At 41.8% G+C, this 72089-nt stretch overlaps 1 long non-coding RNA gene across 4 annotated transcripts; it reads right to left on the reverse strand.

Annotated features, from left to right (window-relative positions):
- Window positions 1-28095: 28095 nt before the first annotated feature.
- LOC148184218 (uncharacterized) lies at window positions 28096-42049 on the reverse strand. 4 transcript variants are annotated; one of them, XR_015772742.1, is made up of 7 exons: window positions 41976-42049; window positions 40909-41033; window positions 40301-40397; window positions 38949-39025; window positions 38640-38730; window positions 38346-38522; window positions 28096-29276 (listed from the first exon to the last, which is right to left on the reverse strand). It is a non-coding gene; the product is annotated as an uncharacterized LOC148184218 (long non-coding RNA). The 4 variants fall into 4 exon arrangements; XR_015772739.1 differs by lacking the exon at window positions 41976-42049 and adding an exon at window positions 41747-41908; XR_015772741.1 differs by lacking the exons at window positions 28096-29276; window positions 41976-42049 and adding exons at window positions 35211-35406; window positions 41747-41908.
- Between the last annotated feature and the right edge of the window lie 30040 nt (window positions 42050-72089).

Here is a 72089-nt window from a genome sequence, read left to right on the forward strand (position 1 = left end):
CAAGTTCTGATTTTGATAACTGATACAAAATAAGGTAAGTGATGGATTACAGTCACATTTGGATGCTTCTACATAACCAAAAATCACCACTTTAATTGCACAAACAGCAACATCAACAGTGTTACTAGAAGGATCAAGTGCCAGCCACCCTTCAACATTACACAGTAAATGCTCAGAACAACAGATGTCAGGTAAAAAAAAATTAAATGCATTTTTCTGAAGATCTTGAGGTTCAACTTCTTTCTAATTTAGGAAGGAAAAAATCCATAAAAATAGATTCTAGGGACAAAAGTTTAACCCAAAACATATGAGTTTTCTTTTTCCTACTGCCTAAACACCACAAGGATTCCACACTTCAAAAATATTCTGAAATTATTTTGCCTCCTAGTGATAAAAAGGCACTTGCTCTGTGTCTGCTGAACACTTCAGTGGAAACAGTTTCATAACCCGCCCCTGTTTCACCAAAACAGAATTTTCTGCAAGAATGATCCTAAGGGAAAACAAGTGAAAAAGAGCATGTAAACTGTATTTCTAAGTTGCAATGCCATCTGTCAGTAACAGCAGGATTTGAGGGAAATTGTTTGCTGAATATTCTGGCAAGCTTGCTCCTGCCCATTCTGGGAACACAGTCCTTTATAGCTGCTGTGCATGTAATGAATCTCTGTGGTCATTCTGTAGGCATCAGCTAAACAAGAGCACCAGTGGGAAGGGAAAAGATGGAAAATGCTTGGGGCAAAGACCAAATGATCTCGACACAACCACTTTCCACAATTGCTTTAGCAAATGAGTTTATTCAAAGGCATGGCGGTAGGAAAGGAAACTTTTATACAAGTATTTTTTTATATGTTAGCTAAAATTGAACTAAAGCATTCACCTCAAAGTCAGGACTTCAATCATTCAGTTACACTCAGATAATCGACACAAGGATATGATACCACAGAGTCATAAATTTCATAGCCTCAAAAACTTGGAACAGCTTGGAACAGATATTTCAGCCTGAGAAGACACTGAAGATTTCTTGAACAACATACATCATAAAAAATATTCTCCTAGATAATTTTCTAAATAACTTTGAAAAAAAAAATGAGAACTGTAATTCTTACATAGCTCATATTCTGAATCGTAATTGTCCTCTCCTGAACTACTTGTTCACCAAACGTTACTTTCAATACCTAAGAGAACATCAATGAGAATGACAATAAAGGAGGAGAGGAACATAACACAAATATTCTCAAATTAGAAGATGCCAAATTATACCCAAGGCAACAGTGCAAGGTACTGAACTATCTTTATGAGTAATTCCGCCCACTCAACTCCCTCACTGGCAGGCTCCCTATTTCTGAAGGAAGTCTGTGTTTTCTGTATTTTCCTAGAAGTGATAAGAAGTAAGAGCAGGATTTGTTGTAATCAGAGGTAAACTGCACGTGTTCCACATCAATACTCTCTAAGACAGAAAATCACCACCATTGTTAGATGCATCTTTCAAGTGACAAGATCTCATTTATTCCCTTTTCAGTGCAGGTTTTCTCTGAGGAGAGAAAACCCACAACAAAAGCACAGCCACTGATGCAGAGCTGCTATTGGCAAGGCTCATCTGAGAGAAAGTCAGTCCCATGGAGGATAGTTCTGCACAGTCCCAGACCATTTCTATCTACCAGGGAGAACCACTGCACCTTCTCTTCATATGACAACTATACACAAGGAACTAGACCCAAGAGTAGGAGCCGATTCTGTCACTAGGCTGACATACAGCAATACTGTCACAATAATTTCTCCCCCCTGCATCATTGTTTTCCCCATAATCAATAGCTGAATTCTCTGTGCTCAAATAGCCTTTTCAGAAGTCCCTTCTACTGTAAGGTCCTCTCCTCAGAAAGTGTCCTGAACTTTCAGGAGTCATTTGGCCAGCAGAAAAAGAAAACTGGATTCAAAGCTGTAAAACAGCAAGTGCTATGTCAAGAACAAGAATCTGTAGCAGGTACTGTGACCTGACTGGTTTACTTATCAGTATCAAGTGCAACTACTAGTCCCAGAGATAACATTATTGAAATTCCAGCAGTGCATGAACAACATGCTGAAACTTGTTTCCTCACACAGTTTATCACTAAGTAATTCTTACAAGAAATTCAACATGCTTCTGTTCAGAATTGGAGTGTTTTTACTTTGTAGGCTAAGAATTTATTGTTCCAGAAGCAAAGTGCAAGCCAGCATCTGCAGGGAAAATAAGTTTCCTCAGTTTTGCAGGACAGAAAATCCCCATGAGTGGAACCTATGTATTTCCAGTTTCACAAGTGGCTGGAGCAAAGAGAAACAGTACAGATTTTCAATTGATTTGAGAGAAACACTTCTGATGATAGCCATTCATTTTTACCTTCCATATAATGAGCTGTAATTTGCCTTGAATTCACAAATGGAACTTAAAAACAAAACACCCAGAGTTCAAACATCTTTACTTTCTCTGCCAAGAGATGGTTTAGACCATTACAGATGGTCCCAAGAAGGAGCATGTCTGCAACAGTATTTCCCCTGTCAATAACTGCATCTCTTAAAGGAATTCAATAAAAAGCAAAGGAGAATGAAAATTAAAACTGGGGAAAGCGAGTCTCCTGGGAGGGGAAGTGAGAACAAAACCATGTAGGCTTATGCAGCCAGCCATCTGCAAAGCTGAAGGTTTCACAAAGAAAAAAAGCCTCTACTGTTCCTGGATCAATGACTTCCCATTTACAAGCGAGCTCACTCTGAAAGACATTCAAAATGGCTCTCAAGGAATCCATGCCAACTGTGGGGTCTGTTTTCTCGGCTCTGTCCCCCTCCCCTCTTTCTTTTCCAGTCTCAAGGATGTAAGCATTTATCAGTCCTGTACCCCTGCCAGCGTACACTGGAAATAGTCAAAGGGACCTGGCACTGAATCACAGGGATTTGTGTTGCTAATAAATACAGCAGGCCCCATCCATTGTTGATTAATTTTGACTGAAATCTAAACAGCAAACAACAAACACTCTTCTGAACTGCTTTGGTACCCATTAGTTTGATGTGTTTATTAGACAAGACTGTATTCTTTCAAGTTTATTAACAACAGATTAGAGTATCTGCAAACAAATATAGGAGTTTTATTATTTAAAGGTGTGGGCAGTGTACACTATCATCTTTAGGATTTGACAATAAATATGCTTTTTGTTTCTGTCCTAAATTTGATTTTACTTGTTCTTCTTCAGACATTCACAGGCCTTTGAGTTTAGATGACAATAAATTAAAACACATCATTATTACTTAGATGGATGACAACACTAAATTGAAAACAATCAAGGTTCAAACCAAGGGCAGTTCAAAAGGAATAAAACAAAGCCTTCCTTGTTTGGTGCACTGAAGTTAAATAATAATTTCTGCCTCAAGGGAAATATGATTCATAACCAGTAGCTGACAATATCACAAAAACCCATACTATTAGATTTTGCATCTTAAAGTTTTCCAACCCAACAAAATTCCAGCCTACTGATATCTATGCACCCCCAAGAGATTGGGATGCAAAGATACAACTTCAGTTGCTGAGATTTTAGCGTGGAAGGTCAATGTGAGGTGCCAGAGCAACTGCAGGAGCCAAGAGTTCAGACTCAGCCCCGACTTAGATTTTGGGAATAGAATTCTGCATCAAAACCCTCCATATTTGAGGAGAAATTAATACTGAAGTAGTGCTAACCTCACCAGTACTTTCCATAACACATTATTATTATTATTAATAATAATAATAATATCCTTTATCCTTTTCTTTTGCCCGGGCCAACATTTTTCTTTTCTACTGATTGCCACTGTACATCAGTCAGATGTATGCACTGAGGTGGCTCTCATACCTAAGTCTTATGTTACTCCAGTTAATTCAAAACTCAGCAATAAATAAGACTAAATAACTAAGAAAAATAGTCACTGTTTTCCAATAGAAGCAATCTTATGCTTCTAACAGAAAATTTAGTTTCTCATCGTGCTGTTCTGTCACTAGTTTTATTAGAAATTTCTGACTCCCCAATAAATAATCCTCAGTAAACAGTGATGAAAAGTTTGCTCCACAGATCAAAAAGTCAAGTACCCAAATAGCTTTTCAATTTAACGGGCTCTTTCAAGCATTATTTCAATGTGCTATGTTGTCATAACAATATTACCAGTGCCTGTTACTTGACCATAAACTCATTCAAGAGGAAAAGTCATGCTGATCTTACCAAGGCTTAGTAGCCTGCATCGTAGATTCAAATTTCATAATTTATTCATCTAAGGAAGAAGAATACCTAATAGAAACTTTATGGGACTGAGGAACTTTCTATTCTACGTTGTCCAAAATATTTGGAATTTTTTTGGCAGAAAATCTTTCTATATTTTGGAAAAACCTATCTTCACAAGCAGATGTGAATGTCATTACAGACAAGAGCTCATAGGAGGGCTTTACATTACAGGATTATTTAGTAGGGAGTTTTGCCACCATCACCACTCTGGCTTTTATTTTATACAAATCATTTCATGTGTTCCCATTGAAGAAGGTTGAAAACAAGCATTCATCCAACTTTTCTTTAGCTCTTTTCTATGCTCTACTACCAGAGCCTATAATTGCCATAAATCTGGTTGAATTGCACTGGAAAATAATCTTTTCACATTTTCACTGGCACACAAACTACCAACTAAAGCTCACCAAACATTAGTTAGATGTATCCAAACAGCTGTAAATCTAATTTTAATGTTTTATATCTCTCCCTGATCTCAAATGAAATATTTTCACTGCTTTTTCCCATATTATTTTAACATATTTATGTCCTATGAGCCAGGACACTCAGAATCATTGGTCAATGTCAATTTTCCCATGAGCTGGTAGAACTCAAGCCTATAGGGAAGCTCTCCAGACAGATTTCAGAAATTCTGCAGACTACATCAGTCCCACTGATTTGAAGGACCACATCTTAAAAAATACATCTTCTGAAGTTCTTTTGTTCAGCTGTGTTCCAGGACCTGCTGCAAGGTCCAAGAGGAAGCAATGTATTAAAAGCCAAGCACCTCACTGGGTTTTTCAAGGAATTTCCAAACCAGATATCTTGTCTTTAACTAGCCTTCTTCCTAAAACCAATACAGTCACAGAAGAAAGGAGGATCAATAATCAAGTCATGAGGAAATTGATTGGTTAATTACAACAAAATATCTGGAAGATGATAGTCACATATCGACAGTTTCATGGTGGGGAGGGGGGACAGGTTCACATGAAGGATTTTGATTGCTCAAGGAACCCAACTGCCTTGATAATAGCAACAGCTTGGTTTAACATTATCTCTGGTTCTGTATTACATCTCCTTTCCTAAATCCTCACCCAGCCTCCTGTCTTCTTCATGCACTGCTTTGATTTTCTTTGTAATAAATCAGGGAAGACCACAGACTAACCTTGAACAGAAGGTGTCTAATAGTCTCCTCTCTAATGGATCAGAAAGATATTAACAGGTTAAGCCTAAGATAGTGCCATGAAGCAGAAGAATTCCCACTCCCTTTTAGCTTTAAAGAGGGAATTTTATGGGGTTTTTTAATGTGTAGGTCAATTTGGTGTGCACAGCATTAATTTTGAAGGAAGCTAACACTGCTAATGAAGGATTTTCCAAATAGCACAAAGGAAGCATTTAATTACTTTTGGGCCTGTTGAGCCCAAAGCCTAGTAAAACAAGTCAAAAGTGAGTTGAGAATAATAAAACAGCATCTGTGTTTCACTCTGATACCCTGAGTGAGATGTGGAATTTGCATAACATTTTAATGTAGAGTAAAACTGCAACTCTTGAGGTTAAGTTCTTTCAGCAACACACTAATGAGACAAACACCTTACAGCTAACCCTACTAATGATCCTACGTAAAAATTTAAATAGGGATAGGATTAGACAGGAAATTCCTCTTTTGCATGGTGAATTAGGAAGATCTAAAAAGATCTGCAGTGCCTGCAGAGGCATTGAAATTACAGCTCAGATACAAGAAACACTGAGCTCATTATGTCACTGAGATGGTTACTGTGGTGCTTCATTCAATGCCTGGGTTCTAAAAGTCCATTTTTACACTCTCATTTGCAGGGATAATTCACATGCCACTTGTTTCATATGGCTGTATTTCCATGTGTTCTGTTCTCAGACTAATATATCAATGCCTGCAACTTTATATCCTTTTATTCCTCTGTTTACTAAACCCAGAAAACGTTCAATAAACCTCCAATATGTCCCATAAAGTCTTATGTTGGTTTCTAAGCCACTTGACAGAAATTTGTAGTTATAGAAAAGGCATTTACATCGTCCAGCATTCTCATGGTAACTAGTGTGAAATAATTGACTTAACCTGGTTATTTGGGGGTCTGTTCACAAAATTATCCCAGTTTTTGTTTGTTTGCTGAGATCAACATTTGGTAGGAACCAGTTCTATAACTAACATGCAATTTTTTTACTTGCTCTCAGATCAAAAATATACTGTTAATTTTAATTACTACCTTAATAAATATTTTCCTGAATCACAAACTGTGGCACAGCTGAATAACGTCAAGCTCATTTTATTTGGCACTTCTTTGCTCAAAATGGGATTTGAAGATCATCTTCTCACATCTGTCTTGGTGTACCCCTAACCAAAGAATTTGAGGATTTGGTATGTTTAAAACCTATCATGGGTACTTTTACCCTGAAAATGATTTAATAGGCAATAATGGATAACCAGACATTTACAGGACAACAGTATGACAACCTATTTTATACCTTAATTCAGGAGCTTGCATTTCCTGTACAGTCAGTGGAGAAAAAATTCCTCAAAAAAGGGACTGAATGTCTTTTTGTTTGTTTAAAGATAGACTACCATTCCCCATTACTTCACAAACCCTCTTCCTGAGAACAAATTTTTACCTGTGTTCCAGCTGACCACTGGGTTTTTTGTTTTGGTTTTTTAGTGCTGATTCCATTATTTCATAAAGAGAATAATTAAGTGTCAGCATCCTCAGGTTCAAATTAATAAATGTCTCTTTTGCTATCTGTGCAACACTCTTCATATTATCCTACGGTGTTGTTCCCATGAGGAATTCCTTGGGGCTAATAGCTGGGTTGTCAAACCTCTTCTCCTGCACACGTTCTACAGATTCTTGCAATATAATATTGTTGTTCACTTATCTTTTTCTCCAAATATCAGGCATCGTCTTGCATAGATTATCAGAGCTGGCACTGTTTCATGGGCTATCCTACAAGCTGCAGTTTTACAAGGTATCAGTCCTTTTGTATCCCTACTTTTAGCATCAGGGATTTTTCTGTCAAGCCCTGGCACATTTATCTTTCTCTAGGCTTAAAGCCCTGAGTGTTTATCAGCAATTTGAGGGAAGCTCTTAACAGCTCTGCCCATCCAGTTGCTTTCAGACAACCCTTTCCATCTTCTCTGATCTTTAAAAAGAAGTAGTTATGTTCAGTATTCACATTAAGCCTGACTAGTTGCCTGCAGTGGTACAGAAAAGGAATAAAAGACAGTATCCATTAGATTTTCATACACAGGGAAGACCTATAATACCCGCAATAATTGCAGTGGTACAAAAGGAGCCTCAGATTGGCTTAAAAGCAGCAGCAAAATCAGTTTCAAGACTTTAGCTGCAGGTCCTAAATATCTTATTTCTATCTTACTGAAGATAATTTCAGGATTTGGGAATGACTGTTCTAGGCTCTGTACAAAGCACAATTATAGATACTGCTCCCACTGCAGATTACTTAAGGCAATAAAAAAAATTTAAAAATAAAGAAAAAAACAGACACCTCACCAGACCAAAAAATCCCATACTCTCATTATAGGCTTATTTGGAAGTAGGGTTAATCAAGGTTTAATCAAATTCTGAAGCTGTCAAGCTCTCTCACAGAACTGTACAGAACCTGGGAGGAAAGGGACTTGAAGTTGGTTCCTGGTCACCTCCCTCTACAGAACATTCCCACCATGGTGTCACAGAGCTGACTGCAGGGGGATGGACTCAATAGCCAAAAGCAAGGAACAAAACCAGAAACCCCTCACAGGGACTGAAGTACATGTACCTATGAAATAATTTCAGCCACCACTTACATACTGCTTACATGTGCTACCCAGGCAAGCCCACAAAGGAACGATACAGCAAAGACTTTACTATGGAAGCACAGATTTTATTTTAAATCAAGAATTTTTTCCACTGCTTCTGTCTGCCTGTAAAAACAGGCAAGGTAGCAGTACAATATGCTACCCCAGTCTGGAAGGAAGAAAGTAAAAACTTAGAATTTCATTCAGCAGTGATCTGTCATTTATATGGTCTCCCTCTGGGTGTAATACTCTAATGACAATCAGAAAGACAGTTCAATAAAGAAATGGAAGCTGAGGCTGTATCACAAACTGTACTTCATAAGCTATCAAACTTCAGACTTCTATATTTCAATTAATCACCATCCATCATATCATATGTATATTGGAAAAGGCATTTTAGACTTCATATCAGTCACCATAATTAATTTAAAGAATTAGAGTCATGACATGCAATATAATTAAAAGAAGCAGGCTTAAAAAGAGTTGAAGGGGAAGGTTGTTGGGTTCGAGTTTAGGGGGTTTTGTTGGTTTTTTTTTTTTTTAACAATGTCATCTTCCAGTAACTTTCCTGTTTCATCCTATTCCATCTCAGCCTTGGAGGTTACAGACTTTGCTTCAAAGAATTTCTTGGCACTCTCATAGTCATAAAACAAATATTCTATAACTTCCAAGATCAAACACACTTTGGCGGGATGCAAAACAGCTACCTCTGCTCCAGTTTGGGCAGACACACTAGTAAAGGATTGAATTTTTGCCTCTGCACCTGAGCAGCACATGATGTATCATGAAATATGCAGGTCTTCATTATGCCTGCCTCTCAGACAGACTGCGTGTCCTTTCCTAGAACTGGAGTTAACATCCATTGGAATGTGTTTTTTCCAAGAAGACTCAAACTTGTCACAGGATCCATAAGAGCCTCTTGTACTGCTGGAACTCGCAGAATGCTCCATTTTAATATTGTAAACTTTGATTTTAATGAGTTCCACTCTCACAAGCAGAGAGTATCTGCTAAGGATTATGTGCCAAAATGCTGTATTTTTTTGAAGGAAGAACTTCTTATTTTGGAAGACTCTTTTAAATTTAGGAAAGAACAATAGTTGTGGATTTGTGGCCAGAGTCAAGGGGACTGAAGTAATACCAGCACAAAAAAAAAAAAAAAAAAGCAGATATGAATAAAGCTTGTATATCTTCAAGTACAAATGTCTCCTATCCTCACTCTTCTTCACTGTTTCCTCAGTAAAAGTGGACAGACAAGAGTAAGTGTTAGGATGAAAGACAGAAACCTTAATATAATAAAATAAAATAATGTAATATGTTACCGCTGAAGATCAATAGATCACACGAACACAGGTTGAGGTGTGGTAAAGAAAGAGCAAAGTTTATTTTTCCTCTCAGGATTTATAGGCTTCTTACCACGGCCAGGGATTGGATGGTCAGGATAACACTTTCTCACTGCACTGGCCATGAGAAATGCCCATCACAAGACATGTAACAGAAAGAATGTATACATATCTATGTTTATAGTTACTGTCCTGGGAAAGTCCTTAGAAAACTATGTTAGCAAGCTCAGAAGCTGAGTTTTCAGGGCAACAGTAATATAGTATAATATAATATATTATAGTATAATATAATAAGATGTGTGTGTATAAACACATAGAAACACATTTCTTCTAGTGCTTCCAAAATACAAATTCAGAATTTTGTTCTATATAAAATGGTGACTGGAACAGAAACAGTTTTCAAGTTTCCAAACTAAAAATTCAAATACTGGTTGCCAGCACAATTCCTGCAGGAGTAAGTGCCATGGGGAAAAAAAAAAAAATAAACCAAAAAAAATTCACAAGTTAATATTCAAAGCAGGGCTTGAAAAACACACAGCAAATGAGTCACAGGCCATGTTAAGGACAAAAAAATAGCAAACAATATAGAATTCAGTAAGCACTGATATTCTTAATGATGTTGGAATTAAGTAATTTCTAGGGGGAAAGTGTGGACTAACAGTTTTGGCATTCTGCAAATCGTTGCAAAATAAAGCAGTCAAATGTTCTTAAATACTGTTTGGGAGCAAGAACACAGACTTGGAAGGAGAAAACAGATTGATGCTCTACTGACCAGTTTATTTTCTGACTTCTATCACTTTCCAACATAATTTAAAACAATGCAACTACAACATGACTTCCTCTCTACATTTATCAAGACAAAGTACAGTTTGATATAGATTATTAACCTGTCTTTACAGTTTGGAAAATTGCTATACAGAGATAAAGCAAGCTGCCTAATAAGGCTCAGAGAAACTGAGCAAGCAAGAGAAGAAAATATTCAGTTTTCCTGAAAGCAAAGATCCTTAATGGGATTTAGTGCTTTGCCACTTATTAGTCACATAAATATAAAAATTCTGGTTTTCCCCCATGGTTACTACTTCACTTATCACCATGCTAATAAATAGGTTTTACATGTCAGGAGGAACTCTAGGATTGCCAAAGGGAATGATAACTTTAATGATAACTAGACACCATTAGGTGAGGAGACAGGATGAGACAGGGCTGGATGAGAGGTGTCATTGCTCAGGTGAACTTGCCCTCCTACATAACTTCCAGGCTTTCTTTAGAGTTCACTGACAGGAACTTCGAGGGAAAATCATAAGGTGATTTTAAAAAGAACCCAAACCCCAACAAAACCAGCCTACTCTCTATGAGCAAATATTATCATCTTTCTTTATTACAGTAACCATTAACAAAGACTGTGGTGGATCTGTTTTACTGAGTATCCAGTAAGAAAGGTGGTCTTTTCCCCAAAAAACTTTATAACCCACATAGACCAGAGACATCTGGACAGGCAGGGCAGGTTCAGAACATTTTTCATCCTACCAACAGCTCTCAGCACCTGAGGGTCACAATCTCACTTTTTCTGCTGAAAGCAAGCATCTTCTTTAACACTTTACTTATTTTATGGAACCACACTGTTCTGCACAGATCTCCGAAAGACCACAGGTAGAGAGCTGCTGACCCTCAGCCCACCCTCATTGCAATTCCTCAGAGACCTCTTATCAGAATGATATCCTTCATATCTTGTGATGTAGAACAATGAATCTTGCTCCTGTTTCTCTTCAGCACTCTACACTTCCCCATAGCCTCACTCTTTGCAGAAGCTCTTAAGAGGTGACTGGCATTTAGATGGCAGAATACTGAAAAGGTCAGGGCTGTACCACACAATGCAGCCATGCACAGGGCACGCCAGCTATTGAAACATCATTGCCATAAATCAAACACTAGCACAGTTTGCTCCAGGAGGCCATGGAAACTCTGCTTGAAGGAGTCTGAGGTCTGACTGAGCAAGGCTGGGCTGGACATCCCCCTAAAATGCCAGGTTATGAATCCATGATACCTGCTACTTTCCAGCTTTCAGCAGTATCCTGATCCTGAATGCTTCACAAGCAACAGCCCTGATTTTACAAGATCACATCAAAGTCAATGTGGTCCCTGGCCGGTGATTTACTCATACTGAGCCAATAGAATCGAGACAAGACCTAGAAATAATAAGAGCTTACGTATGGATCATTCCACCTGCATTGAATATTACTATCTCTGGGGTTCTGAAAAATAAGATTAATATTTTCCAATTGAAATTTACAACGGGAGCTTAGCAAGTCATCAGTGTTGGGTTTAAGCAGGTTATATGACAAGATAGTTATTTGCATGAGTTCTGTCACTATCTTTGTTGCACACTTTGCATGTTTCTCTTCAATCTCTCACAAAATGGACTGAATAAACATACTTCTATAGACAAAAAAACTCCAAGGAACACAAAACATACTCCCCATTCATCTCTTCTCACTCTTTAACCAATCCTTTTTCTTCACTGATTAACAGCAGTCATGCACATGCATCTTCCACCACCCCTTCCCCTCACTCTTTGCCTTTTCTCACCTCTCTTGGTCTACTTTCTGCCCAACTGTCAGGGATAAAATTATCTCTATAATTCTCTCCGCCTTAACCATTTTCCAGTTGTTTTCCAGCAATATAGTTTCTTCCCTTACCTGTCCCTTTTGAGTTCTCTTGCCATATGTTACTCATCTGGAATGTCTTCAGAATTTTTTTTCATTATATACAGTCTCCTTTTTTCCGCTATTTTGGAATTTAGACCACGTAACACTGGCAGTTATTTAACTCTTGCAAAGCATATACAGCAAATAGAGGGCTTGTAAAAGACAGTAAACATGACAAAGTAGTATTTTACTTTTAATCATAACATTGCTACTCTGTGGGTACATATAATACCATTTGCAGCTGTCAGATTTGCAAGCTGAGGCAGGTGAGGCAGGGGTAAAAGGTCAATGCTCCTTATTTTGATAGAAGCAGAGGGAGACTGACTTCTTTTATAGATTTTATGGGACTGTCATTCATAATTCTATTGAACATGACGTTTATCTGTCTGTTTCCCCATTTCACATCTTCACTGTGCTGGCTGTGTAAAACAGACCTGTCAAATTCTCTCCTCGCCTTCAACCTTCCTCCAGTTGTAAACTGTGCAGCTGTACTGCACAAAACCCTTCTAAATAAAGCTAGAGCTTATTCAGTAGAAAGACCCATGATCAATTGGAACACTTTGCATTTCCCTTGGCTTACGTGAGTAGCAAAATGAGAAAAACAAACAGAAAAGATAACTGTGCTCTGTTAAAAGATAATCCCTAAGTATAATAATTGTCTAGCAAGTTGGAGTGCCATGGCAAGCAGAAACCCAGTCAGCATTTAGTAATTATGTCCCCATTTATCTATGAGAATTATTCTCTGCCATCGCTTCAGGGCCTTTAGAAACGCTCCTATTCCCCAAGGCTTCAGCTATATTTATAATGCAGTATCCCCTACTATTTTCCCAGTGTTATGGCAACAAAGAATACAATATTCAGAGTGATCTCAAGTTCTGACCAGGCCAGGCAGCAGGCTTTGAGTGGCCCTGTTGCACTCGGAGGGCGCAGGCCAGGTGTGCGCGTGTCTCTCGCTGTGCACGGGCACACGTCGCCCAGCCAGCAGGAATAACCTGCACAGAAAAGGCTCCACAGGATGGAGGAAGGGAACTAACAAAACTGTGCTTGTTTCTTCTCTAAACCTCCTGGCTAGAGGCACTTAATCATAGTATAGATTAGACTGTGCTGACTCATTCAAAAAAGAACCTGAAATGCAGGAAAGCTCACTTCCTTTCTACTTTTTTTTTTTTTGAATAATAGAGTGAAGCTTGACTCACAAGGTCATTGAAAGCTACAGAAATATTTCTTTCCACCTCAATAACCAAGAGACTCCTATGCAAGCTTCCACATTTTTTAATGATTTTTTCACACATCAGTAAACACAGCAAGGCTGGGACCCACCAGAGCAGGCTCCATGTTTCTAATAAATATATTTTTATCTAAATGGACATTCAGCTCTTGCAGTGACTGCAGTTTTCCACCACATTCACTTTGCACCAGCCAGCAGAGCAGAGCCCTTTCTCACATTGCCATAGTCCTGGTCAGGAGACTGCAAGGTTTTGTTTTCTCACTCAAGATAACTTCTGGAAGTAATTACTAATAGATGAAACCAAAGTTCAGCTGAGCTGTTAAGTGCTCCACTGAAAGTTTTCCAAAATTAGCAACTGTCATGAGTCCTAAGACTTAATAAGGATTCTTTGAGATTGTGCTTCCACAACAGTGCTGCTCAGTTACTGCCCTGTCAGCAGTACCACAGATGTGTTGCCACCTTGTCATTTCTAAAACCTACTAGAAGTGGGTGAGGTAGGAATTTACCTTTCCTTTTTGTGTGTTGCACATATATGTACATGTCAAAAAGTCATTGGGCCATACCAGCACTTACTATAGACAAGGAGGGAAACAGACCAGCAGCGTCAGGGCCATCCCGTGTTCACATCCCACCTCTCCTTTAAATGTTCACACTGCCTCCATCTCTGGCAAAGATAAGCTGTTGCACCTTCATAGGCAAAGGAAATTCACATAATTTAGTCAGAATCCAAACTTCTACTCTTGCCCAGCAACGTATCTCATTGTGTTTGCCTCTATTCATCCAATACAGTGCACATATAGAAAGGGAAAATATTACTTTGGTAGGGAGTATTGAAATACAAAATGTTTGTACACTTCTTGAATAATTTTTCCTGGATAATCATAAACCAGACTTCAGAATCTGCATTTCAAACCATTTCAAAACACCTTGTTCACACCTTAAAAGCAAAGGGAGGAATAAAGGCAGGGGAAGGAAAGAAGGAGAAGAAGAGGGATATGCCAATGGAATTGTGCAGCTAGGTAAGTAGTTCTCATCTGGATCTGAGTACATCCAGATACACTCCAAGTGCCAATTATGCAGTAAGCTTGGTAATAAATCTTGCACAGGAGCATAAGAGCCACATACAAGAACTAAGACTTCTTCCCTTAAGAAGTGGACTATAAGCATAAACAACTTTCCTAAAACCACTAAGCAAATAACAAGCACACAGCTCTATGAGCAAGACCTGAGCATGGCTCTTGCAGGTTATACCTCTCTGCTTTCACCCAACTGGCTTTTTTTAAATTACTTTCTACCATTGTCTGAGGAACTTAACTGAATTATCTGGGGTGGGGGGGTTGCTACATCCCACTTATATAAAAGGCCCATTGCCCTCTTGTGGCTCCCCCACATGGGAGCAGGCTGTGTCCACAAGGAAACTGAGAACAGCCCAACACAGTTTTTTTGTACCTTTTGAGATTTGCCTCACGGAAGGAAACGTTGGCTTACATCCAGGCCCATGATTTACTGTAACCTTCCAAAGGAACATCCAGTTGACTGGAGCGATTTATTAGCCATGCCAAAAAAACAAAGGCAAGCAATATTTCTGGCATGTTCTGTTTCCAAAGGCCCAAGCATAATAGAAGGGATTACGCCTCTGTTTGCTATTTCTACATTCAGAACCTTAGATATGTTGTTCAGTTCTCTTAAGCTTATTTGTAGTTCAACATTTTTGATGTGACTCGCTGATGTGTCAGAAATTGAAACCCCATCATTGGAAGGAAATTGTTGTTATCCTCCCAAGTAAGAAATGCAACTACATTTGGTCATACAAGCCTTATTATACACACCTTCTCATATACAGAAATCATACTATACTTCTGTAGAGCCAAACATGAAGCCTCCAAAGACTGAGAAAGTTACCTCTTAAAACCAAATCAGAATACGTGAAAATACTCACTAATTCAGTATACAGGCACATGTGTAAGTGGCATGAAATGGGCAGCAACATGAGATGCTGGAATCTTGCTTTTAAGTAACTCAGTGTGATTTGCAGTTCTGTGGGTTCTGATCAGCACAAAGATTTGTGTCAACAGGTGTGAAAAGTTGTTTCTGTTTATCTCTTCCCTCCTCATATCTCATCAAGGAACTCTTGATACTTCTCTTGGCACACCTAGCTTCTCTGCAGCTGTCCCTCACACAGAATCATCCACCTTGCAAAAGTGTTTTCCAAGTGATAGCCATAAAACAGCAAGATAAAGTGAAAAACAGCAACAAGAAGACAATCAAACACATTTTTTTCCATACCAATGCTGAATTCGCATAGTAGACACATATAACTAAGAATTACTTTATGTTATCTCCATAATAAAATTTCACAAAATATTGTGACACCAAACACATTGTTCATCAGATTTCATGTCATCTTATTCAGCTGCAAGTTGGTCACACTTAATCACCATGACCTTCCGGAGGATCAGAACTTACTCATCTCAGTTGCTTCACTTCCATTAGCTGACCATATTAACAATATGTACAAAAGCACCATTGAAATGCCTGGATTAATCTGTGGGGCCAAGCTAAAAACATTTCAAGTCCACCGTCTTACATCAACTGAAAAGCCTGAGCTGAAAAATAAAAAAGCTTGGAGTTTACAATGTGTCAAAAGAATCAACAATTAATTTTTGCTTCTTAAATTTCTACTCATCACTGCCCCAAAACTTTAGACACAGAACTCTGTAAGATGAAAGAAAGATTGTATTTAGACATAATGAGTTCAAAAATGCAAAAAACAAGCACAAAGTAAGAAATAAAAATAACAACAAAACAAAAAAAACCGAAACAATTAAAAAATTTTAAAAAGAGATAGACAGTTGATGAACATACAAGTCAGGCTTGGTTAGCAAGGTACTTAGGATACAGCATGCTGCTGGTCAATCCCACTGTGATTACAAACCTCAACATCTGGCTCTCAGAGTAGATGCAAATTTGGTGGCAGATGTTTGCAAGAATTACAGAGGACTGTTTCTGTAGTTAAAAGTGATTAAGGCAAGTTGTTCATTTTGCCACGTTTTTGTCACCCTTCCATTTTGAACCATCACCTTTCTACCTCTTATCTGTCAGTCTTGGACAGGACAAGCCATTTGGCAATGGCTTACCCAATTAAACCTACTTCAAATGTGCCCTCATCATCCCAAATTCCTGATCCTTCCATCCATTCTCCACTTCCAATTCAGAGGTCACAGACTTTAGCCAAGGCTGCCTCACGTATTTTGCTTGTCTAGGCTCAACCCAGATATGACCATGGAGATTGAACCTCCACATGGCATTGTGCCCTCCCATTTTGCCCTGGTGGCTGCCTCCAGCCCTACAGAGTGACCCCAAAAGAGCGCTGCACCTCTCCAGCACACCTTAATACCATCCAGAGCCCACAAAATGGGAACCTGCTAAAGCTTGGCTGAGAAGAAGGGTATCAATAATGCCTTCTCTATTCCTATCCCAATGAATCCACACCCAGGATATAAACCACTCAAAGTGACATTTCCTATGCCGTTCTGTCGGTGTTAATGTTACCTCCCTCCTTGTTCTGGGAATACAGCCTTTGGAGAGAGAGTCTCTGCAATCAAAAGTCAGTTGCTAACACCATAACTTTCTTCCAGCTTCAACACTCCTTTCATTTATGAATATTCATCTGTTTCTAGATAAGAAAAAGTTTAATTTTGCACAGTATAAAATAGACCAAGGCAAGGTTGGATGGGGCATTAAACAACCTGGTCTATCAGAAGGTGTCCCTGCCCATGGCAGAGGACTGGAACCAGATTCTTAAAACCACTCCCAACCCAAACCATTCTGTGATTCATTCTATGACCAAGAGCTTGTCTCAGTTTTAAGAGCCTGATTACATCCATTCCCACATTCCAGCCTTAAAGAAGAGAAAGAGCACACTTCGTGCTAAAAATGTCTCAGCTCATACATTTCACTCTTGAATGAAGCTTTTGACAAAGGAATCAAAGGATGCTAGACACTAGCTGGTGCTAGTAAATCGGGACAACCTCTTTCCCCATCCTTTATTCTTCTTTTTTTTTTTTGTTTTCGCTTGTTTTTGTAGAAGAGTCCACCTTCATTCCCTAAACAAGCAAACCAGTTTGCAAAACACTCTGTACCAAAGGGGCTGCAGACAACCATGAATTTTATCCAGCTTAACATTCTGAGATGCACTTGAATTCATAACCTACAGGCAGATGACTTCATACGCTTTACCAACCCCACACGCCATCTGGTCCCCTCTTGGCACTACCTTCTAGGAGCTCTCTGCCCTGTGGCTCTCGCACAGCTGTTGTGTTCACAGCCTCAGAACTAAACAGAATTTCTGCTGTGATTACCCCTAACTTTCTTTTGCTACTCAATATGCCTCCTGACATTTCCAGGCACCGTGACTCAGTCGGATTCAACCATGTCCTATAGACATACGGCAATAAATAGCAAATTTTCCAGAAAGTAACAAAGAGCACCCAGATTCCCGAATGCCCTTTTCAGCTGCAACTAGAAATGAGCACTGTTCAAAAGACTCTTAATTTTGTGGAAACGTGCATTGAAGTTCTCTGGATTTCAGATCCAGCCATGCTGTCTCTAAAGTGCTCACCACTGAGCTTCGCAGGAGCATCTCCCAGGCTAAAATCAAAAGACCCTTTTCCTTTAGCAGGACGCTGACACAGCTCTTATTCCCCCCATAAAATGGCCTGAGGCACATCTTGGAGCAGTACCTGTTCCATGCAGGAGAGGGCAGCGATATACACGTGTGCACGCTTGGCAAATAAGTTGACAGGCATTTGGACACACTTCCTCCGAGTGTCTGACTCCCCTGGAGGTTCATGATCACACCGTTAAGTCAAGGAAAAATTCCATTATGCCATAGGACAGCCACAACATGAATGCAGGTAGACTGATGCTAAATTAAAGGAATCAAAAGTGTGAGGTGGAAAAACAATTGCAAAAGGCACAGGATACGCTGGTGGAAGAAAGAGGTTGAGGTTGGGAGAAAGCAGAGATCCACAGCAATTAATCCTTCCTTTAAGAGCTGACAGTAAAAAATTATTTAAATATAAGCACCCACAAACGTTAGATAGGAGAAGGGGGAAAAAAAGGAGGTTCCTAAAGCATCTAAAGCTGAAATCTGCCAGACACTTTGTCATTGGACTCTGTAGCACTTTGACATCTAAACACCAGCATGTGTTCAGATCTGGAGTATGTTTCAATAGGAAGTTGGTGACACTCGAAAAACCTGAAAAGACTTCCTCCTAAAGCTCTGTTTACTAAACTTCTGTGAACACCTTTACTTCTACTTTTGGAAAATATCCCAACTTCTTCCCATAGCAGAATCATTTCCTGCAGACATTCACGTGGATTATGGCTTTTTTTTCCTTTTTGCATGGAATTCACAGAGAAAACTTGAAGGCAAAAATAATACTCTCCAATATAAACCACCAGAAATTTAACAAGCATGATTTCAAGTGGACTGCTTCACAAATTGAAAGGAGCCAAGATGAATTAAAACCAAGGAAACACTCTCCAGTCACCTCTGGTGTCCCCAGTGCAAGCACCACCAAGATATATTTAATATACAACTTACAGAAAATTTAATAACAAATTGATTTAATAACAAATTTCTACTCAGTTTATAGGGGAACCTTCACAGGTGCACCAGGAAGCCCTGCACATCCCACAAAACCTTCTTAAAGGTGAAGTTTAACAGCTGAGGGAGGCAGGAAAACCCAGAACCCAGGAGTGCTGGCCTCACTGCTAGAACAAATACAGCCCTTGAGGCAAATGTGTTCTGCACAACTCCAAAAACTGTCACTCAGAAGTAAAGGAAGGAAAACTGGAGCTGTCTTGATGTGCACCTGCCTTGTACATGGGCATGAAGCTGAATGGCATAAAGCTAAGTGAATGTTTAAGCTAATGTTAACAGCCTACCCATTTAAAACAAAAATACAGTAAAACAAAAACCAAAAACAACCACCAGTAAAAGGATACAATGAAAGCGCAGCTGAAATACGCAAAGAGTATACAAAAATATCTCTATTTCAGCAACTAAACTGTGGTAACTAGAGCTGTATCAACAGTACCTCTTAGTGGCCACAGTAATCTGCAACCAAAAAGAGGGAGGGAGGAAGGGGAAAAAAAAAAAAAAACAAAAACCGAGGAAGAAAAGCAAGTCATGAGTAGAAACATAAAGGAGATAAAGAAAAAAAAGAAAAAAGAAAAAAATAGAAGGATTTGGTACCCTATCCTGGAGTAATGCTGTGGACATTGATCCAAAGATAGTGGATTTTCCCTTCATCTTTCAAAGAGATGTATGTGAACAGATATCACTCAACCTGTGTTGCCTGCACTTTCCTGAAGCCCTGCTAACAAAACTCACCCTGGCCTTGAAAACTCATATTTAATATGCTTAAAAGTGTAAAATCCACTGGAAACATTTCAGATATGTAAAGTGAGATCCAAACTAAGGTAAATAAACTTCATGTTTCCTTCCATGTGGGCTAGGGAAGGGGCAAATGGGGAATGGGATACATCTGTCCATTTACAGTGTACTTAGACACTTAAAAATAACAAAGCATATTTCTGACATCCCTTGTGCTTCACTTCTGCAAGCTGCGAAGGATTGCCAGAGAGCTGGAGCAATGACTTGTGGCCAGAAAAAGGTGGAATCTGAAGATGACAGGGGCAGGGGTAAGGGAACACTTCCTTGTCCTGCCTGGGACATCAGTACACGGATCAAGAAGCAGGAGGCATGGCCTCCAGAGCACACTGCTGAGGCAGAGCCTGTAGGCACAGGGGATAAAGAATACAGTGGCTATTTCAGGAAGATAACGAGTGTACACTAAATTACAATTAAAGTAATGAAGAGGGGAAACAGTGAGAACCCTAAGTAAAATCTTCCCACTGGATGTAGACACATAATTAGTGGAAGATACGGAATTCAAATCAAGCCTGCTTCCACTCTTCACCTCAACAAGACAACCCAGGATACCCTTTCCCAAGGGCAATGTTATCGTGTATCATCTTCCAAACTTGATAAGTTTGGAATTTAAATTGAACAAATTTGGGTTTGTTCCATTTAATACAGAAATAAACAAGTTGACTACTAGCAAAGTTTAAATTAGTATTTCTTTGGAAAATAGGAGCATATGAATGTCCTCTACCTATCATTTAACTGCAGGCTAGAGTGCTAAATTTCCTCTGACTCTACCTCATGCCTGTAAATCTTCCAGCCAGTCATTAACTGCCTGGTAAAGGACTGGCACCTCATATATTGTCACTTAATTATGCTATGCTACATTGGGCTTCCTAGGAGGCACTCATTTAGCACAAAAACACCTCTAAAGAAAACAATGTAGACAGACTGCCCAAGCCAGAGACGATGAAGAATGCTGCTGACAGGGGAATAGAAATGACAACTAAAACAGCCTTTGGAACGGAAGGAGAAACCGTAGCGACGGGGAAAAAGAAACCAAGCATGGACATTTGAACCATCAGATAAACAGCAGCTGACAGGACATTTTAGATCTGGAAGGAGGGGGCAGAGGAGAAGGAAGAGAAGTGCACCAAAGTGGAAATAGAAAATTACCCTCCTGAATGAACGAGATGTGTTTGGAATGAGTCACAGGGGAAGGCGAGTGCAAGCATCAGCAAGTTGAGAAGCTGACTGCGCGGTACCTTGCTCCTGAACCCGGTCCTGAGAAACGAGAGACAGCTGAATAAACACAATGAGAAAAACAGCCTGTTCTCACTTCCTACCTTTGCCACACTGAAATGAAAATGTTCTCTGAGCACAGCCCTACGAGCACAAGGAAGGCACCACTACCGCTGACTTCAACACAGGACATTCAGCACCTCAGAATTGTCCTTCCTTCTTCTCACTCCAAAGGGATGCTTGGGTCCTTCCTGCTATGGAAGGAAAACCAACCCTGCTCTTGTACCATACACATTGGCTTCAGGACCTATTGCCAAAAACATCTGGACCATAGCTGGACATAAAGGAGCTGGATCAGCCAAGGATATGAAACAATACCAGTGCTGCCACTTGGCAGTAACACACACACACAACTTCCCTCAGCCACTAGAACCACTGTGGATGCTGCCATGGATGGGGCATTTACAAAGAAGTCTATGGGAAGGCAGAATTGGATCTTTGGCTGCTCCACAGCCGAGAAGGATTTGGAGTATTTATGTTAACAAATGACTGCAGCAGAAGCTTTCCTCCCCTCCCCCCTGGCTGAAGTTTATTTCCCCTCCCCTTGGTAAACATCAGAATTTCTCAGTCCCAGGGACATCTACCAAACTGGAAACCACCATCCTTCAAAGCACAGTTGCAACTGCTGTGCTTGGCAGCTTTACACTTAAGTCTGGCGTCACTCAGCTACATCAAGTCACGGGACACAGTCAGGAATTACGTGGAAATTGCCAATAATGGCTAACATTAAAGTAAGATCTTTTTCCCCCACAAAACCAAGTTTTCATATGATATTGCCAAATTTAGGATGGTGCAAATCAAGGTGGAAATTCAGGTTCAGAACCTAAGGTGCATATACTCATATCCCTAATTGGACTGAAGAAATGGTCTCAGTTTTTTCCCCCCTATTTGTCATGGCTTGATAGTTTCTACTTGGGAAGAAATCCCACTTCCTAAGAAAACACAAATAATGTGGCAAGCAGTAAGAAACTTGGTTTGGTCCACATCTTTCTTTGATTCATCTCTTGAAGACTGATCAGCAAAAGCCTGCTTTGAATCCATGGATAGTAAGGAATTAGGGACGCAGCCTGTCTACATAAAACTGTATGTTTGCTACCATCACTGCAGACAAGGAGCCTCCTCAGTGCTGAAGGTGTTTGCTGAATGACTTTGTGTTGGTACCTGTGCAATGAGGCAGGCACTGTTAGACAAGCAATTGCCTTGCCTTATGTGCTACTGAAATAATTGCTACAAATGGCGCTTAAAGGATTTCTAAAGCAAGAGGCAGCACTGGTGTGCGTTCCTCCAAGCTGAAGAAGTGACTTGAAATCTATCCTTTCCCTTTCCTTATCTCCACATCACTTTGCCAGCAAAGGTCAATTACATGCTCACAAACAACCAGCTCATAGAATTTGCACTATTAGTGAAACTTTAGTCACCAGTTCCGGCTGCCTGCAAGTATAAAAAGCAGCAGCACTGCAAGCCTGTGTTAGAGCTGGTCAGGAAATTATACCCCCACTTCCCAACCCACACAAAAGCATTTTAGGAAAATGAACAATTTCCAATTTAATCGAAGTTTCCAGTTTACATGCAGAGTTAAATTTTGTTTGGTTTTGGCAAATAAGCCCTTTCCTCAGTTCAGTAAGTTTTAGTGTTTTTTGAAGACAGCCTAGAAATTCAACCCAAGTGGAAAGTTTTCATTTAGGTTTTTCATTTCATCAGAAAGTTTTGTTTCTCCCATCCCACAGACTTTTGACCAAATTAACCAACCAGCCTCACAGGAAAAGTCTCTTTCAATACACAAGACTTCTACCTTCTTACTTATTATGACACACTCGGTTCACACTGTACTGCTCACAATCAAGAATCAAAATCCTAAATATTTATCCTGAGCTTTTTTTCACAGTATTACTTGTAAAGGTTGATATCAATTTGTAAAACTTATTCTAAACCACTGCAAATAGGCTTTGAAACTTTCATTGTAAATGTCATGGAACAATGCTGATACCAACATTTTGGACAGCTTTTTACATGTACTAACAGTACACAAAATCTGAAGAGATTAGCATCTCGCTGCAAAACTAAAGGCAGATGACAAGGCTTCAAATAAATTACAGCAGCATAAATCTGTTCTGTTTTCAGGTCACTGAGATCTCTGGACACACCCAAGGGCTGTCTTTGGTTTTTTTTATTATAGGGAAAGAGAAGAAAAATTCACACAAAGGTGCTGCATACAAGGAGTTTCCAGATCTTAGAGTAGTTGCACTTTTAAAGAAGGTGAATATATATATATACTTTTTTTTACATACATATATATATATAGGATGCAAACACCGTAATTGCCAGTCAGACTTTGTATCTATCAGAAGATATTTGTGTTCCTTCAGGGGACAGAAATGTCCTTTAGTACCTGGTAGTTTTCAAACATAACTGTCAGAAACTGTGCAAATCAGAATCTACAAGTTTTAGCACTTCAGAATTAGATTTGTCTGATCTCCTCAGTGCAACTTTTACCTCCATTTTGCTTGCAACCCCAGCCCACAAACCTCTGTCAAAACTACCAAACTGAAAATGGAGTAAGATAACAAAAATCAGAGCAAGAAACCATTCTGTGTCTACTCCCTAACATGGATCCCAGTGTCATGGATCCCTATCCTTTTTCCATAATTTAATGTCCAAGACACCCCAAACTGCAGTTGAGCATTGGAGGTAGGCAAATGTGTTGGCCCAGCAACTTCACAGCAGGATGGGATCTTCAGAGCAAACACATGCTGGGCTGGAACTTACTGTTAATGGGACAAATTCTCAGTGGGAAAATCCCACCAGCTCTAATGGAGCTACACCACATGAGGATCTGGCCACATTATTTTTATGTTCTTTCCTCCTCTGCTTCCTTAACCACAGTTTAAGTCTCAACTTTTACTAGAAAATTTCCACTTGGAGAAAATCCAGGCCCTGTTTCTAAGGAAAGATAAGGACTGTGGCATTAAATGGTGTGAAAATAAATCATCTTCCACAGTACTTCCCTCAAAGTCTCACTGTGCCCATTAGAAGATCAAATGATACCTGTGGTAAATACCTGAACTTAGCTACTGCCTGTGATGGATACACATAAAGCAGTTTCTGCAGTTTTTATAGAAGGAAAAAAAATATATATTTTAAAGAGATTTAACAGTTGCATGCCAAGTTATATGTTCTGTAAAATACTGTTTTATGAAATATACTCAGGTCATCCCAATAGGGGAGAAAAATCATAACTATTTTTCCTTGCTTTGTTTTGAAACAGTAAATATTGTCACCCTGAAGGCCATTAAAGTGCTCACTATATAGAGACTACTTATTTCAGCAGCCATAGTTAAGCTGCACATCTATACTGTGCTTTATCCTTGTATTTATCAATATCCTACAGAAAGCTGCATGTTCCTATGTAAGATCACATTTTATTAATCTATGCTGAAAAATGCACACCTCATGTTTGGCAAAAAATTAGCCAGGTAATCATTTAACAAACTGCACCATATTTCAGAATGGTCCACAGATACCAAAAATACACTTTATCCCTAAACATGGTTTAGCCCAAGTCTCCTTGTCTCAGCAATAAGAGATTTATTAGGTATTTCCAAAAAGGTTTCTCTATCACAATTCCTAGTCAAACACACCAGGAGGATAACACATTTAATGTTATCACTCAGGAAATATCATGCCTTATACCAATAAACCAGGACTTTCAGGGACAAAAGGAAGGGGGGAAGATAGACCTTTTTAAGCCTTTAAAGATTTGTCAAATAAATCTCATTATTATAAGAAACTTGACATTATAAATGAGCCTTTGATAGAATATCTCACTGGGTACTTGCAAACTCTGTGATAAAAATCAATTTAGACTTTCCAAAAGACTACTATAAAGTGGATATGAATGAGAATTAAGGACAAAAGACAATTAAATCCTGTCTCTAATACATTCTAAAGAACAGAATGCTGTAAATGTAGTGTAAAGCAAGTTGATAATGGATTTATCATGCTTACCTACTCATAGCATCACACTGGTTGGAGAAGTAGTCCTCTTGGAACCCAGATCAACCAAGAAAACTGCACAAGTAGGAGTATTTTAGTGAAATGACAGAGTAATCAGATTGCATTATTCCAGAAATCAAAGTGGCACTTGGGCAACAGAAATTTTTACAGCACATATTCAGTGGTCTCAGAATAGACATGCTAACCCAAGTTCTTTATTCGGTTTGAGGAGTTTTTGTTTTATCATCAAAATAAAAACAGTAATAAGTCATTGTTTTGTGGCAATATTCCTATTTGTTCATAGGTGAGGATGTTTTTATCTGGCAAAAAACTAAAATAACCTCACATTAAGTAGAATGTATAGGCCTGTACAAAAGTATCACGTCACAAAAGCAGAAATGTCTCTGTGCTCAGGTTCAAACTGAACCTCTGTGGGAGTTCAAGTGCAAATTATGTAAAACTCGTTGGTTAAAGTCTGCATTCCCACATTACTGCACAAAGCACAAGCAAAAACAAAGTTGCACTACAATTCAGCACCACAATGTTCCGAGGCTGGCCAGTCCTGGGGTCCTCCTCAGTCTTTGCATCAGGAACTATAGGAAACAACATACTGTGGGTTATGGAACCATTCTCCTAGAACAGTCTGATTGGTAAATACTGTGCTTCACCTAAGCTCTTGCCAAACCCCAGACTGACACATGCCCAAGGGGCTAGATCAGTAGCACAGACTTAGCAAACCACCTGGAGACATCTTCATGACTATGAATTTTTTTCTTCAGAAACCACCAAGGCCACATTTGAAAGATCCCTACCATGATTAAACTCTACGGTGCAACCCAGACCAACAGAATTTGAACATGTGCAAGCAGATATTTCTGCTCTGGTTTTCCCTTACCCATTCCTCTGGTATCGCGTATCATGCCTTGCTTTGTGCTTCAAGGCTTCAAGTAAAGTTAAAAATCTAGCCTGAGGATCAGTCTTTCCACTGATAGGAGAAATTTCAGAGCCTGTATTTGCATACAACCTGGAAGAATACAGTCCAGACCAGGGTATCCTCACAGCATCCCCTTCTACAAGATGTATGCTAGACCCTTCCCTGAGACCAAGAGCCAGGAGATAACCTTGGAAAATATTTCGGAAGGAATTTGGTACCTGAGTCCCCTCTGGGGAAGGAGCAACCCAGGGGACTTGCTGCAGATCAAAGCTTCCAGCCATGATTGCTCTAAGTCCAGGATATGCAACAAAGTGCACCAAAAAAATGATCTCATATGAAGTTTGTAGAAAGAGGGGTGTTTGAAAAGCTCATGTCAAAATCAAAACCAAGGTGAACTTCTCTAGTTTAAAGCTCTGCTCCACAGCCAAATAGAAATATAAGCCTATCATGTGTGAATGAATTCTGAATTATTTAAGCTGCCTTACAAATTTAAAATGAAAATCAAGCACCCCTGTGAAAAAACTAAGAATAGTGTCTAAAGTTTCACAGGAGAAAAAACTTTACTTCCGAAACTTGGAAACAGCCTTTGGTATTTTTGGTTCTTTTTATCACCTCACAACAAACAAATCCCTTTGATTTTTAATAAACCCAGTTGTATTTTCTACAGTTTGCATGACTAACAATTCTTAAAGTAAACAACACCAAAAAAACCCAACAAAAAAAATCAACTTCAAATACACCAAGCTCAAAATAGAATTTTGGAGAAGATCATTTTTATATGGAAGTCATCAAATCACAGAGAAGACTGTTTTTGCAGCCTGTTGTTCTCCAGGGCTTGTTCTTTGAGCAACTTTTCCAAGAGCAACATTGGTTCTGTTTGCAATTCATCTCTCCAGTGAGCATTTTTAAACTTGAAGAAGTGGCAGTGGGGGAAAAAAAAGAAAAAAAAAGAAAAAAAGAGAAAAAAAGGAGAGGCCAGAAGACAAAAATGTGGACATATTTAAAGCAGGGGTCCTACAGGAACGAGAGAGTTCAGCTTTGCGTGCATGTGAATGTATTTTAGATTTGAAGGAAGTCTCGCTTACAAGGCAAAACCGCTGGCGGTGTGAATTATACGAGTCCAACTTCCTCCAGTTTGGCAGGGTGGTGAGAGCCCTGCGGAAGGCAGCCACTGTGGTTTGACTCTCACTGATAATAGCCGACCCTCCCCTCCACCCCCTGAAAACTCAGTGCTCTAAAAATAAGAAGGAAGCAAAAGGAGAGCCATTTCCTTGCCAACGCCAGTAGCTGGGAGGCCTGGAATGATGCCATTAGATACCCTGCTATTTATTGCCCATTTCCACCCCATAGGAAGCTTGGGGAAGTAGTTGCCAAAAGAAAAAAAGAAGGGAGAAAAATAAACCTTCCTGTTTGGCTTAACATTTGACAGGACAAAGATAATTCTTGCTCTACATTTTGCACGTTCTTGCCCACAGTTGTCTTCCTCCAGAGGTTCCTTCTGAAAACAAACAAGGATTTTTATACATCACTGCTTTCAAAGCAAACACAGGAAGTATCTTCTCCAGTCTCCTTTGCTGTTTCACTCCCTCTTCTCTGGGCACTTTCATTCTGGACAGCATAAAACCAGGAGCATTAAAATATATATGCTCATTAGTTCAGTTTCCTTCAGAAATTACTTTTTCATCAATACCAAAAGTTTTGCAAGTTAGTTGTAGTTTTAACAAGTTGTCTTAAATCAAAGACACGTCTCTGGGGGAAGAAGTGGGAAAAGAGCAATTAAATGAAAATAACATTATTTGTTATGTCCTCTCTGTCCAGACCAGAGAGGATTCAAATTGGTCTCCTGTCTGCCCAAGGAAGGCCATACCCGCGAGGTTAAAAAGGTACTTCAACACCTTCTCCTGAAGCTGTTCCACTTTATTTAAATTAAGGATTAATTAAAAGGATCAAGACAAACTATCACCTGGTGGAGCTAAGCTAGTCACCTAACCCAGGCTCTCCAAAGCCTGCTCCTTTGAGGAGTTACAACTTATATCAGAAATGACAATAAAATAGAAAAACTTTCAAAGCTGAGATTAGCTGAGTGTCTGGAGACCTATTTTAAGTGTCTGGTCCAAACTGAAGCTGGCTAAGAAATGGTCCTGGTAGAACTTAATTCCAGTGCAGAAGCAGTCCAAGCAGTGATGTGGAAGAGTAACCACCCACCTACTCCAGCCAGGCCACCAGTCTGAGCAATCAGGACTGGGCAGATTGAATCCTGCCTGACCCACAGCCTACAAACATGCCACAGGACAATAGAAACTGCATATGGTGGAAACATGTGAAAATGCAGCACCCCAGGACAGGGTGGGAAGCTTGTTTCTTGTCCTGCTAACATTTTTAGGATTACAACAACAAATTCTTCTGCACCAGGACATAAAAGAGGAGACAGAGTGGGAGATGTACCCTCCAACCCCTCCTCTGAAGAAGAGGCATCCACACAGGACAGCCAAAAAGCCCAGTAGTCAGAGCTTGTAACACTGAAGGAACAGGAACCTGAGAATCAAGACCTCATGTTTGGCAGGCAGATCTCCTGCATTCCCAGGAAAAGCTTTACCCTCCAGGGTATTGGCTATTCTGAGCTCTCTGCTCTGGCTTTCTGCAGGAACTCGGTGCCAGATCACAGAAATTTTTCCACGCAAAAGTTTCATCCAAAGTGACAAGTTTCCATGAAAAGTTTTGATGAAAAAAATGTTTTCTTGGAAAATTCCTAGCAAGGTCTAATCTTCACGTTAAATCATGGCCATGGATTTACAGCAGTGTGCTGCACACATGCTGACTGCAGCCTAGTAAAACTGTACTGAGCTCTGGTTCCTCCTCCACCCCTCCTTTGGGACATGTAAAATCTTGCAGCCTCTGGGTCCTATATAACCTCCTGGTCAAAAATGTAGTAGTTTTTTTTTGTTCTTTATTGTTATTAATCAAACTCCTGTTATTTCTCAGGAGCAAAGCATCAAGACCTGAGTTTTGTAACTTTCCCTCTTGTTTTCACCTAGTCACACCAAGCAATTCCCCCAGCAGGGATCATCTCAGATGTCCTCCCTGAATGGTGTGGCACAGATTTACAGGCACAGAAGGTTTTCTGTTACTTGCAAAGGATTACAAGCAGCTGAAAATTCTTCCCTTGCTCCCTGCTGTTTTGGAAGCGCAGTGCCATCTTCAAAATAAGCAGGGACAGTTGAAAACAGCGATGAATCTCCCTCCAATGCAGTGCACAATATCATGGAAGCTGCTTCTGAAAATACAAGTGTTTGAATTGCAATTCTCAGCTTTAATAGGATTTCTGCTTGCATAGAAATTAAATTATACTCTCTTGGCAGCTTTCCATTTCAAGGGGAAATGACATCTTTCTTTCACGAGCAATAAAGATCAGGAGGCAGTTTAGCCCCCCACACTTCAGGTTTTTAGACAGATGGTTTCCAGTTTTTTCCAAAAAGCCTGAAACCTTGCCACTCACATTCCCATTATCTCCTCCTTTCAAAGGACAGCACTGAAGACTCAGCACAAAGCTACCTCTGATTGCGTGTCATACAGACTAGAAACTCCAGATCCACGTTAAATTTGGGCTGAAGTACAACACAGTTGTCATACTGACAACTAAAAACTTATGAAACTCATACATTTCTACGTGCAACAGACAAAGAACAGACACTGATGGCTAATCTGTCTTGAATTATCTCATATTTGATGTAGGCCAAGTGCAAGCACGTGGACAGTTCCCCTGGAGCAAGTGTTGTGCAGTAATGTTGTTTCACAGCAACTCATCTGCATGCTAAACCTTTTCACTTGGAGCTATGGCTCAGTCAAGACTCAGTGTTGACCTGACCTTGACAAGAAGGAGATGAAGGAATTGTGAGCCCTCAGTCTCTGAGCAGAGATTTCTTCCTGGACAGGTATTAAACCCAGGAATGTTTATTTTTAAATATACCTCTGAACAGTCAGTGTGCATGTGAAACAAACCTAGGAGGGGAATATATATGGGAGCTATTCACGTTTCACATACAACCAACACCAGTGATTCTACACAGTTTTCTCTCACTTGAAGATAATCAAGTCTTGTGATGCCAAAGCTTCAATCTCCATTCTCTCCCAGCACTAAATCCTGAGATATCAGTGTCAGTAGAGAGCTACTACAATACGCATGCTGCAGATGTAAATGGTGATTGCCAATGGACTGCAGCACCTCCCAGTTTCTGTGCAGTACAACAGAACATGGAAAAGAAAATAATTTTTTCCTCTAAGTCTCTTTTCCTTGTGCTGTCAAAACATCAACTACTCTGCCGTCTCACCCTCCCTAGCTGATAGCGCCCTGCACTTTTACACTGTTTGTACTTGCTCTGCTTAGAATTCAATTTCCTCTGGTGATCTGCATGCAGGCAAATATTGCCCAGGGCACTAATGTATATTTGTTCTTCTTGAATTGCACATAGAAATATTGTTGCTATGCGGCGAGCACAAAACAATCCAGAAGTCACCTGACATCCTCCATCAAACATTTAGGAGTCATCAAACTTAATTTCCCCTTTGTGCCATAAAACACCAAGAGGAAACTTTAATAGATTGTATTATGTAACGGTTCTATAAAAATAGCAGGCCAGCACTGGAGCACTTCCTTCCTGAGGCCCAATAACCTATGCTGAAAGGATACACACTGGTTTCCCTGGCAACCATGAGAGATGACACTAGGGGAAAAACAGCAACAAAAGGACCATTTTTTGCTTAGTAAAATAAGGTCTGGCTTCAAGCTTGTGATACAGTGAATACAGAGTGCCTGACAGAGAGAGAACTGGTTAATAATTCTGCTCAGGTCCCAGTGACCTTGCAAGGCTGTTAATGCTTTTCATTTCTTCTTCTACTGCCTATGAAAAAAAAAAATACCACAACCACAACAGCAAACTCACTTCAGCAACTATTAAAGTTTTAAATCTTTTTAAATTACAAAAAAAAAAAAAAGAAAAGAAAAAAAAGACATTTGATGCAGGACTGTATCAGAGATTGATCTGACCTCCTAGCATTTCCACATTTCTCCCATCCACTTGCATAGAGCTCAGGATTTTCACATTTTGGTTCCAAAGACTCCTTTCTATTTCCAAGCCTGCCACGCTTAGTACTCCATTGTCCAGCAGACAGCTGTTTTCAAGACAAGGCCTTTAAGGCCTTTGCAAGTAACCAAAAAAAGCAAACTCCTTCCCCAAAAAAATCTCATGGTGATACAACACCACACTAAAGGAACAACCCTATGAGCTAGAACACTTAACAAGATCATCTCTCTAGCCTTATGCAGCCCTTCCACAGCCCCACATTCCCACAGGGAGCCAGAGAGAAAAGTGACAAAAATGGTTTTTGTTTCAGTCCAACCATAAGGGCTGGAAGTTTCCTTATGGCATAACCACGTGAGATTATTCTTGTTGCCTTCAGCATTCCCTGGGCAATTTTTAACCCTTGCTTGTTGCTGCTGAGGCAGCTCCCACACCAACAAGTTGCTTTCTTCCCCGGCCCCTCAGAAACCTCTGGCACATTAAGGTATTACACTGTGAAGTGGCAGTGGGAAAACGCATGTTTTTGAGAAGATTTAAAAAAAAAAAACCACTTGTTTTCTCTACAATCTGGAAAGCAGCTGTCTAAGGCTCATTTCCCGCCTTTCTGAAAAAAATTCCCTTCCTCCTCCTTGTCAGTCAATAACGGGAGGAAATGCATTTGAACAGGAAATGTAGTGGTACATAACTCTCCTGCTGAGCAACTCCACCATCTTGAAGTGATCCCAGGCTCCTCACGCAAGCAAGAGAAATGTAACATGGCCTGCTGAGGAGGAAACCCAGGAATAGAGACACTACAGCAGCAGATATCCTGGCTGGAATGCTATTTCTGTCATTATAGCTCCCTTGCTAAAAGCGTGTCTTCAGTCTTCAAGTGGATATTTGGATATTCCTCTTCATTTCCTCTTGGAAGTGAAAAGGTGTTTGCTGTGGCTGTATTTCAGCGGGGGATTAAGTCACCCCTATGTGCTACCTACTTCACAGGATCACACACATTCCTTTAGACCTGTCCACACTGGGTGAAACTCTCCCACATGCACGAGGCCAAGGCATTACATAACTGTTTAGGAGGTTAAATAGGATTTGAGGGGTGTGTAAGGCACTGTAGCTGGATAAATCTCCCTCAAGATGATTTAATTCTGACACATTAACCCTTTCAAACACATACATGAGGCCTTTATGAAGTGTCCAGTTTAGATGGAAATTGGCAAGAGACAAATTCTTCTGCCATCTTCAAGGCAGTTTCATGCACACTCATGCACAAATTCAGCCCAGTTCTGACTGGGAACTGCTCACCAGGGCACTGGGACAATGCTCTGTGGCTCCCAGCCCTAAAGTTAGCAATGACACAAGACTCCACAGCAAGGTAGCAACAAACCACAAGGACAACTGTCACAGTGAAGTTCAGCTCCATTAAATCCAATTGCCCAATGGGATATTCTCTAATCTAAGATGGAACAGAGCCTCTGAATGGTACAGAAGCAGCAGCAGCAGCGAGGGCACCTGGCACAGAGTCCCAAGAAGTGAAGAGCCCAGCACCAGCACAGTGCCTGTGTGTCCCCATGCTCGTCCAGCAGCACACAGCTGTGTTAGGGAGGCAGATGGAAATTCCCTCAGGTGTCCCACAGCTCCTGCTCCTACCTGGGGGCTGCCAGCCCAGCAGCCACATTTTCTGACTTCGTTCCAGTCTTCATTAACTTGGAGAGAAAACCCTCTCTCTATCAGAAACGCCTCACTCGCTGCCCATCGAGCAGCCGCCAACAGTGCCCGCTCCTACCCCTGACAGGATGCCAGCTCAGGCACAGTTTACTTGCAGCCCAGTTACTTAGTTACTATGCTAATTAAGCACCTAAGCAAGTAGTGCATTAATGTGTCTGGATTTCAAAAGTTACTATGAGCTCACTGGGCATTTCCACTTCCGAGTCACAGCAACCAGCACAGGAATAATTAAACCAGCTGCAAGCGCCTCCAAAATGTAAGGCTCATGCAAGACAGACTGTTCATCTGAATTTTAAGGACAAAAGCAAACAAACATATCTGCCTCAGAATGCTTTAAAACACTAACAGAGAGCGCACAGTCAGAGAGAGTTAAGCCTACAAAATTACGCCCGATATACTTAAGACAACAAAAATACAGGGAACATGCAGCAGTCCTGAAGCAAGCTGTAACGAGGTGAAACAGACACCTGAGAGCATGCCAAGGCAGATTAGTGTTGCCAATTAGAGCATGCTGAACTTGCAGCCACTAGTACCTGCTCGCTGCCCCAGACACACTGCTGGCAGTGGGCTGTTAACATTTAACCGGGGCCCTGGGGCCGCTGCGCTGTCTTGGTGAGCCTGTGGAGACCTACACAAGCTCCCTGGCTTCAGGCTGCACCTATGGGGTCAACACACACAACCATGGAACTCTTGGAAGATGACACCAGCAACTTCCTAAAGGATCTGTCCAGCCAGGAGCTAGGCCTGGATTGCAACAATTAGGCTTGTACTGATCCTGGTAATGACAAAACACAAATATTTTTACTCTCAAATTAGCCATTTTCCCAATTCCCCTATGTAAATTTTAGCTTTTCACCACACCAGAGAGAATAGGAGCCCCAAAGGCAGGTGGAGCTTTTGACACTTTTAGGTTTGAAAGAGAGCAAGCCTCCAAAATGAAGTGCATGTCAGGACCAGGTCATTCAGATTTATATTTTAATCCTTCCAGTAACAAGGTCACAGCTGTTTAAAACAGGTGCCCATGCTGTAGTATTTTCTCCTGTGGAGAAGGAGGTTACATATGAAAAACTAAAAGCTACCACGCTGTGTCAGAACAAATCACCCATCCCAAGAGCCTGTCCCCCAGTAGTGGCAGAGAGCAGATCTCTCACAAGGAGCAGAAGAACTGGGTGAGCACACACGATACCTCCTAGCAGTCTCCCAGCAGCCAACCATTTGAGGATCAGAGACTTCCTGTGCCAGACTCCTTTTTATCTATTTAGTCACCCTCAATTAATTTCTCTTTCATGAACCTGTCCAGTTGACCTTTGTACCCATAAAGCACACTATCTGGTTGCTCTAAGTGGATAGACAGGTATCCGTGGTATGTGAGACAGCAGCATTTTACTGCTACTGAAGAGAGGAAACTACAAACCAAGAGCTTTTGCAAGGCTGCCTGCTTAATGCAGCTCGTGATTTCCCCAGCACTGCCCCCCCACCACGCAGGCTACATGATGGAATTGATGAGGTGGGATAAAGCTGGACATCTCAATGCTACCAGATTTGTAGGGACACAACCATTAGAAGCCTGGAAACAATTCAGGATTCCAGGGGGTTTTCTGATGGTTGAACTCAGCCTCTGAAGTATCTTGAAGCAGGAGTTTGCAGGAGCATCCCTATTTAAAGTGCAATAAAGGTGCCTCTGCAAGATGCATGAGAGGATGACATGAAGAAATCAATTTCTCCAAATCCACAAGGAAGAAACCAGTGACTGAAATCATCAAATAGCAATCTTTAATTAGTGCCTCACTAAAAGCTTGTTGTGATGACACATTAAATGAAGACAGGGAAAGAAATGAAGCAGCATAGAAACAGTTCAGACACGCTACCATGGCTTTGAAGCCAAAGTTCCATCAATTTGCATCACAGCAACATCTCATAAGACAAAAATAAACCCACCAGAACCATCAAAGCAAGTTACTGTCTCTTGGCACTACTGAACTATTCACCCATAACCCTCCCTCACTGGTGTGCCAGCAAGAACTCCAGTACTTAAGTCCTACTTGAGCACTGAAAACAGCCTTTAAGTGGCACTGAAGTGAAAAGCAAAGCAACCATGCAGACCCCTTGGACAGGAGGGAATTCTGCCCTCTCTGTTCAGCATCTGCACCTCTCAGTGGATCACCTTCTGCTACTGTGTGCAGCAGCTAAGAAAAGCACCTTTCCCTCTGGAGGTTTTTTCCATGGTGAAATTGAGGCATCACCCAAGCTAGTCCTCTGATCACAGAGTCACTATCCCTGTTAAACAGATTCAAAATTAACCCAAGAAGAAAGTAGAACTTGAAGACTCTTTTAAAAAAAAAGCCTGGAAGATCTCTGAAGGGAAGCCCACAGGAAGACAGATTCTTGAAGACCTCTATTTTATTCTGTCTGCATTGAGCAACTTTGAGTGTAAACCAGAAATGTACAAACATTATTAAAAATAAAATTAAAAAAAACCCAAACAAAAACACAACAAAAAAAACACGTCAGAGACACTTAACAAGACTCTTCTGAGAATAAAACCATGGAAAATCACCCTGGCATCTTCAGTCTCCTGCCTAGAACACAGGCAGAGAATGCTTTTGCTGCCTGCAAAAGGACAGAGAGGGGGAAAGGTCACAATGTCACCCTTGCTCTGCACCAGTGCACACACTTCATTCTTGACAGGGATGCTTGTGCTGTCTCTCTGATTTACACTCTCCAGAGACTCCTGGAAGAAGTGGAGTCTCTGGAATCCTGTCTGAGCCAGCCCAAGCACTGTAATGATTCCTAGAGTATGTAATCCAGGAATTCCGTTCCTTACCATGCCTCCAAAGGCCATGGACAAGCCATGCAGATATTCACACTCTCTAAAAATAGAAATACTTATGCCTGCAAGCACATCTCACCACCACATATTAGTTTCTATCACTGGAAGTGTTGAGGAGCACTATGAATCAAACCTGAAATAGGCAGAGAAAATAATGGGATGTTTTTAAAACGCAAAATGAGATCTTATATGTCCAGCACTGAGAGCTGAGTCTACCTAAATCACAAAAAAGCTCCATGTTCCCTACTGCTCCCAAGTATAAGCTCCAAGCAGATCCTGTGCTGTTAGCTGTTACTTCCTTCAGGCAACTCCTGCAGGGAAGTTAATTCTGTTTCCAAGTCACATCTTCAGGGCTCCTTTTGCATGTTTGCTGTCAGGCATCCAGCACATCAAGGCAAACATTTGGAATAAAGCCTTGGGTGCAAGCTACATTTGTTGCTAAATAAACAAAGCCACTGCTACAAGAAAAAAACATGCTTCAAGGTATAAAGCAACTGGGTTTTTTGGCCAAAGAAACACCCAGCCCCTCATTGTACCCCCTATTTGAGAAGATACCTGGGCAAGTGATCCCACTGCTGCCTGAGGCACTGATAAAGGCCAAAGGCTGGGAGCGGCCAGGAGAAGAGATAAGCCATTGGTCTGACCTAGCAAATCACACCCTTTGTTCAGCTCGTTTCCTGGGGATTTGAAACAGCTCTTCCCATTCTCTCTAAACCCAGATAAATAAAGAGTGATGGCTTTAGAGCTTTTCAAGTGACAAGAGCAGGAGGAAACACAGGCCTATGGTAACAGGCTTTAACGGGGGGGGGCTATCAGCTGACATAGGGACCCGTATATCGGCTTATTGAGCAGATTCCTCCCACAAACAGTGACAATAGCTTGTTCCCTCACATGCAACTCCAGTAAAGCTCTAGTACTTCCTATATCCATGTAATTAAAACAAAACCAACCCTACTACAACCAAAAAAAGCCAACACCATTCTGAAAAGGCCAACCTACAGTACAGGACTGGAGGGGAAGGGATTAATTTTCAGTGCTGTAACCCCCTCATGAGCCTTATCTGGTCTCAAGTATCTGATAAGTATCTGACACCCCATTACAATATCCAAGTGCTGAAATTTCAGTACAACGCTGAAAAAAAAAGCAATAATAATAATGTTGCAGGCTGCATGGGACAAACACTGCGCAATTAGAGAAGAGCAAAGAGCTGGCACAGAGCACTACAACCCCCTCCATGGCACCTCTTCTTACTGGTGCTACACCACCAGAAAAACAGTGGTGCTACTTGAGCATTCTGAAGGAGTGCAGATGGCATAACTGAGCTGCAACATAGTCACAGAAATATTATTTGCGCTTTTCCTTCTAGACGTTCCCACACTCTCCATCTAAGCTGAACAGAACACCCACAAAAAGGTTTGTGGTTACAGCAAAAGTAAACCCATTATCAAATTTCTCTGACATTGTCCTGGAAGTTTACATTGTAAGAGGAAAATCAAATTTTATGCATCTGATTATGAACACCACACATCTCAAAGTAAACATGACCAGCCTGATTTGGGACTGTCTGGAACAGAAAATGTTCAACAACTGTAGGAAGACACAGGGAGTATTGTAAATAAACTCTAAATTCTATCAGCGCATTTTCACAGTTCTTACTCACTGGAAACAGCACTCGTCTTTAGTTTGGTTCCTTCAAGTTCAGCACTTGTCTGAATAAATGTTTTGTGCACAAATATAGCTGTACTGACAAAAATGGGTGCAATAGTCCATAATTCTCTACAGATGGATGAGGAATTCTCTCTATAATGCTTTTGGACAGTCCTTTTGTGCTATTCAACAGGTGTATCAAATATTCCCAGTTACTCTCTCACAGTCATAATAGCAGAAAAGAAAATTAATGGCAAAAATTTAAATACTACAGTATTTAGTACAGATGAAGTTATTAATAGAATTTGGACAAAAAATATAAAATGTGTTTTGTAAAATTGTGGAAGAAATGAAGTCCACATGTGGACTTCAGACCAAAAGATGTGCGTTTTGGGATTTGATGGGTTTTTTTCCTTCTAGGGCTCAAAAATGTCTTTTCACTGTAAAAGTGGTTTCACAACTTTAGGGCAGATCAGTCAAGCAGACAAATACATACATGATGGCCACTAGAATTCCTGCTGGTTTCTACCAGAATATGTATCAGCAAATGGACTCCAAGATTTCAAGACAAATGGATTTGAGTCCCAACAGTGAATGACTGGTCTGCTCCCAATAAAACACAAAATCCACCTCCTTTCAGAGTTTGACCAGGAACACATTTGAATGAGATCAGTGAAGAAAAGGCGTCCCAGTCAGTGTATTTGCCTACTCTGAAAGGCCTGAAACCAACTAGGATCCCAGATTATTCTAGGAAATAGGTATTTTCTCAAAGCACTTTTGTTGATTTAAACAAAATTGTTAATTTTGCTCAACTTTGAGATTCAAGTAAACTAAAAAACTCAGAATTATTCTCAGGTCAAACCCATGAGATCCAAAGAAAAAGGGCTAATTTCACGTAGTTTTGGTACTGAATCATGTGGTAAAGCTGGACTTACAGACTAGTTTTTAGGATAACATGTTTACCCAAAAACTGGATAAACAAAATCTGTGAGGACTTTTTCCACAAGTGCATTTTTAAAGAGTTCATTCCCCAGATGGGGACAACTCCCATCAGCTTGAATAGAAAACTCACCTGCTTATGTTAGGACTGACTTTGTTCTCCAGCACCTGCAAACACGAGGCAGAGGACCAGCATCCCCACAGCGAGCTGAAGGTTCATACCTTTGTGGGGTCACTCTTTTTGATGAGGTAGACAGCAGTGGCAAACCAGGATGTGGGCTGGTGTGTTTTCAGAGATATTCAGCAGACACTGAGCCATATTTAAGCAGAAAAAAAGAGCACTCTTTCTGTCCATCTGAAGGACTTGTTTGGAATTATAAAGACATATGGTATTTTTAGAGGCTGAAACAAACTGACTCACACTCACCACTGCCAGTTGAGAATAAGGCACATTTACTGATGTAACCAATGTTCCACTTCAATCTGCTTTCCCATCAAACCTCAACATTTTATTTTAGCTGCAAAAAGGTTTATTAAAACCCTGTAGCCACATGATAATTCTCTCAACTGAGAAATGCAATGCAAGACCCAAAAAAGCCCAAACCTATGCAGCTGTACTCATTTTAAAAATCATCCTAAGTTGCATAGCATTCCACAGAGTTCATATTTTATTGTGCTGTTTAAATGAAAAGAAAAACAGTTGTTCCTCTGATTTTTTTATGTTTTTTTTACTCACCCAAAATCAAGGAAGTACGGGGTAATATCTCCAACTACGTCACCAAATCCATTGTGGATTCCTTTTGCTGTCCTTAACTGTCAGAAAATAATGATTTGTATTTGTCCTACAACAGCACCTTCTCCCTCTTCCCCACAAGCTCTGGTTTTCTGTTATATGAGTTAGACACAGCTGACAAGCACATAGCTGCTTACCCACCCATTTCAGCAAGAGCTGGAAGTTTAAATCCTGGAGCCTGAGCTGCATGGGGGGTTTAAAACTTGTTAGATGGAAGATGACAAACATTGTATTTATCAGTTGGTTGCAAAGATACCTCTTGCACACAAAGCAAGAATATCTTTGCAAGAAGATACCCAAGATAGGGTATTTTAATTTTCTCTATGTTCTGCTCCCAGCAAAGCAGCTGAGTGAATGACACACCACTTTTCTGCTAGATGACAGCAAACAAAAAGCACAGGAAAAATTTATACTGTAGTGAATCACATGCATATTTTGACTGGTGGAAGCACTGCCAGAGAATGGAAAGAAAGATTAATTTAGTTGGTTTATCCCTTCCTTCGACTTCCACGCAGACTAACACAGTGCCTCCTCACAAAGGCTGCCCACACTCTGGCGTGGCTCCAGGCAGGCACTGGTGTGTGCCGGCTGTGGATCAGACAGCACTTTGTCCTGGCCAGGATGTGGTCTGCCTTTGTAACGAGGCCCATGCAAACGGGCGCCCATCGGCCCCTGCAGCCGGCTCTGGCAAACACCACTTGCCCCTTCACTAGACATAAATGAACTGTAACTACCTCAAAGGAGAACAAACAATATAAGAAAAGAAGGGGAAACATCCAGATTTAACCAGATTAACAATAACGGCTCTCCCGAGGGAAGGCTCCCTGAAGAGGAGAATTCAGGGACTTATTAGCAGCCATTAACCACGTTTCTGGTTTGTGATGTGCCATGCAGTGAAAAGTACAAATCTATGACTTCCCCTGTAGAAGAATTTGGGAGGATTATTAGCTTCACAGAAGACAGACTAGTCACAGCATAAAATGCTGCCCCTAAACATTTCATGTTTGTTTTGCATCCCCAGCATCCTGCTAAAAAAAAAAAGTGACAGGAAAAAATATCTGTGCTGGGCTTAGAAGCAAATGCACAGCACCACCACGACCATCACCATTCCTCTGCTGCACTAAAATGCTTGTTATTCATCTTGAGCCCTTATTTTTGTCATTTTGCTTAAGCCTGGAACACATGGACTTCAGAAAAACTGTTTCTTATCAGAAATTGCTATAGCAATGTTTGTATTAAGAGAAGGAGAACAATGAACAGCAAGGAACTTGGAGTTTTTCCTCACACTTACTTACCTTAGTCCTGCCAGAATGCTGTTAATGCATGATCTTAGGAAGAAAGATCAACAGAGTTTCTGCTGTGTCTCATTTTCAGGGATGCAGGACTCCATTTCTGAAAGCAGAGAGATTAGGGTGACTGAAATCTGAAGTACTGATACTGTGCTGGGAGAATGGGTGCTGACAGCAAGCTCTTAACTCATCAGCAGATGCAGGTCTTGTTGACTGTACTTAAATTCAGTCACAGAAGCAAAAACCCCATGAAAGCAGCAACAAGGAGCAGCCGGACTGGCCTCTCTCATGATTAACACAAGATAACCACCTCTATCCATCTACAGACTCCATCCCTTTGACTAGAGAAAACACAGTTTCAAGGGACTATTGGACCCAGATATATCATGTTTGGATAGTGGTGCACTTACACCAAATTAAAGCAGAGATGTGTCTCAGCAGGTGCAGATGACACAGAAATAAAAGTCCTCTCAGAACTCTGAGCTGTTCAGAAACTTAAATATCAGTACCCAAGTGTGAAAGACCACAGCTCCTCCACTTTCTTCACAGGTCTCAGGCCCAACATAAAGTATGCAGATAATAAAAAGGAGAATATCTAAGTATGTTGGACCTACCATATTTGCAGCATCCTCAGGCAAACAGATTCCTATTCCATCCTGACCTCATCACAGAAGACATTTGAGATCAATTCCAGTAAGCCTCTTCACAGAACTTCAAATCAGCAAGGTAATACAACCACCTTTTATGTGCCAAGCAATAAAACAGAAAATAATACACTTTGGGCTATTCCAGAAAAAGAACCCCTGCTGTTTCCAACTGTATTCTTACGGAATACCATCAGTAGGAGCTCCCAACATTAAGCAGAGATAAGTTAGCAAATCTTGTGCCAATAATTTAATCTAATTTCAACCTATGGTCAGGTATTCCTTCTTTGGGAAAACTGAGGACCCTGCATCTTCCACAATTTTTTAAATGGAGATTCCCCAGCTGCCAGGCAGAGACTGACTGTAAACTGCATCCAAACTACACTGACAACATCCATCAGCAGGTGCTTGGCACAACCTCTCTGCTCCTGGCTTGGGATAGAGCTTCTCCAACCAGGAATGGGGTCTAGGACACAGCAAAGAGAGGCCCTTCCCTCCAGGTTGCTCAGAAGGGGCTCAATAGTGCTTCTCTTACTGCTCAGTCAATGATTTGTGGTCTCTTCATGTACTCCTTGCCTCATTGTTAGCACTGCTGCTACAGCTGAGGGTCAAGTCAGAAGCAGATCCAGCAAAGTCTAACATTATTCCAGGGCACTCTGAATCGGTGCACTAAGAACCGTTGTGACAGAACATCCAGCCAAACCTCTTTTTCTTTTTAATCTCAGTTATATCAACACTGGGGTCACACAATATGCTAGAATAGTGTTCCAGAAAAAAATTATCTTTGGGGTTTATAAATCTTACTTACACACTCACAAATCAGCCGTGCCTTTCTACAAAGACTCCAGTTTGGCAATAACACTTGACTGAGTTATTGCACAGTCTTCAGCAACTTCTTACTTCTCATTCGCTTTAAAATGTTTTTGTCTCCCTGGAGCACCACCCCCTTCCCCAGCCAGTTCCACTCTGCTCCTAATGGAGATAGGGTTAAATTTACAAAGTGTTTTTATCCTAATTACAAGCCATTCAGCTAGTACCTTGGTCACAGCCTCAGCAGGAAATGATATGCAAAGTATACTTTCATGCATCTGACAGCCCCCAAAACTACCGGTCATATAAATTCTGCCAATTTACTCTAATTAAAGCTAAGCAGTGTCGTGTGTGCTTAAACGGTCAATCTGTCTTGAAGTAATTACACCTGAAAGCAGGAATACATCAGTTTCCTTCTCCTGGAATTAAACTCAGATGGGGCAGCTGAGAAACAGTCAAGGGACATTTGCTAATGATTAAATCCAAATCACATCTCCTTGCAGTGCTCTTACCAAGTACAAGCTGTTGCATGGATGCTGATGGATTTGTGGAGGAAGGAAGCAGATGGTACAAGGCACTTGTCAACACAGCACTGCCTACACAAGACTCTCTCTCACACCCAGTGCTGCAGAGGCTCGTGCTCCGAAGCAGTGCAGTAGGGAGCAAAATGAGATTCTGGGAGAATGTAAAAAACATACTATGCTTGCAATCACAAGAGCCAGCAGGCAGAGCTCCTGGTATGCTGGAGAACTCCCGCCTTCCACATTGCCATGTCAAAGATGTTTCTCGTCTCTTGATGGTCCTTTAGAGAAGACCAAAGATGACTTTCTAGAAATAGCAACAATATTGACTCAGTTAGGAAAAGATGAAGAGGCTGCATTGCTCCATCCAAATCCTCCCTCCTGCTCTCGTGTACAGAGCAAGGAGCACAGAAGGCAGAGAAGGAAAGACAAAAAAAGAAATCATTAACCACTAACCACACTTACACAACCATATTTTGCCATGCCACTCAACAGCAGCATGTAACTCCAAATTCCCATAACTCCTGACACAGTACTCAAAGACTGTTAGTCAGAGGGATGCTTACTTTGGCCCCCTAGGAGCTGACAAATTCCGCTTTATCTCCCTGGGATCTGATGAGCCCATCCTGTCACACGGGAAGACGAGTATGAATGACAATGCAATGAGCAACTTCTTAAACAGGCAAAAAAAAAAATCTGACTCGAATATTCTGCTTGGATTCTCATCCTTTGCTGGTTCACTGACATGTGCTAAGTTTCCCAAAAGGAGAAGGACATACCACTAAGAAGACAAGCAGGATCCAAGTTTACTACCATTCAGGAGATAATGTCATCAACATATAAAAGTTTACATAGATGCGTGACTAAAAGATTAACCTAAATCCATGTTCAGCCTCCAAAACCATAGTTTGAAAAATGCAATAAACTATGAAAGGACAAGCCAAGGACCTGTGTAGCTCTTTAAGCTATCTGTGATTTGTCCATCCTCAAAACAAACTAAAACAGCAATTTTTTGTCAAGTTTATACTTGCACTCCTTTTACAAGAAGTGAAACTATGTCCCCTCCCATTATCCCATTAATCACCTCCCTTATTTAAACACAATGGTTTTATTCGGGTTAGATTAAAATATTCTGAAGGATACCTACTAGGAATCAGAATTCTTTATTCCTTAATTACAATACAATCCAGACATACTCATCAGAACAGGCCAGTTCTTTCTATCCCTCTGAACTGGGACCTTTCCAAAATACCAGAAACAGATCTCTTCTGGTGTACCTAAAATAATCTACCAGTACTTACCTAGAAATATTCTGGGTTTTCAAAATGCAAGCATAAACATGGCAGAAATCACTCTGTGACTGAATGTTTGTGTTTTGTTAAAATATTCCAGAAGATTAACCTGCTAAAACACCTGGGGTGGAGGTGCTTTAAAAGCTGCTTTGGCATTAAAAAGCATGCAGTATTGGGCACAGAAAAGAAAGGAAAAGACAAAAACAAAGAACACAGTTTTCCATTATCAGAGCAAGGCAAAGCAGGATCAGCTGCTTTTTGAAGATAATTTGTTGTTGTGAGAGACCTCACATAGTCCCCAAGGCTGCATTTCCCATTCCAGTCTCGCCTTGGAGTATTGGTTGCAGCAGGACTGTTAATCACAGCTAATTGTGAGGACAGCACTGTGGCAGGAACAACTGTCCCCAACGAAGCCAGCTGAACCAGTAACTTCATTTTAGCTTCCTTAAGGGCTTTGGATGTTATTGATTTCAGGTCACTGACAGGGGAGGGTAGATAAGTGCCTGCCCCAGCAGTGCAGAATGTTAGGACAGTAAACTTACTTTCTTGTTTTAGCCCAGCTAGCAACAGAATAAACTAACTTTTACCATTAAACTTGAACCAGATAGCCTAATCCAAGTGTGAGGCTTCTCAGCCACAGCTGTCTTGCCCTTTAAAAAAAGGAAAGGAAAAAAAGCCAAGTAAATATTCTCTATGGAGACATTTAAGATTCCCTTCCTTCCCCCCAGGAGCAGTAATGTATGTATCTTCATCTTTTGGACTTTTTCCAAAGTGCTTAACTTTGGAATTTACATATTATGCTTGCCACAGCAAGTGTCTCTTTAGACTAACGCTCCTCTCCCATACAGGTCTAAATTCTGTCACTCCTTTTCCCCAGAGCTTGCAGTAATGAGTGGACAGCTTCTCTGCAGCAATTGTGGTCTGTCAGAAAAAACAAAGCAGAGGAAGTATGTATCATTTGGCTGTCTCCTTAATTTTAGTGTAACAATTCCATTTTTAGGTACAGAGAGTCCATAATAGAATGGGCATATCCGAGTTTAGCACACAAAGCTCTAAATAAGACTGCTGCTTTACAAAACCACAGCGCAGAATGGCAATTGTTTCTAGCGTGGTAACCGCAGTGATTGAGAGATGCCCAAAGTAACTTGTTTTTTAAAGGGGAAAACTTCAGTGTGTGGTGGCAAGCTCTGAAACCACCGATATAAATGGATTAGGCCGTGAGCACAGCAAACAATAGTCCCATTACTTTGGCTTAGGTCTGTTTTCACAGAGCTAGAGAGTACTTAAAAAAAAATCTCCTTGGTCTTTCCAATATCACTGGAGGGCTGGGCTGGGACAGAGACGCTTTCTGCAGGCTGCGCACCAGGATGTGCTAATATTATCAAGCCTTTTGCTTTGTTGTCGTGCTATTCTTACTTAGCTACTAATGCTCCATGAATGCATGACTGCTCTTTCCAGTCCACATAACAGCTATATTACTGGAGGTTCCAGCCTGTTGTTTTTCTTCGAAGCTAGGCTTCAGCCTTGGTTAATGTTTGCCCAGAAATATGTAATTGCGGACTTCCTCCTCATAAACCGTTCCAGAGCACAGGCTGCCATCCTTCCATGTTATTATTATCTGTGTGCCTGCAGGCTAGAGCAGGGTGTGCTCTCACATTTGAGAGGAGAGATAACCCTTTCCTTGCAGGAAAGGCACTCAATGCCTTGGACTGAGGCAGATCCTACTAAAAAGAGGTGATCTGAAAGCTTTACTGGTGTTATTTTCTGCCCTCGTATTACAGAATAAAAATACTTTTAGCACAGGTCTAGTAGGTCACAAATAAGTGTAAGGAAAGCTGAGTATCAAGTCATAGAATAATTTGGGTTGGAACTGGCCTTAATGATCTTTTAGTTCCAGCCCCTCAGCCAGGGGCAAGGACAACTTCACTATCCCAGGCTGCTCCATACCCCATCCAGCCTGGCCTTGGACACTGCCAAGGATGGGGCAGCCACAGCTTCTCTGGGAAACCTGTGCCTGTGCCTCACCACCCTCACAATAAATGGACCTTTTAAGCCATTTAATTCACAGCACTGCATATACTTATTTGTGCTTCTTAATTTTTTATTTCTGATTATCCATGCATTTTTTAAAAAATCCAAGTTAAAAAATACATCCTTATTTTCTAAATTTTCCCCCTATCATTAAATACTGTCACCAACAGAAGAAAATAAAGAAGCCTAGAGTAATTTTTGTATAAAACTCGGATTTCAAACAGACAGTGGGATATTAACTCAGCATAAGCATTTTCTGGAGAAACAATCAGCAAACTGAACACACTTCTCTTAATTTTGGGCACAGGTCTTCAGTGCCAGAAATGCAGCGTCAGCAAGGACAGCAAAGCCCCAGGAACTAGCAGAAGGTAGGTAATGTTCAGGATTTACAGTGGTAAACATGCCCCTGCAAAGAAAGCTGCCTGATTCTTGAGCTACTGAAATACGTTCAGGAATCTCTCTTCTCCTAGGAATTGCCTACATCTTCCATGGATACCATGAAGAATCCAGGTCACAATCTTTGCAACACCTGTGTTGAATGACCAGAAGGTTTGTAATGAAACAAACTCAAGAAACATGAGAAATTAAACAGCTGAAATCTCTTTGGATGCTCTGTAGACAACAGGTCTTCTAAGGCCTTGCCCAGATCCTTGCTGGAGATAGCCTGGCGTGCTTTCCAATCTCAGCATTCCCTCTTTGCCCTCAAACCACCCAGGTTTGGGACCTGTCAGAGTATGTTAAAGCTCACATCCAGTCTATTCACCTGAATTGCCTCTAAGGAGAAACAAGGGTAAAGTGGAAGCCTATTTAAGCCCAGAATCTCACCCTGATATCGATTCAGGGTATGTCTGGCACATGTACCTAGTCCAGGAATTGGGAAGACCTCCTGGGTCAAGTAATCAGGCGTAGTCTAAGGAGTTCACTGTCCTTGAGTACACAGATCACAGGAAACAGGGTGGATCAGGCAGAACCTGCACACTAAACTAAACAAACCCATGTCCAGCTCCTCTGCTCAGAAAGATTAGTGAATATCTGGAGTGCAGTGAGCTAAAGCAGTACCTCAGGTGGAGGAGTAATACAGTGAAAAGCCCTCACTTCCTCCCAGATTTAAATTCTTTGACAAGAGCAACAGCTGGAAAAAGTTTAGCCATCACTTAAACCAAAAGGTATCTTTATTTCTGACAACTGCTGGGTTTGAAACATGATGTTTTTAGTAGCTTTCAGATGCCTCTTCTTCCTGAGCTCACTACAAACTGTGTGACAGTTTAGAGAAGGGCTGTGTTCCACATAAAAATGAGATACAGCAGAAAGATATTTTAAAACAGAACAGAAACGTAGTGACAGCATAGAGAACAGACTTACAGCTACTAGGTTATTTTTGGAAGGAAAGGGCTAAGCAAGTCTCAGGATAACAAGACAGAGCTCCAAAGACACTGAGGATGGCCTCTCACAGAGAAATTACTGAAGGGCCACGAGTTTACACTCAAGCCAATTGCAATTTGCCATGCAAGGGCAACCTAGTCAGGCTGAAAGAATACATAGAATGGAAATTATCTTCTGAATCAGCAGTAGCTTTCCATGACTGACAAACCTACTATCAGCTCAGACTGACCCACATGACAGTCATCCATACGTCTTTGTTACAGCCTGCCCTAAGACATCCCCCTATAAACAGGAGTACATGGTTTAGCAAAATACTCAAAAAAGGTCAAGAGGAGTTTGCTTCAGTAAGAAGCCATTCAAAACTGGAAGATGAGATACAGGACTGGGCCCTGGCAATCACAACATTAAAAAGCAACTACAGTGGGATAATTTTTGAGCATGAATTCCAACAAAGCCAGCTTGTTGCTAGAAGGTTGTTCAGCTACTGAAGATTTGTCCTTGGATTCCTGCTGAAATCAATCCATAAAAATCATATTAAAGGATTAGGCATCAAGCATTTGTGTGTTGATGTGCATAAGAAATTCTTCACTCACAGACTGCTGACCTCACATTCTTAAGAGGATCTTTTGCCCCATAATAAAGTGTTCACTGTCAACAGTAATTCTTGCGCTTCATGCATCTGTTGACAAAGCCTGAACAGAAAGCTTTTCTGCAGGTAAAAAGTTTAAATGCTGTACTTCCACAGGGCCTTTGTCCAAAGCATGATGTAGGATTTTGACATTTTGGTGAATGGCAGTGGTGATATTTATGTCGCAAGTGAACTGTGAAACAAAGAGATGCCCACATTTACTTCAGAAGTTTGATAGCTCAGGAATTAAACAGCTCTCCTTGAATATCTGTCCTTCTGTTATCATCTGTATTCTTTAGGCACAGACACACTTCTAATACAATTATGCAGAATAAATCATGAGCACACAAGAGTGCTTATATTATGCCAACAATCCTCGCTTGTTGAATTAATAAATTTAGCTTGCACACGTTTTTATAAAAATGCAGCATTTCAGGTGTCTGCAACATGGCACAAAGCACTGAAATCATCCACGTGCATAATCCATGCACAGCACTGAAGGGCCAAAATGACATGCCCAACATAAGCCACCTGTGTTAGTAGGGAGCTCCAAGCAAAGAGATTTAATAGAGGACCAGAAAAAACATGTTCTACAATTGCCTGACCAATTCCCAACTGCATTAACCCAGGGAAGAACCGGGCACAAAGCTGACCCACAACTGCCTTGTAGGCTGCAGCTACTTGGCCAAAGGAGGAACAAATCAAATTCTCTCACTGCAGACAGGACTGCACTCTCTGCCTTCTTTCTCTCTCTCTCTCTCTCTCTCTCTCTCTCTCCAGTTATGCAGGAGTACTGGTGGTCCAGCAGGATTGAAATCCCTGCAGAAACACATGAGGCAGGCAAGGTCCGCTGTGGTCCCTCGCTCTCCCCCTGTCTTCCATGGGGACAAGGTATCTGATGTATTTAATCTTCCCTGCCCCTGCTGTCTGCTTAAAAAATAAATCTCTACTCTGATTTCTTATTGCTGGCACCTCCAGATGTGTCTTTGCTCAGGAAAGTTGCATCAGTTCACGCTAAAGCTCTCTGCAGATGTGCATCATTTTGCATGCCAAAGATCTGCTTTCTGCCTGCACTTAAACTAAACTTAAACTCAGCTACAGAAGTTACATCCATTGAATTGGAACTGGTGTTAGGAGAGGCCAACTTAACACAACTTGCCAGCTAGAAATTCTATCTCCAGCCCTCTGCAGATAATTTCCTAGCCAGCCCCTTGTGAAAAAGTTCTGCTCGATGGTAATTGAATTTACTGCAAGAAGATGGAAACAACAAATACAGGAATATAACAGTGCTTCATATATTTGGGTAAAATGGAGTGCTTGTGGCTTCCCCAGCTCCACAGCTTGCCCTGTTATACCTCATCTATCAGTCCCAGAAGTATCTTTTACTATTCACAGAATAGTTTACATTGGAAAGGACTCCTGGGAGGTCATCTAATCCAACTCCCAGCTCTGAGCAGGTCCAGTTGGATCAGGTTGCTCAGGGACTTGTCCAGGAAATAAGAGATTCGGTATTAAAGCACTGGGGAAACCATGAAACTTTTCAAAGAAATCACATAGAAAAGTAATTAAAGTTAACATATGGAGCCTAAAGAGAGAGGCCCCAAGTTAGACTCCAGTTCCTAGATCCCACTCCTACCTGAACCACAGGTAGATGAAACCAAGAGCTTTCTGTTCTACACGTAGAGTTAAGAGATTGAGGAAAGATAACAATCACAACTACCTCTGCCTGGCACAGCGTGGTCTCACCAACCACTGCTTTTGCCTTTTGGGAAAAGTTTGTTTAGGACAGCTGTCCTATAAGTAGAGAGATCAGGTCTGATCTCTCAAGTGCTGATGCAAACCAGCACTTACCAGCTGACACCAACTGGGAAACTGCCTCGCTATTTGATTCTGTCAAGAAAATTCTCCATAAGAAAACCTTGCATCTTCTGTTGAAATGTAAGCAACAAGCAGATTCTACCAGACACCCCTTGGTTCATTTTGAAGCACTGCTAGCACATACATTGGAGTCTTATTCAAAAACAAAGGACAAAATACAGGGTAACAAGCGATCAGTCACGTCTGACACGCACACTGTTTCCACAGAATTACTCATCTCTGTGAGAACTGATACATGTTAAAGAATTTTTCCTAATTCACACACAGATGCCTTGTAAATAAATGGCAACTATTTATATGACTAAATAGTTACTTCGTAGGTATTTTGACAGAGGTGCTCATGGAGTTTCCAATAATGCCATCCTCAAAACATAAACTGCGCACTTCCCCTCCTTTCACTTGTTTTTCAGGAAATCATATTTTCAGACTTCCTGTGGCTGACACAGCCTGGGTAGGTCAGGCTGTGCTGTATCACATCCCACAGCATGTGGCAGAGTGTGAGCTTCCCACGGTGATGCTCCACAATGCAGCAGGTGAGAGAGTCAGACTGGGAAATGCAGACCAGCTTTGATTTGTTTCAGTTTTTTCATTCCTGGCATGACCTACAGTTAAACAAACTGACTGCCAAGGGAAATAGGAAAGGGATGCTCTGAGCTTAACTGTGTGGTTAGCACATTACATCTTTCTAGGAGTTAACCTACAAAGTTAAATCCAAATGATGGATTTGGGCATCTCTCTCTGGTAGCACCATCTGCTTTCACACCCTGATCTAGCTAATCCTAATCCTGCAGGGCTTCTAGATTTTCATCAGCAGATAAATTCAGAATTTGATTCCTAGGACATTGCTTTTCCCAGCTCCTTTTTTTTTTTTTTTTTGTGGGATTTTCAGGCTAACTTTTCTGTCTACTGCATTTGCAAGCCTCGCTCCAAGAAAACACACAGGCTGTGATCACAGAATAAGATCTACCCGAGAAACCTTTCAGAAAGGCTTCTTGGCAGCAGGTAGGGAATGCAGGCATCCCCAGCACAGCCAACAGCTGTTTTCCTACAGTTCCCATATCCCCAAAGACTGGCGATAGGGGAAGAAAAGTGCATACAGCAGGACAAGAGAAGAAAGATGAGGTGAGAAAATAATACTCCAAATGCTCACTGGAGCAAGGAGCTGGTGTCCCCCTCCAGACAGCTCAGTGTCCTAGACACCAGATCACTTTATTATCTCCTTAACTTCCCTAATGCTTCACTATGAACAGTACAACAATCTCCAAAAGAACAAACTATAAGCCAACACTACCGCACGTTTCTAACTCTGTAAGCAACCCTGCAATCTGATCTGTTCATCCTCCCTTAACAGCCAAAGCCTATCCATTACCATGCAAATGCAAAACTAAGCAATCCTTTTATTGCAAATAGTTTTAGCAGAACCATACAGCTGATAGATTCATTCCATTATTAGCAACAGCTTGGGATTGTGAACTAATCAATATCCCAGGGCGCTGAGGGGGGAGACAGCAAATCTAATCAAGACCCTGCAGAATTTACACCTAGAATCCTAATCTACAGTTAAAAGCCTTAGAATAGCAATTTGCAATTAAGAGCTTTGATTTCTGACAGCCATTTTTCTACCTTTCAATCAACAACAATATATCACATTATACACATAATCAAATTATGTTCTTACTGCTCTACAGATCTATACATTCATCAGCACCATTTTCTCCCTAGAAGGGTGAACAAATGAGAGGCAATTCAATATACTTTGATGTCCACACCTTTGTGTGTTAGACAGTAAAGGGGGTTGTGACAAAGGGATTACAGCCAGATATCAGTAAGTTAGCCTCCATTTATCTGCATATCCCGTTCCTATTAATTACTCTGCTGTAAAAGTCAGCGTGCCCAAGGTCACTGCTGTTCCAATACTCACATCCGGCACCTGGAACGGATGCTCTCCACCTGGTCATTAACTGCCCTCCCAACTGGCTACTAACACTACTTATGTGGACCTCGTCTTCCAACACACTGGGAGAGTTGTTCCATGTCTTTCTTGCCCTGTATTTGCCAAAAAGGCACGCATGCAAGTGGAAGCTGTCACTACACCCCTGAACCGTGCAGCTCTGCATCGGGCTACACCCAGCGCTCTGCATTTTTCATCCATGTGCGCGCTGCAGAACAAATAATCTGCTCCTTCACTTAGGAATCCTTTGGTTCAACACACAAAAAAATGGCATTCCTTGTGAAATCTAGAGCATAAAGGGCAAAAGCAATGCAAGGAAAACCTAGCTTTCCATCTGTTTAATATAGCTATCTGCTGAGCAAAGGCAGAACGCCCGGCCGGAGCTGGAGGGACACACGACTGTGGCACACGAAGCAACCCACCCTCCCGACTAGTTCAGTCCTGCTTGCTTCTACCCAGTTGTGCTTGTGGATTCCTGCAAAGGGAAAAACTCAAAGCTCCTCTGTGCAGACACTCAGGCTGGACTTGCACAGTGAAAGAGAGGTAAGTGATCTCCTCTTTCCCTTTCTCACCTTGCTCCCCTTCTCCACATATTTCTCCCAAGTAACTGCTGGGATCCAGCAGAGTTTTGTTTAAACTTTCCTAACACCATGACTGTGATTTAGGCAGCAAAACGATTAAGCCTACATGCCTTAGGAGGAGGCAGAAGGAATTATTGCTCGACCATATGATTTATTTGAACAGTAGCAGACCTGGAAAAAAAAATTTAAAAGGTAACATGGCACAAGACCTTATGCACAAAGGCACTTCAAAAAACTAACAGTGCAATATTAAACAAACATGGCAAAGGACACATTTGCCTTCTTATAAGGATTCTGTCCTGTATCTCTGCACCCACATCTCACTGGCCTCAAACTGATCACCACTGGCACAACCATGGGCATTACATTTTGCCATGCAGGATGTGCTTCAAAATTCCAGAATTAGCTGGAAACACTGCAGCTCCATTTCTCCCAGCACATGAAATATTAGCAGTCAAGCTGCTCTTAGCACTGAATAAAATGCACAAGGCACTTGGCTTCTGTTAATAATGCTTATTTTGGATGTGCAACTCAAGCAATGGTTTAGGTCTAAATTCACAGTAATCCTCAGTACAAAACTAGGCTTAAAAAAAGTTACTGAAGTCCAGATGCTTAAAATAAAGCCTTAAGGAACAGCCCTGATTAGCTGGTGGGGTGTAAGTGCTCTACCCTTGGAATAGCTTGGCAAGGAATTGTCGGAATTCCTCCCTCCTCTTTCCTGGGGGGAGCGGATGCAGTAACAGCTCCCAAGGGGATGACACTCCCTTCCTTTCGCCTGGGCTCCCTGCGGGGAATGGGTCTGGATTTGTTAGGCAGGACTGTGAGGAGAAGGGGGGGATGTAATCCTCACTCCTCACCGGATATGGACACAATCCGAGCTCAAGTTATTGACTTGTAACCTCACCACAAAAGGAACCATTTGAATTTTTGCTGCACTGCAAGGCTTTTGCAAAGGGCTGTTACTGAATTGTCAGTGCCCCATGAGGCCACGATCTGAGAGGAGTCTCAAACACATCCCCACTTCCCACTACAAAATCGCTTTTTAAGGGCAAAAATCCACATAGGCAAATAACCCAAAGACATTGTGAAAAAAAACCCCAAAAATATACATTTATGGATTGCAGGGTTTTGGGCGGGGGGAGGTGCAATAATTTTTTGTTGAACACGTTTTAGGAACTTCTCCCCTCATTCCCCAGCATGACACAATATTTCATCACCCCACCACGGCTGGTATAATCCTTTTCTTTTGGCACCCACTGCTTCAGGTCCTGGAGCCTCAAGTGTGGCTCACCCAAATCCTTGGCATCACAGCTGTAACTTCAGAAGGGAGATGATGAACTTAAGGCAGGTAACAAGGAGCACTTGTACACCTTTATCTTGTTCTGACACCGCACAGACAAAGCCTGACAGCGCCGGTCTTCCCAGGCTAATCAGGGCAACCTTTGGCTCAAGTCCACAGGCATTTTGCTCATCCAAGCACCCTGACCAGGTTACTCATTAGGGCCCTTTGATTACAGTGCTGCATTCACCTCCACACCATCTCACAGAGCACACAGAGAAACCAGGAAAGATGGGGGGAAAAGGCACCGTGGAAAGTAACAAGTAAAGGACAAAATTGGGACAAGTAGAAACTAAATAAATCAGGACATGCCAGCTAGCTAAGAGAGGACAGAATCGACATCTGAAAAATGATGTGGTAAAAAAAGGGAATTATTTACTGTATGTAATAAAGGAAGTCAGGAAGCCTGGTTTAAACTGGCAGCAATTTAGAAACAAAAGGAAATGCCTTTTCATAAAACAATTACAGTGTGGAACTCAGTGCCCACAGGGGCTGGTCGAGGCAAAGCAGCACACAGGTTCAAATTGAGATCAGAGGAATGAACATCCAGGAGAAGCTACCAAGCACAGTCAGTCTCAGAAGCTGCTATACAACTCTTTGATAGAAGCTGAAAAGATAGGGAAAGATGATTCCAAATATATTTCTATTTTCTGAGGCCCCTTCCCCATCCCACTCTCACCAGCCTCTGCTGGAGGCAGGATACTTGGTCACAATAATCTTTGATCTAATCTAATGTGACAGCTGCTGTGTTCTCATAAATTTCACTGAGCTTCACAGATCATTGAATCATTTTCCATGTTTATTGTTACAGTGAACAACAGGACATGTTCCTTCCTTCACGACTTCTTGTTTTTCACAGATGATCTCAAAGGACAAACCCAACTCCCTCGGAACAATTCACATTCGAGCAAATATTATGGAAACCAAACACAGCCTCTTGAATATTATTCTGGTTTCACATATCAACAATGAAGACACAAGGGACTACATTGAAAGTTTCCTGTGGGATCCAGTGAGCCCTGCATCTTCCTCAACAGAGTTAGACTGCAGTTTCAGTGTAGTAACCCTTTACAGTTATTCAGTGTAACATCCCTGGTGCTTCTCTTGAAGCCACTTCTCAAGAAACCACGAAGTTCACCACAATCCTCCAGATTTATAAGGATTTATTTCATTTGAACACAGCCTGCTCCGTTTGTTTACCTGCTGTTTGGTCTCATGATGCAACCCAACATTCTTCAATCAGTTCAGAGTGCTTATAATACAGCCAGAGGCTTTGTCAGCCATAGGAGACTCTGGGCTTAACAAACCTACACAGCCAGACAGCCGTGAGTTATTCTTGCACAAGACTACAAAAAATAATTAATAAAACAAAACCCCCAACACATGGACCAGGTTTCAGCCTTCTCCCTTCCACATCTTTCTGGCTAAGAAAAAAATGCACAGAGGCGGAGGCCAGGGCCCTGCAGCTGGTCATGGAGGAGGGCTGAGCATCCGGCAAGGCAGCACAGCTGCCGGCCACATGACACACGCCCTGGTACCAGCGACGCACGGCGCTCGTGGGCAAATCAGCTCCCACCACAGAGCATCTTGTGATTATTTGCTGCTCCGTGCTTTCTCCCACTGCCCCCCCCAGTGGATTTTGGACTTGAGATCGGAAAAAAGGCACTAGTCACGAATAATGCAGTTCCAATTACAGTGCTTGAAACGTTCAGCTCAAAAATATGTTCTCACTGTTTCCTTGTACTTGCTGCTTAGGCAGTCCCGTGGATGTCACTGCATGGACACACTGGAGTTGATGTGATCAGCACAAGTATAAAGATCAGAATTAACCCCAAATTCCTCTGCTTTCAAGGAACTGTTTAGTTTAATGATTAAAACTTCATGAGTGCTTGGATTGTGTGAACACCTGTCAGTGCTCTCTGGAAGAAAAGGTATTTGCTTGCTTATTTATTTGAAAATTCAAGCTACATACTAGTCGAAGGAATTTTGTTTGTTTTTTAAAACAGAATTGACATGACAGTTTCAGCTGAAAAGTGAAGCTTCAGTGCAAAGCCAGCACATACAGTTTCAACACCCAGCTTTTGTTCCTGTGAGCACTGACTTTGCTGCGGGGGTGGGGGGGGGGGTGGGGGGGCAGTCAGAACTGAACTCTGCACTTTTAAATTTCTTACTGCTCTGCTTTTGTGGGTAGCTGTACTAGGACCCCCATGCTCTTGCAGACTTAGGAAGACTGCACACTTAAGTTGTAAAAAAAGAGAATTAGGATTTTAAGCATTGAAGCCTGCCCTCCCAGCCTCACCTCTGCCTTTAAACAGCCCATTTGCATTACCTTTTGCACAAATGTGCAAAAGGTAATGTGCACAAATTTAATTATTCACTAATTAAAATAGTATTCCCCAAGAGCTCATCAACAGTCACATCCTTTCTACCTGAAGCTCATTTGGACTCTGGATCTAACTTTCAAAAAAGTCAAGAGCTCTGTTCAAATGGGCAAGAAAAGTCCATTTCCTCAGCTCTCTCCAACATTTGCATCCCTGCTTGGAAAATAAATAATTAAGCTGTGACATGGCAAAGAACAAGCCAGGAAAACATCAGCCCAAAAGAGGCAAGTTTTGGAGAGCTGGAAACAAAGGATTACAATAGGAATGCTTATATAATCTTAATTACAGAGGATGCTTCTTCCATAACCACAATGGCATACACATGGCCTACAACTGCATATGCTGGAGAGAACAGTAGTTATTCCACTAGCTTCTCCCTGTGCTTACCTCCCTCCTACCACAGTTAACGGGGCAAAGGAAATTCATTTCCATGCCCTTTCCCCAAAATGGAAAGGTTAACCATAATTCTGAGGGGAGATGAAAGCGTTATCACTACTCCAGAAGGATATCAATCTAAATAACCCTCACACTCAGTAAATCAATAGGACTCTTCTGGTTGCATCAGACCAGCCACACAGTGTTTGCATAGGGAAACAATCAATATGAATGTCATCCAAATACGGAACTGACAACAGCAGGGAATGTGAGCTAAGGGAGGAGATGGGGGGAGGGAAAGGGGCTGCACAAGAGGAGAAAAGGAAAGCATCGAAGGTGTCGGAGTCAGGAAAACCCTTCTGAGTTTTAGTGCCTCAGCAACCTCCATTCATATCTTGAGAAATATCAGAAATCAGGAAATATTACTTCGGGTTGCATGCTTCTGTCCTGGCCTATCAAACACGCGGAGTAGTAACAGCAAATTACTGGAAACTGCACTTTGAACTTAGCCACTGGCAAGGATCCCAGTCAAACAGAAATGTAAAAGTTCCTTTCCTCCATGGGGCCTCTTGTGTGGGGGTGTCCCCATAGACGTTCAATAGCTGGTTGCAACAGGTTGGAATGAGGCCCTGAGCCAGAAAAACAAGCCCTGACCAGTATTATTTCCTACTGCCTACGTTGTTTATTAAAAGATATTTTGACACATCACTCTCAGCTTTGTTGGGCTGCATTAGAGGCTCGAGGCCCATCGAGGAAAAACTGGCACCATTTTCACAAAGTGTTCACGCCTCCTTTTCTTCCAGCATTCTGCCTCATGCCTGAGTGTGCACGGCTATAGGTGCAGCACAAAGATACATTTAAAGAATTGAAAACAGGCAGACTAGTTGCTAAGCAAAGGCTCTGTATTTCCTGCAAATAGAGAAGTAATTAGATTCTAAACCCTATCAATATTTCTAGCATAGACAGAAGAAACAACATTTTTCTACACACCAGACTTTTATAACACAGTTTGAAAAAAAAAAAATTAAAAAAAATCCAACCACAGAATGTTCAGGAACAGTAACTTAATGTTATTAACAACCCAGGGAGTGCCCAGTGAGTGCAGAAAGGCATTGTAGCCTTCCCCCTTCCGGAGGTGAAATGATCAAAAGATTGGCCTCTTTACAGTCTGTTATATTTCTGTCTAAGAAAACCCAATTTGCACAAGCAAATAAACTAGCTCATTATAAAACTGAGGGGTCAGCCTGAGTCAGATAAACTCCGAAGTCAGACAGCTGAAGAAACAAACTTTTATTTAAGCCACAGCACAGGTGATCCTAAGAGGAAACAGTAAATCCCCATAGAGCCACAACTTCCACATTGGGCAACAGAGAGCACGAGGAATGGAGGGGCAGGGAGTGCAATTCTCTAACGCCACATGGCTCAGCACACATTTAATCAGGAACAACACATCCCAGCCTTGCATTCAAAGGGGGGGAAAGCAAATAGAAAAATCAAACACTGTCGTCACAATGCAGTGAGTCAAACGTTATTGAAATCCTAAGGACTAATCAGTTTCTTGCCTTTTCTTTCCATTTTTAAGAGACCAGAATTTCTTCTTATTCTCTCCCCTCCAGGGAAGAAAAACCAAACAGCCCCCTCCCTAAAAGAATCCCAACCAATCCTGTTCTTCTTTTGGACATTGCCTAGTTACCAATATACCATCAAGCACAGGTTCCATTTTTCCCTTCCTGATGAAAGGAATAAAGCCTGACTGCATCAGGACTAGTCAAGAGGAATGACTTCAAAAAATAAAAAAATCAGGATGCCTTACCAGGCATCTTGAAATTTCTATTATTTTTTTTTTCCTTGGTAAGTTTATATATAATCTCCCTGGTGTCAAATCAATAACATTTTGTCCGTTTTATAAGCTTGATAGGCATTTCATTTTCAAAAAGAAACAAATTTTTAAAAGAAAATAACACACTGAACCTCACAGGTGTTTCTAAGAGATTCCAGATCGATAAATCCTGATTCCAACGAAACTTGCAAAGACACTCACCCATACCTTAGGGAAATAAAGAGTGTTTACGACAGCTTCAGCCTGTTATTGTATGTCCTAAGGACTGTTCTGTTCATGCTGGATTCTAGGCCACTTTCTTGTTTCCTTGTTGGTTCCCCCTGCCAAACAGAGTTACAATTTAGATTGCTGTACTTTTTTCTATGGAAACATAATAATCATTGTTTAACTTAAAATTTGCCACAATTTCTGTGGGAAAAGGTATTTTACTGTGTATTCCCATATAGTTCAATTTTGGTCTAAAACTACATCTCTTTCTTCTGCACTGACTCAACATGTGGAAAAAGTGCAACATTTGAACTACCACAGGTGTTTCTGTAGGAAAAAAAATATTAGGTACCCTGTCTATGACACTTAATGTTATTATTCCATGACACCTGCTCCAAGAAACAGTGTCACGTGTCAAAATAAAGGTAAATATTTTGTAATGCCTGTACAATAGAGAACAGACACATTTAGACGTTTCATAAATAAACAGACAGAAAGATAAATAAACAAATATGCTGAGGCATTTGCTGGTGTTTGTGAATGCAAGAGACATGCCACAGCTGGCAGGAACATGCCTTGTCTCAGGTGTTAGCCATGTTTTCCCAATTTTCTGCATCCACTTGCTTCAGTGGAGCAGGATTTTGTAACTCTGTAATCCAGAATCTTTGTACAGAATGCCGTTATGACAAGTAATAGGCTTTTAATTTCCCCAAATGCTTTCTCATGCGTAAAGTTTTGCCAGTAATTTTTACATTACACACCAGCAAATTGTATTTCATGCTGTATTCTGCAGAAGGGCTCCAAGTAGCTAATGCCAGTTTGAGGTGTGCTTGGTTTTAAACCATACTAGAGCTAAACAATGTGGATTTATTGACAATAAACAGAAAGCAAAAGATGAACACTGAGCTATTCCTACAGTGCTGAATGAGGTATCCAGGCATCAGACCTGGAGCTGCGGGTAAGCAGGTAAAGTAGAAGGAGCAGACAGGAATTTAGTGAACTACAGTTTTACTAAAAGAAGTTTTGAAGTGTTACCCACCTCCTGCACTGCTTGGACTTCGTGAATCGCTAAATTTATCCTGGAGAGCAACATTTGATGTCACCACAAATTCCACTGCTTAGCTCATTGCAACACGCAGTAGTTGAGAAGTCACAGCTGGCACATTGTCAAACAAGGAAATCCACTGAAATCAGGAGCAAGAATTGTTCTAGTGAATGAAAGAAGAAAAAGATCACCACAAAAAAAATAGAGGGTTGAGGCACTATCTGAAACTGTGTTACTAAACATTTTTCATTATTCATAGTACCATGGTACTGATCTAGCACTTTCATCATGGAGACTGTGCTGTGTGCATCATGCAAGGACATACCGGTTTTGTGGGTTTTTCCTCACTTTTCCCCCTTCAAAAAAACCCAAAAGCTCATGCTGAGATCAAATGGACAGAGGAGAGTGGGGTGAGCAATATTAAATCAAGGGCTTGATAGAAGTTGCTCTGTCTTGTTTTATTCTCCCTGCCACCAGGTTCAGAATTAAGAGGAATCATTGGTTAATCCCACCTTAGCTTTCCCCTTTTTAAATTTATAGTACTGTTTTTTTCTAATGTTATATTTTAGAAGATTTACCAGATTCATGTTCCCTGTCCACCACATTTTGGTTACTACCATCAAAATTAGGTCTGACTCCATGTAAAAACATTCCTATTGCATGGGTAATTTTTCTTTCTCTTTTTTTTTTTTTTTTCATTCTGTTTAAGCACTAGGTATATATCTCACTTGTTCCCTAATTTCCTGGATATGATATATATATCCTCACTGAAGTCACATGATGACACAGGCCTGTACTACAGCTTTGCTCTATCCTGTCAGAGGCATCAAGTTACTAGGAATGTCAATGGACTTCTAATTAGAAATGGGTTAGGAGAGAAAGACAAATATATTTAGTAAGATTTTTCCAGAGAACACATGTTGCCCTGAAGCAAACAGTTTAGTATGCAGCTGATTGTGTCTGTATTAAAAATAAAAGAAAAAAAAAAAAAGGGGGGGGGAGAATTATTGTTGTCTGAAAATTTCCATTCCTTGAACACAATCTAGAGCAGTAAAGTCAAAAATCTTCCCAAAGCAAACATGGAAGAGCCATCTTAAATGCTGGAAAACTAATGTTAACAGTATGGAGCATGCCACAGAACTTTCCAATTATTTCACTTTTCATGCAAGGGCAAGGGATCAAACTCTGTTCTTAGTGGCACACTGCAAACGAGGTAATGGGCCCCTGAGCTGGCTAGGGCTAATCTCAGATCTGAAGGGGATAGGAGAGGCAGATTCCCTTCCAAAAGGAAACATTCTCCTCTCCAGCAGCTGGAGCAGGTCCTGTATGGTATGCAATGTGCCAACAGGAATGGAAGGACAATACAGTCAAAAGGAAAAACAACTGAGGAGGGGGGGTGGGGATGGAGAATGTATAAAAATCACAGCTGATACCATTTCTCCCATACACTAATACCTTGAGGAGTTCAAAGGTTTTCCATGCCTATGGCATTTGGCAATTATAATCGCACAGTAAAATACCTAAGGTTAATGAGTAACCTCTAAAGGAAGTTACTTCACATAATGACAGCAATTTCTCTGAACTAAATGTTAATAATCAGGCCTGTAATACGGTGAGAAGGAAATAGTGGGCAATTGGCAAATGGAACTCTGTTACCTAGTAACAAGTCCTTGAGGTATGAGCCGAAAAAATTTGAGCAGGCAAAACATTTCCAGGCAGGCAGAGCAGCTTGACAAACACAAAACATTTTGCAAAGCCGGCAACTGTCCATGACATGGAAAGTGGAAGCAGATGCGGCAAATTACCTCGTTAACAGGCGGTCTGAGGGACAATTAGCTAATGGCACAGCAAAGGGAACGCTGTCAGGTAACCAGCAGCAAGAGCAGGGCAGCAGAGTTCAGGTTACTCTGCAGATAAATGGGAATCCTGCTCCTTACACTGGCATCGCTCATTCCCAGCTCTGCGGCTCCTGTGCCCTTCCCCTGCCCACCGGGAGATAAGGGGAGCGCTGCCGTAATTCCAGGCAGGGTGCGTGAAGCAGCCCCGCTGCTGACTCAGCAGATCCACCCCGGACACCGCGTTAGAGCCTCTGCCGCACGGAGGGTTTTGACACCTTTGTTATGAATGGGGCAATGCAATGCGATGCGTGCTCTGCTCCCAGCCAGGGTTACCTGCAGTTTGCCAGGAGGGAGAGCATCATGGTGATTGCCTCACTCAAACACACCAAGCAGGATTTCCCAAATGTTCCCTCAGAGCAACAAATGCACCGTCAAAATCATCTTAACAAATCCATCTCCTGTCAGGCACAGCGCAGGAAACCACGTACCCACCTCGCTCTCCATCCTGTAAAATCTTTTTGACAGGTACAGAAACCGCACAGAAAAAAAAAAAAAAAAAAAAAAGTTTTGTCAATCTCCTTCGTGCATTTTTTTCCCACAATCAAATGGCATGTTTTATCTGTAAAGCTGGAAAAACCAGCTCTTCCCAGAACATTGGTAAATCCCATGTAAGCCACAACTGAAATCCATTTCCTACAGCAGCCTTACCCTCCCAAAGCCAGACTGGCCCCTACCGTGCTCAAAAGTGTGTCCAGAACCATGCAAAGTCTTGGATTTGTGCACTCCATCATGACTCCTCGTCAATATCACCAACTGAAGCACCACAAAGGACATGAATGATGCCACATTCCATCCTACATCATCCCACACACAACTTCTGCTTCCTGGCTGAAGCTGTTCATCAATTTACAAATAACAAGTATGGCTAATGTGTGTCCTGTTCCTGACTTTTTCCCCTTATCTTAAAAGCAAACAAGGAAATTTGGGTTTTAGATGTGATGCTAATGCAAAAGTAAATTTTGTTTTTAAAATGCACAGAGCCCAGGAAATCTATATTTAAGCTCAGTTCTAAGCCATGAGCAAAACCAGCATTTTCATTCCATGACTATGATTCTGGATAACACAAGACACTTCAGTGCTCCCATATTTGCATAAATTTAGATCCAAACTAATTCCTGCAGAAGATGACTCCAGAAAAAGGTGCCCCAGCAAAGCAAACACATCAGCAGGAAGCAAGGGAAAGATGGGACCACTCTTGCTTGGGTGATATACCACAGACCAAAGCATCCCTTGGCTCCCCTCCATTTCATTTCTCTCCTTGCAGAACTCCTTGAAAAAGACAGATCATACCCTACAGCAATAAGGCAGAGCATAATATTTAAACAATCCTGATACTGAAAACCTGGAACTGATTGGAATTCCAAGTCCCTAGGTAAGAACATTTCTCAGGAGGAAACAGCTGGTTGGCCTTCAAGCACTGTGCTTGCCACACATGCCCTTAATCAATTTGGTCTAATTTCACTAACTTGAGGTACTTAAATCAGCTATGTGGTTTCCTCATCATATTTGGACTCAGAAGAGAGCACAGACAGAAGTGACTGAAGAAAACTATTCCAGCAAGAGTCACATGAAAGCCTTTTAAAACTATCAGATCTTGCTTTAGACATACAAAAAAAATATAAGATCAAATCTGGCAGAACTCTGTGTTCTAACTAGTTTCCACTATCAGACAGAGAATACATGTGCTTACTTAGACAGCAAAGCTTATCCCTAAATCCTGAAGGACAGGCACAGTTGCAAGGATTGCTAAAAACCACGGGCCAAGTCTGATGGTAGTGCTGCAATGTTGCTTCTAACACTTGAGCAGGTTCGCTTTGTGACTTTATCCTATGTCAACAAGCCTGACTTTATCCTATGTCAACACATATGGGCAGGATGTTATTTGGTGAACAAAAGCCACCAGTGACCAACAGCACACAGGTGAAGCACTGGCTATAAAACCAGGGATTGATAGAGAAATAATTAGAGATTTGGCACTTGCCATTGCTCAGATACCTGACTCCAGGAACAGGGGAGCTGACTGCTTTCCAGGAACAGCCAAGCACCCACTGGGTGCCCCTTCGTAGCACCCAAAAGCAGGAGCAATCAGAGCCACAAAGCACGTTCTTACCTGTCCTGATAGAAACCAATATTGAGCATGGCAAATTCTGGATATTTACCTTCAAGGAAGGCGAGAGGGTGGCTGGCCGAGGAAGCCCCAGATGGCCCATGAGCAAGCAGTGTACTCCGTGTGCCAGGGCTACACTGAGGTGTCTGGCAGCGGGGCTGGATTGGCACTGGAGTCACAGGGCAATCGGAGCCCGTGCCTGTGAAAGGCGGCAAGGCAGCGGAGCTGATGGAGCCAATGCCACCAGGTCATCCTGGGACACAGCCACATCCGGGGTTTTGTTCCTTTCCATAATGGCCCGAGCCACGAGGCTCCTGTGGAGCTGCTGGCAGCACCACCTGCGAGTCATTCCTGGGACGAGTGCTCTGAGGTGCGAGGTTTGTAGCCCGAGGCATCTGGCAACATCTCGGCTTTGGCAGGCGGCTGCAAAGTCAGGGAAGCTGGCTGCCCTTCACCCAGAGCTTCACCCGGGCAGGCTGGAGCAGCTGGGGGCCCTGGCTGCAGACAGTGTCTCTTTGCACAGCAGAATTCACGAGATGCACGGCCATTTGGAAAAGATAAACAAGGTCACGATTTTTTATTTATTTATCTTCACAACAACCAAAGGCTGCTGCTAAAAAACCTTTCCTCCCTCTAGTACGTGCCCTAAGAAAGCTTCACCCTGGAGGCTGGCCATAAAGATGTTTGAAACAAACTCGACACTGGATTCATCATCTGCACCTCGGCCTGATCCTCCTGCCTTTGCATACACCACTTGCACAGCAGAAGAACTCTTATCTCCAACCAATCTCAAGTGACTCATTCTACACTTGTGCTAGGGAGATCAGAAGGAAGCCTCGTGACTTATAATCCATAGTTAAAACTGCAAGAGCATAAAGACAAGTTATCTGGCAAAATGAAAGTTAAATAAATACAGGTGCCTTGTGGTTGCTACTTGCTGATCTGGCAGCAGTTGTTAGTCATTTCATCAGAAGGCCCATCTGCGAGGATCTAAGAGTCAAAAGCTTTGATTGCCTGCCCTTTATGTTGTCTGGCTCCTCTTCACTCATTCTTGAGAGCCAATGAAGGCTCGGAGTAGTAACAGAAACCTATCCAAGCCATGCTGTTCTGCAGATGTTAAAAAGATAAATGCACAAACTGTGAAGGAGCTCACACAATACATGGCAAACGTTTTGATTAACTGCCCTAACTCGAAGTCACAGACTCCAGGCTCTCCTAGCGTGTGTTTTGGCTTTTGAGAAAGGAAGTCTGTAAAGGGGTTTTCTGTGAGTTTCTGTCATCCCGAGGTTGCTCAGAGCCAGGCTCAGCCCACTGCTCTGCAAGTGGGAGAAGGCTGCACTGTAGAGTAACTGGTGTGGTTGCACTGCAGGGAGCAGCAGGAATCAGATCCCTTTCAGGGAGGCAGCGACAGGAGCATGGGACACTGCACCCACTGCTGGGCTCCAGTCAGCTACTGGGGAGCAGCTCCACAACTTCAAAGGAATTCCTCCTCCTTCCTTCAGTCTGCCCAGTGGCCTGGATACCAGAGTCAGGCACACAGCCCTGCGTTTGGCCCTTTGAGAATCACAAGCGGAAAGAACCACAGGGAGCAAGCAGAGCATGAGGCGGTACTTGGGACTTTCTTCAAGCCCACCAGGGGTTGGAGCTTTGCAGGAAGCCAAGTGACATTTCTCAGGCTTAAAACCCAGAACAGCACCTGCCATAAAATATTTTGTGCCAAAAGAGAGAAACCAGCATCACATTCACAAAATACCTCACGTGTCCAGCAGTGAAACCAGCCCGTACGCCAGGGAAAACATTGCATCCACCCATGCAACTTCGGCACTCGCTGCTGAACTTGCGTCTCTCAAATTCCCAGTCCTGAACAATGTAGGACAGCCCCAGAGACTCAGTGTGCATTGCAAGGGGTGTTGGCACAAGCTGACTGAAACCAAAAGAAATTCAAATTCAAGGCTGAATCGCTTTCCTTACCTCATCCCATTGTACTTAGTTATTTCAGCACATAATTGCTAACATCCTTCATTGATCTGAAATTCCTGTGGATACAATAAGGCCAGCCACGGATGGATGCTAGCCTTCACTCTGAGTATACAGGCCTTTGTCACAGCCCCTGGGCTCAAAAAGTATAAAGCTTTCAGAGTGTCAGTGACCTAAATACATCTCTGAAAGCCCCAAGTGCATCTGTGGGCGCCCCTCATGATGCGTTCAGCCCATTTCCGGCAACCACGCCAAAAGCCTGAGGCTGCCCTGCACAGGCAGCTCCTCTTCCCAGCCCTGTTGACTTGTCCTTTTTTCCACTTACAGTCATAAAATCATTTCCTCCTCCTCCTGGGCTCTGCATTAGCTATGATTAACTGCCACAGGGCATCCTACTTTTAAATTCCCTGTGCAGCCCCATCTGAGGAGTTTGGTGTCGGTGCTTGGAGAGAAAGGTTCACTGGCGCATAAAGGTTTTATTATTCCGAGAGCGGGGACAGATGTGCAGGTGACTTTTTTTTTCTCTCCAAAGGCAAAAGGGAGAGATTACTGTAACACATGAGAATATAACCTATAAGTATTGTAATACAAGTAAGAGGAGCAAATTGGGAGATGTGTATGAAATTGATACACTTTGATATTAACATCAGTTTTACGTATAGATATGGGGAATACATACATATATATATTTAAATATATACTAAGGGGAAACATCACCTAATAGATATTTTTTCACACCTAAAAAACTATGAGCATCATTCTTTTAAAAAAACTATTGAAATTATTTAAATTATTTGAAAATCATTTGAACTCACATAAAAAATACACTCCGAGAAAGCCTTTACGATTATTTCTCATGGTTCAGTAGAAGTAAATGCTCTATTAAGCCCGTGTTTGAAAATATTCAGTCCCAACACATATATGGGAAACATACCACCCTCGAGGTGAGAAATATACATTCCTGTCACTTTCTAAAAACAGCTTAGAAGACAGTGGTGAAATCAGCACAAAAGTGACCATCTGAGGTTTGTCTGAGTGAGCAATAAGATGTAGAAGTGAAAGAGAAAAAAAATACATGGAAATTACAGGTCCTCCTTCCTGTATGCAGCAGTAATACATTCTGTTGAGACAGAAGTCCTCAACACATAAATATATGTAATATGATATAATATCCAAACCTCCAGCAAATCTACGATCAAGAAAAGGTAAAGTTAAAACAAGCCAAACCTCTGATTTTCACAGACACTGCAAGAGGCTCATTTTAAATAGCAGCTCACCCCCTCCCTCCAGTAGGATCAGTCTTGGATATTTTTAAAATGTCCATCTAAAATTAGATTTACCTAAACTGCGATGGCCTCTACAACGAGGAAAAAATACTGGGGAAGTACGTGTTCATTCCAGAATTAGATTTCGATTTTCCCCGTGACTTTTTAACAACCCATCTCAGCCTCCCTTTGGTTTTCAAATACTACTGACCGGGACTCGAGGTTCCCCTGCTAAAAACACTTATTTTCTCTTCACACATCACCACTTTTTGCGGGGAGGGCCACAGCTCGAAGCCCCGGGGCTGCCTCAAGGCTGAGCGCGCTTGGCAGCAGCTGGAAAAGTGGGTCAGTGGCTGGCAGCTGAGTGACCCCGTTCCAGGCGGGATTCAGGATGTGTCCCAACCTTTGGGGAACGGCAGGGTTTGTTTGCTCTCGGGGAGGTGCGGGTTATCAGCTCGGCGGGGAGCGGAAACAACCCAGCGGGGCAACTTTTGTGAGGATAAGCAAAGCTCCGGCTTCCCTGGGGCGGCCTCTCCCCTTTCCATGGGAGGCTGTCTCGGCGCAGGTATAAAACCTTATTAACCTGCCGCAAAACAGTGACCAAGCCTTCTGGCACATCTGGAAATAGATCAGTGAAGTCTGGGGCGCCATCTTCCCCACAGTGACAACCGGGATGGCTCCGCACATCACCTCAGCCCCGTGCAGCCGGCTGGGCACCGTGACACCGCAATGGCACGGCAGACAAAGCTGCAACGGGGCTTTTCACGCTGCCCGCTGTGGTCCCGGAGAGAAAGGCTGCTGGAAAACGCCCAGTTCCAGCCATTTTCACGGCGGGTTCAGCACCGCCAGGCCCTCCGTGGGTCGCCTCAGGCTGCGCGGGCTCGTGAGGGGGAGCTGGGTGGCGGGAACGCCGCCGCCGCCGCCATTTCCTGTCGCCCCTCAGAGCCCTGAGGCGGGCGTGAGCCGTGAGGGGGCACCTGGGGCAGCGCCCGCCGAGGTGGGAATGGCGCCAGCGCCCGGCACCAGCGCCCGGCACCATCGCCCTCCGTCCCCCTCAGCGCCTGCGGCCGCCTCCACACCCCGTGCCCTGAGAGGGGAGGCGTGAGGGGGAGAACGCTGTGTCACCTCCGCGTCCCCTCGGACAGCTTCGCGGTGAGGTGGGCTCAGCCCTGCAGACAGAAAGCGGACAAAGAATCCCCCGAATGCAGCCACTGACTCCGATTTCTATTATCTCAACACCCACTTTGTTCCCTATGGCCATCACTTTCTAAAAACTGGGACAAAAACATCTCTCCAAGAGGCTGGCGGGTGCTTTTGGCACATCTAGGCAGTGCCAGGACTCCATTCCAGCCTAACAAGGCATCAGCCACATAGAAGCGTACTTCCTGCAAATTTCAGAGCACTTAAAATCACCTCAGACCACTTAACTTCACAGAGATAAAATCTTCTCACTGCAGTGGCACCATGTGCCGCATCAGACCTTATTGCTAGGAAAGGGAACTTTAACATGAAAACAAACCCCTTAAAGTTATCCTTAAAATAAAAAAAAAACAAAAAAAACACCATTAAAATCTTAGAAGAGCCCAAAATGCAATTCAAGCATCCAGAGATCACCAGTCAATGGCCGCACATGTGCATGCTGTGCTGCGGCCTGTGATACTGCGTTGTGTCCTCAGTGACTTGCAGCATCATTTCAAACCCATCAGCATGCCAGGAGTTGCTTTAAGGGAGATGCCAACAATTTTCACCATTGCTCTTTCCTCTTTTCCCTTCCCCATCCTCCCCCAAAGAGCCAGCTTTCACACAAAACCCATTTTTCTTCAGGTCGCTCTGAAGAAGACGCTGTTTTGACAGACTCGTGCATTTTCCCTCTCGCAAGTTCATGGAAGCCCTGCCAAAGAAAGTGATATATGGCCAGAAAGAGACCCTCAACCTCACCCTAATTAGAAGCCTGCACTATTCAGCAGGGTTTCAAGAGGACAGAAGCCCGAGGCAGCTGGATGGGAATACGAACCATACCATGCTCCAGCAGCTTTCTCATATTCATCCAGTGACCGAGATCCATCTGTTTATCATCAGCTGCATTACAGTCGGAGACAAAGTGTATTGTTAATAGGGTGTGTTTGAGAGAAAAGTCACAAGGAAGTGCCCTAAACTAAGTGATTTCTGAAAGTAATGGCTATGGAGCACATACCACACAGTAGCACAGTGCTAATGGATATTTTTCTTCAGTCATGGCCATTAACTGTGTGGTTCTGCCAGCAAGATCCAAAAATAAAATAGAAGGGGTGGCAAAGCACCTTATCTAGATAAGATATTTCAGTTTCTAACTAGTTCTAGCTTTGATTCCTTTTTCTTGTAAGGAAGACAGGATTGGTCATACATTATCAGTAGAACAGCTCCTTTTGGCTACAAGCTTGTCCCTGACACTAACATTGGACAATGCTTCAGAGCACGCTGAATGTTCTCCAAGAAACATGATTACATAAACCAATTCCAAAGCATTAATTGGTTTGCTTCATCACCCTCACTCAAGTTCCTGTCTCTAAAATAACAAGTCATGAATTATCACATATGACTGTTAAAATATATGAGTAACTATTATCACATACTGCCTGTTGTCTAGAAGCTGGGGATTGTGCTTTTAGGGCCATAATCCTGTTCTGTTCAGCACTGTATGGAAAGGAGAAGCAACCAGGACACACCACCACATTTTCACTAAGGCACTGTGAAAATGCAGCTGACCTGATGCCACTGAGAGACATCCCACACAGAGTTTGGATACTGGATCAGTGGAGAGCAACAGATTCTCTGCTGCTGAAAAAGCACTCAGTGGCCACCAAAAGTAAGTAATTTTTATTTTTTTTTAATTTTAATTTATGACAATGTAAGGGGATGTCAATTTAATTTATGTCAATGTAAGAGTTCTTCCTAGTCTAGGCCTTCATAGAGCTACTTGGACTTGTATTGATTTAAGTGTGTTGGAGATGGGATGAAAAGCTGGACACTATGGAGCACACAAAATGTAACCAGATCAGCAGAAGGCTTTCAGTCCTTGAAGCCTCTAAAAATCAGAAATAGAGACACCTTGCAAGCAACACACCCAGGGTTATTTTAAAATCAAAGGTTATAGGGTGGATTTCTTTTTTTTCCTGTTGCCCTTGTTTCAGCTTTCAGAAATTTAATGTCGTTCCACACTATCAAAGCATTCATTCATCATCTTGATTTCTTGCCCCTCCCATTGTAAACTCTATTCTACCACCTTTTGCTCACTTCCATGCAGCCACTGTTCTCAGCAGGCTCCCAGAGAAGATTGTCTGGAGGTAAATAGGCACTCGGGTAACTCGAGCAGATTAGCTCATCTGGTACCAGAGGATTTATAAGGATGCTTGTTTTACAAAAGTTTGTGTGCTTATTTCGTAAAAGATAACTATCGTAAAAATTAGCAGTTTTCTTTCCTACACAAATAAAGATGGTTTTATATGCTAATAGAAGTTTGAGTGTCTGAGTTTGAAGTCAGGGTAGAAATAAAAGCTCGAGCTGGACCTTTTCCAACAGGACCTAAACCCGGAAGAATTACAGAAGTCTTGTGATCCAGCGAGGAGTTATATAACACTTGCCAGTGCCATGTGGAGTTATTTCTAAGGATGATGTCACACTTTGATCTGTGGCCCTCTTCTGTGAGGTGATTTTCACAGCAGGTCCAGGCTGCCATCTACTATTGGAATGGACTGCACTCACAATCCTGTACAAGAGGTCGTTTAATCACAGTCACCTCTCTGCTCATCCCAGCAGCTCATGCTTGGCTTAAGCACCACTTCCAAGTAGGGCTGCAGCCCTGACCTGAATAAATCAGGAGCTGGGGAATTTATCACTTTCTTTGGTGGTTTATATAGTGGTTATTAAACATCCCTGCTAAAGATACATGCCTGTGCTCTGACTTTTCTGGTTTCAAGTTCAGTCTTGTGACTTAGCCAGCTAAATTGCAGAGCCCTTTAGTACGTATTTCCTCTCCACAAAGGTGTTTAAAGTGCTGTAATCAAGTCACTCCTCAGCCTTTCTTTGTGATAAGCTTAAATATAAGGAATTCTTGATCTCCTTCTCTCCATGCAAAACACGAGCCTTTAAAACAGCTCCCAAGATTTCTGCACTCTCCCATCTTTCAGCATCCTCTTAAAAGCACAAGCAACTAGAGGGAATGCCATACTCCAGTGCATTAAGTGCACTTGTGTCCCCTCTGAACTCCAAATCCTTTCCCAGATGTTTTATGGGGTATAGGTCCCCTTTAGGAGGCATGAATCTGACACCAGCCTGTCCATCCCTTAAATTTGTGTCTCTTGTTTTCTAACAACCAAGGAGTCTCCTTCACACCCCTTCCAACAGTACAGCACTGCACAGATGTGGCATGGCCCAAAAATGGGCCTTTGAGCTCTCTCCCATTGCTACAGTCTTGACACTTTTCCCTTCAGCTTCCACTGGAATTGCCACCGAAACCACCATTAAATGGCAGCGCACTTCAGATTAAAGGAAATAATCTCTGATTTAGTTTGTGTTGCAGATGACTTTGGGAGGAAAAGCACATTCTGACAGCTACTTCCATTCCATTGTGCTTTTTTGTTTTTGAAAGAGAGAAGGCCATTTGTTTTCAATTTGTCTATAAATAATAGAGGAAAACACAGCTGAGGGGCCCAGTGTGATTTTTATAGAACGTTCATTTTTAGAAATCTGATAAGCTTAACCACATATGTTTGAAATCACAGCAATATAAAATAGAGAAATCTAACAAAAAACCCTTACTTGTCATGCAATCTATTATTTATTTTATCTAGAACTTAGCAGCATTTGTCAAATATTGTGTGTTGGGGGCAACTTTGGACCTAAATTCTGAACACATAGAGAAGTATTTTACAGACAGAATTAGCAGATTAGGACTTAAACTTTTATGACGTCAGAACTGGGGAGTTTTTCCCTGGATTGAGAGCAACCTCATAAGCCAGCATGACAATTAATTAGCTCCTGTTTACCCAAGTGAGCCAGGAAGGCAATGGACTACACCTGAATTCCTCTCCAGCTGTGTTGGTACAGGTCAGACCTCGGCGATTACCAGTGATGCTGGTGATATCTGTTCCTCAGTCAGGGTACAACAGCAAATCCTTTATTTCTAGTCCCCTTATTTCCTCAGAAAGACCATATTTGAAAACAAATATATACATGAAGGAGGTGAATTATGCCACTTGTGTACCAAGAGAAAAATCCCCCAACCTGGAGTATTTCGTATGTTACCTGACCATTCAGAGGATTGCTGATTTACAGTGCTGACCTATGGTACACCAATCTCAGGAGACCAGAGAAAAGATATGCAGCTCAAATGGAATATTATGCCTTAGAATGTTAAATTCTCTCTTTCCACTCCTAGCACTGTAAAAATTGTTTATGACCCTATTTGTCTTCTGCTTTCCTGAAGTACAATCACGTCGTGTCACACCCATGCCATTTAACTCCTATATCATGAAGTGTTTGTTACTAATGTGGCACTGAAGAATATTTCTGATCTGACTTGAATTTTTAGTGCACGTGGGTGAAGCCGCTGGAAATGGTGTTGCTGGAGAAGGGCTGTTTTCAGCTGGATTGTAGCATGTGAA

This window comes from Pseudopodoces humilis, chromosome 6, assembly GCF_049639895.1.
Source record: "Pseudopodoces humilis isolate 2021_Gansu_Grassland_sample_001 chromosome 6, ASM4963989v1, whole genome shotgun sequence".
Classification (NCBI taxonomy): domain Eukaryota; kingdom Metazoa; phylum Chordata; class Aves; order Passeriformes; family Paridae; genus Pseudopodoces; species Pseudopodoces humilis.